The sequence below is a fragment of the Balaenoptera borealis genome, assembly GCF_965194805.1.
Source record: "Balaenoptera borealis genome assembly, chromosome: 21".
NCBI lineage: Eukaryota > Metazoa > Chordata > Mammalia > Artiodactyla > Balaenopteridae > Balaenoptera > Balaenoptera borealis.
Genome location: NC_138880.1, coordinates 38,121,732 through 38,193,820, shown reverse-complemented (window position 1 = coordinate 38,193,820; position 72,089 = coordinate 38,121,732).

Sequence of the window (72,089 nt, the reverse complement as noted above, 5' to 3'; positions counted from 1 at the left end):
GCTAAGGGGTATCTAGAGAGTGGGATAGGTTTAATAACTACCCTAACCCTAACGCGTACCCTAACCCTAACGCCTACCCTAACCCTAACACGTACCCTAATCCTAACCCGTACCCTAAACCGAGCCCTAACCCTAACACTAACCCTAACCCTAACCCTAACCCATACCCTACGCCGTACCCGCACCCCTCCCCGAACCCGTACCCTAAGCCGTACCCTAAGCCTAACCCTAAGCCTAACCCTAACCCTAGGCTACCCTTGACTGCTTCTGCCTCCAATAGATTTCCTAAGCACTAGTGTTTTAAGGAACAGCTTAAAAAGAGAATCCTAATGTGATTTCTTTATAATGGGTGTGTTCCTTATCTTATCCTAGTGTCTAAACTCTTCTCCATGGCTGCACCCCCAAATAATATTCCCTTACGTGCTAAGGGGTATCTAGAGAGTGGGATAGGTTTAATAACTACCCTAACCCTAACGCGTACCCTAACCCTAACCCCTACCCTAACCCTAACACGTACCCTAATCCTAACCCGTACCCTAAACCGAGCCCTAACCCTAACACTAACCCTAACCCTAACCCTAACCCATACCCTACGCCGTACCCGCACCCCTCCCCGAACCCGTACCCTAAGCCATACCCTAAACCTAACCCTAAGCCTAACCCTAACCCTAGGCTACCCTTGATTGCTTCTGCCTCCAATTGATTTCCTAAGCAGTAGTGTTTTAAGGAACAGCTTAAAAAGAGAATCCTAATGTGATTTCTTTATAATGGGTGTGTTCCTTATCTTATCCTAGTGTCTAAACTCTTCTCCATGGCTGGACCCCCAAATAATATTCCTTTACGTGCTAAGGGGGAGCTAGAGAGTGGGATAGGTTTACTAACTACCCTAGCCCTAACGCGTAACCTAACCCTAACCCCTACCCTAACCCTAACACGTACCCTAATCCTAAACCGTACCCTAAACCGAGCCCTAACCCTAACACTAACCCTAACCCTAACCCTAACCCATACCCTACGCCGTACCCGAACCCCTCCCCGAACCCATACCCCAAGCCGTACCCTAACCCTAACCCTAAGCCTAACCCTAACCCTAGGCTACCCTTGACTGCTTCTGCCTCCAATAGATTTCCTAAGCACTAGTGTTTTAAGGAACAGCTTAAAAAGAGAATCCTAAAGTGATTTCTTTATAATGGGTGTGTTCCTTATCTTATCCTAGTGTCTAAACTCTTCTCCATGGCTGGACCCCCAAATAATATTCCTTTACGTGCTAAGGGGTATCTAGAGAGTGGGATAGGTTTAATAACTACCCTAACCCTAACGCGTACCCTAACCCTAACTCCTACCCTAACCCTAACACGTACCCTAATCCTAACCCGTACCCTAAACCGAGCCCTAACCCTAACACTAACCCTAACCCTAACCCTAACCCATACCCTACGCCGTACCCACACCCCTCCCCGAACCCGTACCCTAAGCCGTACCCTAAGCCTAACCCTAAGCCTAACCCTAACCCTAGGCTACCCTTGACTGCTTCTGCCTCCAATAGATTTCCTAAGCACTAGTGTTTTAAGGAACAGCTTAAAAAGAGAATCCTAATGTGATTTCTTTATAATGGGTGTGTTCCTTATCTTATCCTAGTGTCTAAACTCTTCTCCATGGCTGCACCCCCAAATAATATTGCCTTACGTGCTAAGGGGTATCTAGAGAGTGGGATAGGTTTAATAACTATCCTAACCCTAATGCGTACTCTAACCCTAACCCCTACCCTAACACTAACAGGTACCCTAATCCTAACCCGTACCCTAAACCGAGCCCTACCCCTAACACTAACACTAACCCTAACCCTAACCCATACCCTACGCCGTACCCGAACCCCTCCCCAAACCCGTACCCTAAACCGTACCCTAAGCCTAACCCTAAGCCTAACCCTAACCCTAGGCTACCCTTGACTGCTTCTGCCTCCAATAGATTTCCTAAGCACTAGTGTTTTAAGCAACAGCTTAAAAAGAGAATCCTAATGTGATTTCTTTATAATGGGTGTGTTCCTTATCTTATCCTAGTGTCTAAACTCTTCTCCATGGCTGGACCCCCAAATAATATTCCTTTACGTGCTAAGGGGGAGCTAGAGAGTGGGATAGGTTTACTAACTACCCTAGCCCTAACGCGTAACCTAACCCTAACCCCTACCCTAACCCTAACACGTACCCTAATCCTAAACCGTACCCTAAACCGAGCCCTAACCCTAACACTAACCCTAACCCTAACCCTAACCCATACCCTACGCCGTACCCGAACCCCTCCCCGAACCCATACCCCAAGCCGTACCCTAACCCTAACCCTAAGCCTAACCCTAACCCTAGGCTACCCTTGACTGCTTCTGCCTCCAATAGATTTCCTAAGCACTAGTGTTTTAAGGAACAGCTTAAAAAGAGAATCCTAAAGTGATTTCTTTATAATGGGTGTGTTCCTTATCTTATCCTAGTGTCTAAACTCTTCTCCATGGCTGGACCCCCAAATAATATTCCTTTACGTGCTAAGGGGTATCTAGAGAGTGGGATAGGTTTAATAACTACCCTAACCCTAACGCGTACCCTAACCCTAACTCCTACCCTAACCCTAACACGTACCCTAATCCTAACCCGTACCCTAAACCGAGCCCTAACCCTAACACTAACCCTAACCCTAACCCTAACCCATACCCTACGCCGTACCCACACCCCTCCCCGTACCCGTACCCTAAGCCGTACCCTAAGCCTAACCCTAAGCCTAACCCTAACCCTAGGCTACCCTTGACTGCTTCTGCCTCCAATAGATTTCCTAAGCACTAGTGTTTTAAGGAACAGCTTAAAAAGAGAATCCTAATGTGATTTCTTTATAATGGGTGTGTTCCTTATCTTATCCTAGTGTCTAAACTCTTCTCCATGGCTGCACCCCCAAATAATATTGCCTTACGTGCTAAGGGGTATCTAGAGAGTGGGATAGGTTTAATAACTACCCTAACCCTAATGCGTACTCTAACCCTAACCCCTACCCTAACACTAACAGGTACCCTAATCCTAACCCGTACCCTAAACCGAGCCCTACCCCTAACACTAACACTAATCCTAACCCTAACCCATACCCTACGCCGTACCCGAACCCCTCCCCAAACCCGTACCCTAAACCGTACCCTAAGCCTAACCCTAAGCCTAACCCTAACCCTAGGCTACCCTTGACTGCTTCTGCCTCCAATAGATTTCCTAAGCACTAGTGTTTTAAGCAACAGCTTAAAAAGAGAATCCTAATGTGATTTCTTTATAATGGGTGTGTTCCTTATCTTATCCTAGTGTCTAAACTCTTCTCCATGGCTGGACCCTCAAATAATATTCCTTTACGTGCTAAGGGGGAGCTAGAGAGTGGGATAGGTTTATTAACTACCCTAGCCCTAACGCGTAACCTAACCCTAACCCCTACCCTAACCCTAACACGTACCCTAATCCTAACCCGTACCCTAAACCGAGCCCTAACCCTAACACTAACCCTAACCCTAACCCTAACCCATACCCTACGCCGTATCCGAACCCCTCCCCGAACCCATACCCCAAGCCGTACCCTAACCCTAACCCTAAGCCTAACCCTAACCCTAGGCTACCCTTGACTGCTTCTGCCTCCAATAGATTTCCTAAGCACTAGTGTTTTAAGGAACAGCTTAAAAAGAGAATCCTAAAGTGATTTCTTTATAATGGGTGTGTTCCTTATCTTATCCTAGTGTCTAAACTCTTCTCCATGGCTGGACCCCCAAATAATATTCCTTTACGTGCTAAGGGGGAGCTAGAGAGTGGGATAGGTTTAATAACTACCCTAACCCTAACGCGTACCCTAACCCTAATCCCTACCCTAACCCTAACACGTACCCTAATTCTAACCCGTACCCTAAACCGAGCCCTAACCCTAACACTAACCCTAACCCTAACCCTAACCCATACCCTACGCCGTTCCCGAACCCCTCCCCGAACCCATTCTCCAAGCCGTACCCTAAACGTAACCCTAAACCTAACCCTAACCCTAGGCTACCCTTGACTGCTTCTGCCTGCAATAGATTTCCTAAGCACTAGTGTTTTAAGGAACAGCTTAAAAAGAGAATCCTAAAGTGATTTCTTTATAATGGGTGTGTTCCTTATCTTATCCTAGTGTCTAAACTCTTCTCCATGGCTGGACGCCCAAATAATATTCCTTTACGTGCTAAGGGGTATCTAGAGAGTGGGATAGGTTTAATAACTACCCTAACCCTAACGCGTACCCTAACCCTAACCCCTACCCTAACCCTAACACGTACCCTAATCCTAACCCGTACCCTAAACCGAGCCCTAACCCTAACACTAACCCTAACCCTAACCCATACCCTACGCAGTACCCACACCCCTCCCCGAACCCGTACCCTAAGCCGTACCCTAAGCCTAACCCTAAGCCTAACACTAACCCTAGGCTACCCTTGACTGCTTCTGCCTCCAATAGATTTCCTAAGCACTAGTGTTTTAAGGAACAGCTTAAAAAGAGAATCCTAATGTGATTTCTTTATAATGGGTGTGTTCCTTATCTTATCCTAGTGTCTAAACTCTTCTCCATGGCTGCACCCCCAAATAATATTGCCTTACGTGCTAAGGGGTATCTAGAGAGTGGGATAGGTTTAATAACTACCCTAAACCTAATGCGTACTCTAACCCTAACCCCTACCCAAACACTAACACGTACCCTAATCCTAACCCGTACCCTAAACCGAGCCCTAACCCTAACACTAACACTAACCCTAACCCTAACCCATACCCTACGCCGTACCCGAACCCCTCCCCAAACCCGTACCCTAAGCCGTACCCTAAGCCTAACCCTAAGCCTAACACTAACCCTAGGCTACCCTTGACTGCTTCTGCCTCCAATAGATTTCCTAAGCACTAGTGTTTTAAGCAACAGCTTAAAAAGAGAATCCTAATGTGATTTCTTTATAATGGGTGTGTTCCTTATCTTATCCTAGTGTCTAAATTCTTCTCCATGGCTGGACCCCCAAATAATATTCCTTTACGTGCTAAGGGGTATCTAGAGAGTGGGATAGGTTTACTAACTACCCTAACCCTAACGCGAACCCTAACCCTAACCCCTACCCTAAACCTAACACGTACCCTAATCCTAACCGTACCCTAAACCGAGCCCTAACCCTAACACTAACCCTAACCCTAACCCTAACCCATACCCTACGCCGTACCCGAAACCCTCCCCGAACCCGTACCCTAAGCCGTACCCTAAGCCTAACCCTAAGCCTAACCCTAACCCTAGGCTACCCTTGACTGCTTCTGCCTCCAATAGATTTCCTAAGCACTAGTGTTTTAAGGAACAGCTTAAAAAGAGAATCCTAATGTGATTTCTTTATAATGGGTGTGTTCCTTATCTTATCTAGTGTCTAAACTCTTCTCCATGGCTGGACCCTCAAATAATATTCCTTTACGTGCTAAGGGGTATCTAGAGAGTGGGATAGGTTTAATAACTACCCTAACCCTAACGCGTACCCTAACCCTAACGCCTACCCTAACCCTAACACGTACCCTAATCCTAACCCGTACCCTAAACCGAGCCCTAACCCTAACACTAACCCTAACCCTAACCCTAACCCATACCCTACGCCGTACCCGCACCCCTCCCCGAACCCGTACCCTAAGCCGTACCCTAAGCCTAACCCTAAGCCTAACCCTAACCCTAGGCTACCCTTGACTGCTTCTGCCTCCAATAGATTTCCTAAGCACTAGTGTTTTAAGGAACAGCTTAAAAAGAGAATCCTAATGTGATTTCTTTAAAATGGGTGTGTTCCTTATCTTATCCTAGTGTCTAAACTCTTCTCCATGGCTGCACCCCCAAATAATATTCCCTTACGTGCTAAGGGGTATCTAGAGAGTGGGATAGGTTTAATAACTACCCTAACCCTAACGCGTACCCTAACCCTAACCCCTACCCTAACCCTAACACGTACCCTAATCCTAACCCGTACCCTAAACCGAGCCCTAAACCTAACACTAACCCTAACCCTAACCCTAAGCCATACCCTACGCCGTACCCGCACCCCTCCCCGAACCCGTACCCTAAGCCATACCCTAAACCTAACCCTAAGCCTAACCCTAACCCTAGGCTACCCTTGATTGCTTCTGCCTCCAATTGATTTCCTAAGCAGTAGTGTTTTAAGGAACAGCTTAAAAAGAGAATCCTAATGTGATTTCTTTATAATGGGTGTGTTCCTTATCTTATCCTAGTGTCTAAACTCTTCTCCATGGCTGGACGCCCGAATAATATTCCTTTACGTGCTAAGGGGTATCTAGAGAGTGGGATAGGTTTAATAACTACCCTAACCCTAACGCGTACCCTAACCCTAACCCCTACCCTAACCCTAACACGTACCCTAATCCTAACCCGTACCCTAAACCGAGCCCTAACCCTAACACTAACCCTAACCCTAACCCATACCCTACGCAGTACCCACACCCCTCCCCGAACCCGTACCCTAAGCCGTACCCTAAGCCTAACCCTAAGCCTAACCCTAACCCTAGGCTACCCTTGACTGCTTCTGCCTCCAATAGATTTCCTAAGCACTAGTGTTTTAAGGAACAGCTTAAAAAGAGAATCCTAATGTGATTTCTTTATAATGGGTGTGTTCCTTATCTTATCCTAGTGTCTAAACTCTTCTCCATGGCTGCACCCCCAAATAATATTGCCTTACGTGCTAAGGGGTATCTAGAGAGTGGGATAGGTTTAATAACTACCCTAAACCTAATGCGTACTCTAACCCTAACCCCTACCCAAACACTAACACGTACCCTAATCCTAACCCGTACCCTAAACCGAGCCCTAACCCTAACACTAACACTAACCCTAACCCTAACCCATACCCTACGCCGTACCCGAACCCCTCCCCAAACCCGTACCCTAAGCCGTACCCTAAGCCTAACCCTAAGCCTAACACTAACCCTAGGCTACCCTTGACTGCTTCTGCCTCCAATAGATTTCCTAAGCACTAGTGTTTTAAGCAACAGCTTAAAAAGAGAATCCTAATGTGATTTCTTTATAATGGGTGTGTTCCTTATCTTATCCTAGTGTCTAAATTCTTCTCCATGGCTGGACCCCCAAATAATATTCCTTTACGTGCTAAGGGGTATCTAGAGAGTGGGATAGGTTTACTAACTACCCTAACCCTAACGCGAACCCTAACCCTAACCCCTACCCTAAACCTAACACGTACCCTAATCCTAACCGTACCCTAAACCGAGCCCTAACCCTAACACTAACCCTAACCCTAACCCTAACCCATACCCTACGCCGTACCCGAAACCCTCCCCGAACCCGTACCCTAAGCCGTACCCTAAGCCTAACCCTAAGCCTAACCCTAACCCTAGGCTACCCTTGACTGCTTCTGCCTCCAATAGATTTCCTAAGCACTAGTGTTTTAAGGAACAGCTTAAAAAGAGAATCCTAAAGTGATTTCTTTATAATGGGTGTGTTCCTTATCTTATCCTAGTGTCTAAACTCTTCTCCATGGCTGGACCCCCAAATAATATTCCTTTACGTACTAAGGGGTATCTAGAGAGTGGGATAGGTTTAATAACTACCCTAACCCTAACGCGTACCCTAACCCTAATCCCTACCCTAACCCTAACACGTACCCTAATCCTAACCCGTACCCTAAACCGAGCCCTAACCCTAACACTAACCCTAACCCTAACCCATACCCTACGCAGTACCCACACCCCTCCCCGAACCCGTACCCTAAGCCGTACCCTAAGCCTAACCCTAAGCCTAACCCTAACCCTAGGCTACCCTTGACTGCTTCTGCCTCCAATAGATTTCCTAAGCACTAGTGTTTTAAGGAACAGCTTAAAAAGAGAATCCTAATGTGATTTCTTTATAATGGGTGTGTTCCTTATCTTATCCTAGTGTCTAAACTCTTCTCCATGGCTGCACCCCCAAATAATATTGCCTTACGTGCTAAGGGGTATCTAGAGAGTGGGATAGGTTTAATAACTACCCTAAACCTAATGCGTACTCTAACCCTAACCCCTACCCAAACACTACCACGTACCCTAATCCTAACCCGTACCCTAAACCGAGCCCTAACCCTAACACTAACCCTAACCCTAACCCTAACCCATACCCTACGCCGTACCCACACCCCTCCCCGAACCCGTACCCTAAGCCGTACCCTAAGCCTAACCCTAAGCCTAACCCTAACCCTAGGCTACCCTTGACTGCTTCTGCCTCCAATAGATTTCCTAAGCACTAGTGTTTTAAGGAACAGCTTAAAAAGAGAATCCTAATGTGATTTCTTTATAATGGGTGTGTTCCTTATCTTATCCTAGTGTCTAAACTCTTCTCCATGGCTGGACCCCCAAATAATATTCCTTTACGTGCTAAGGGGGAGCTAGAGAGTGGGATAGGTTTCCTAACTACCCTAGCCCTAACGCGTAACCTAACCCTAACCCCTACCCTAACCCTAACACGTACCCTAATCCTAAACCGTACCCTAAACCGAGCCCTAACCCTAACCCTAACCCTAACCCATACCCTACGCCGTACCCGAACCCCTCCCCGAACCCATACCCCAAGCCGTACCCTAACCCTAACCCTAAGCCTAACCCTAACCCTAGGCTACCCTTGACTGCTTCTGCCTCCAATAGATTTCCTAAGCACTAGTGTTTTAAGGAACAGCTTAAAAAGAGAATCCTAAAGTGATTTCTTTATAATGGGTGTGTTCCTTATCTTATCCTAGTGTCTAAACTCTTCTCCATGGCTGGACCCCCAAATAATATTCCTTTACGTGCTAAGGGGTATCTAGAGAGTGGGATAGGTTTAATAACTACCCTAACCCTAACGCGTACCCTAACCCTAATCCCTACCCTAACCCTAACACGTACCCTAATTCTAACCCGTACCCTAAACCGAGCCCTAACCCTAACACTAACCCTAACCCTAACCCATACCCTACGCCGTTCCCGAACCCCTCCCCGAACCCATTCCCCAAGCCGTACCCTAAACCTAACCCTAAACCTAACCCTAAACCTAGGCTACCCTTGACTGCTTCTGCCTGCAATAGATTTCCTAAGCACTAGTGTTTTAAGGAACAGCTTAAAAAGAGAATCCTAAAGTGATTTCTTTATAATGGGTGTGTTCCTTATCTTATCCTAGTGTCTAAACTCTTCTCCATGGCTGGACGCCCAAATAATATTCCTTTACGTGCTAAGGGGTATCTAGAGAGTGGGATAGGTTTAATAACTACCCTAACCCTAACGCGTACCCTAACCCTAACCCCTACCCTAACCCTAACACGTACCCTAATCCTAACCCGTACCCTAAACCGAGCCCTAACCCTAACACTAACCCTAACCCTAACCCATACCCTACGCAGTACCCACACCCCTCCCCGAACCCGTACCCTAAGCCGTACCCTAAGCCTAACCCTAAGCCTAACCCTAACCCTAGGCTACCCTTGACTGCTTCTGCCTCCAATAGATTTCCTAAGCACTAGTGTTTTAAGGAACAGCTTAAAAAGAGAATCCTAATGTGATTTCTTTATAATGGGTGTGTTCCTTATCTTATCCTAGTGTCTAAACTCTTCTCCATGGCTGCACCCCCAAATAATATTGCCTTACGTGCTAAGGGGTATCTAGAGAGTGGGATAGGTTTAATAACTACCCTAAACCTAATGCGTACTCTAACCCTAACCCCTACCCAAACACTAACACGTACCCTAATCCTAACCCGTACCCTAAACCGAGCCCTAACCCTAACACTAACACTAACCCTAACCCTAACCCATACCCTACGCCGTACCCGAACCCCTCCCCAAACCCGTACCCTAAGCCGTACCCTAAGCCTAACCCTAAGCCTAACACTAACCCTAGGCTACCCTTGACTGCTTCTGCCTCCAATAGATTTCCTAAGCACTAGTGTTTTAAGGAACAGCTTAAAAAGAGAATCCTAATGTGATTTCTTTATAATGGGTGTGTTCCTTATCTTATCCTAGTGTCTAAATTCTTCTCCATGGCTGGACCCCCAAATAATATTCCTTTACGTGCTAAGGGGTATCTAGAGAGTGGGATAGGTTTACTAACTACCCTAACCCTAACGCGAACCCTAACCCTAACCCCTACCCTAAACCTAACACGTACCCTAATCCTAACCGTACCCTAAACCGAGCCCTAACCCTAACACTAACCCTAACCCTAACCCTAACCCATACCCTACGCCGTACCCGAAACCCTCCCCGAACCCGTACCCTAAGCCGTACCCTAAGCCTAACCCTAAGCCTAACCCTAACCCTAGGCTACCCTTGACTGCTTCTGCCTCCAATAGATTTCCTAAGCACTAGTGTTTTAAGGAACAGCTTAAAAAGAGAATCCTAATGTGATTTCTTTATAATGGGTGTGTTCCTTATCTTATCCTAGTGTCTAAACTCTTCTCCATGGCTGGACCCTCGAATAATATTCCTTTACGTGCTAAGGGGAATCTAGAGAGTGGGATAGGTTTAATAACTACCCTAACCCTAACGCGTACCCTAACCCTAACGCCTACCCTAACCCTAACACGTACCCTAATCCTAACCCGTACCCTAAACCGAGCCCTAACCCTAACACTAACCCTAACCCTAACCCTAACCCATACCCTACGCCGTACCCGCACCCCTCCCCGAACCCGTACCCTAAGCCGTACCCTAAGCCTAACCCTAAGCCTAACCCTAACCCTAGGCTACCCTTGACTGCTTCTGCCTCCAATAGATTTCCTAAGCACTAGTGTTTTAAGGAACAGCTTAAAAAGAGAATCCTAATGTGATTTCTTTATAATGGGTGTGTTCCTTATCTTATCCTAGTGTCTAAACTCTTCTCCATGGCTGCACCCCCAAATAATATTCCCTTACGTGCTAAGGGGTATCTAGAGAGTGGGATAGGTTTAATAACTACCCTAACCCTAACGCGTACCCTAACCCTAACCCCTACCCTAACCCTAACACGTACCCTAATCCTAACCCGTACCCTAAACCGAGCCCTAACCCTAACACTAACCCTAACCCTAACCCTAACCCATACCCTACGCCGTACCCGCACCCCTCCCCGAACCCGTACCCTAAGCCATACCCTAAACCTAACCCTAAGCCTAACCCTAACCCTAGGCTACCCTTGATTGCTTCTGCCTCCAATTGATTTCCTAAGCAGTAGTGTTTTAAGGAACAGCTTAAAAAGAGAATCCTAATGTGATTTCTTTATAATGGGTGTGTTCCTTATCTTATCCTAGTGTCTAAACTCTTCTCCATGGCTGGACCCCCAAATAATATTCCTTTACGTGCTAAGGGGGAGCTAGAGAGTGGGATAGGTTTACTAACTACCTTAGCCCTAACGCGTAACCTAACCCTAACCCCTACCCTAACCCTAACACGTACCCTAATCCTAAACCGTACCCTAAACCGAGCCCTAACCCTAACACTAACCCTAACCCTAACCCTAACCCATACCCTACGCCGTACCCGAACCCCTCCCCGAACCCATACCCCAAGCCGTACCCTAACCCTAACCCTAAGCCTAACCCTAACCCTAGGCTACCCTTGACTGCTTCTGCCTCCAATAGATTTCCTAAGCACTAGTGTTTTAAGGAACAGCTTAAAAAGAGAATCCTAAAGTGATTTCTTTATAATGGGTGTGTTCCTTATCTTATCCTAGTGTCTAAACTCTTCTCCATGGCTGGACCCCCAAATAATATTCCTTTACGTGCTAAGGGGTATCTAGAGAGTGGGATAGGTTTAATAACTACCCTAACCCTAACGCGTACCCTAACCCTAACTCCTACCCTAACCCTAACACGTACCCTAATCCTAACCCGTACCCTAAACCGAGCCCTAACCCTAACACTAACCCTAACCCTAACCCTAACCCATACCCTACGCCGTACCCACACCCCTCCCCGAACCCGTACCCTAAGCCGTACCCTAAGCCTAACCCTAAGCCTAACCCTAACCCTAGGCTACCCTTGACTGCTTCTGCCTCCAATAGATTTCCTAAGCACTAGTGTTTTAAGGAACAGCTTAAAAAGAGAATCCTAATGTGATTTCTTTATAATGGGTGTGTTCCTTATCTTATCCTAGTGTCTAAACTCTTCTCCATGGCTGCACCCCCAAATAATATTACCTTACGTGCTAAGGGGTATCTAGAGAGTGGGATAGGTTTAATAACTACCCTAACCCTAATGCGTACTCTAACCCTAACCCCTACCCTAACACTAACAGGTACCCTAATCCTAACCCGTACCCTAAACCGAGCCCTACCCCTAACACTAACACTAACCCTAACCCTAACCCATACCCTACGCCGTACACGAACCCCTCCCCAAACCCGTACCCTAAACCGTACCCTAAGCCTAACCCTAAGCCTAACCCTAACCCTAGGCTACCCTTGACTGCTTCTGCCTCCAATAGATTTCCTAAGCACTAGTGTTTTAAGCAACAGCTTAAAAAGAGAATCCTAATGTGATTTCTTTATAATGGGTGTGTTCCTTATCTTATCCTAGTGTCTAAACTCTTCTCCATGGCTGGACCCTCAAATAATATTCCTTTACGTGCTAAGGGGGAGCTAGAGAGTGGGATAGGTTTACTAACTACCCTAGCCCTAACGCGTAACCTAACCCTAACCCCTACCCTAACCCTAACACGTACCCTAATCCTAACCCGTACCCTAAACCGAGCCCTAACCCTAACACTAACCCTAACCCTAACCCTAACCCATACCCTACGCCGTATCCGAACCCCTCCCCGAACCCATACCCCAAGCCGTACCCTAACCCTAACCCTAAGCCTAACCCTAACCCTAGGCTACCCTTGACTGCTTCTGCCTCCAATAGATTTCCTAAGCACTAGTGTTTTAAGGAACAGCTTAAAAAGAGAATCCTAAAGTGATTTCTTTATAATGGGTGTGTTCCTTATCTTATCCTAGTGTCTAAACTCTTCTCCATGGCTGGACCCCCAAATAATATTCCTTTACGTGCTAAGGGGTATCTAGAGAGTGGGATAGGTTTAATAACTACCCTAACCCTAACGCGTACCCTAACCCTAATCCCTACCCTAACCCTAACACGTACCCTAATTCTAACCCGTACCCTAAACCGAGCCCTAACCCTAACACTAACCCTAACCCTAACCCTAACCCATACCCTACGCCGTTCCCGAACCCCTCCCCGAACCCATTCCCCAAGCCGTACCCTAAACCTAACCCTAAACCTAACCCTAACCCTAGGCTACCCTTGACTGCTTCTGCCTGCAATAGATTTCCTAAGCACTAGTGTTTTAAGGAACAGCTTAAAAAGAGAATCCTAAAGTGATTTCTTTATAATGGGTGTGTTCCTTATCTTATCCTAGTGTCTAAACTCTTCTCCATGGCTGGACGCCCAAATAATATTCCTTTACGTGCTAAGGGGTATCTAGAGAGTGGGATAGGTTTAATAACTACCCTAACCCTAACGCGTACCCTAACCCTAACCCCTACCCTAACCCTAACACGTACCCTAATCCTAACCCGTACCCTAAACCGAGCCCTAACCCTAACACTAACCCTAACCCTAACCCATACCCTACGCAGTACCCACACCCCTCCCCGAACCCGTACCCTAAGCCGTACCCTAAGCCTAACCCTAAGCCTAACACTAACCCTAGGCTACCCTTGACTGCTTCTGCCTCCAATAGATTTCCTAAGCACTAGTGTTTTAAGGAACAGCTTAAAAAGAGAATCCTAATGTGATTTCTTTATAATGGGTGTGTTCCTTATCTTATCCTAGTGTCTAAACTCTTCTCCATGGCTGCACCCCCAAATAATATTGCCTTACGTGCTAAGGGGTATCTAGAGAGTGGGGTAGGTTTAATAACTACCCTAACCCTAATGCGTACTCTAACCCTAACCCCTACCCTAACACTAACAGGTACCCTAATCCTAACCCGTACCCTAAACCGAGCCCTACCCCTAACACTAACACTAACCCTAACCCTAACCCATACCCTACGCCGTACCCGAACCCCTCCCCAAACCCGTACCCTAAACCGTACCCTAAGCCTAACCCTAAGCCTAACCCTAACCCTAGGCTACCCTTGACTGCTTCTGCCTCCAATAGATTTCCTAAGCACTAGTGTTTTAAGCAACAGCTTAAAAAGAGAATCCTAATGTGATTTCTTTATAATGGGTGTGTTCCTTATCTTATCCTAGTGTCTAAACTCTTCTCCATGGCTGGACCCCCAAATAATATTCCTTTACGTGCTTAGGGGGAGCTAGAGAGTGGGATAGGTTTACTAACTACCCTAGCCCTAACGCGTAACCTAACCCTAACCCCTACCCTAACCCTAACACGTACCCTAATCCTAACCCGTACCCTAAACCGAGCCCTAACCCTAACACTAACCCTAACCCTAACCCTAACCCATACCCTACGCCGTACCCGAACCCCTCCCCGAACCCATACCCCAAGCCGTACCCTAACCCTAACCCTAAGACTAACCCTAACCCTAGGCTACCCTTGACTGCTTCTGTCTCCAATAGATTTCCTAAGCACTAGTGTTTTAAGGAACAGCTTAAAAAGAGAATCCTAAAGTGATTTCTTTATAATGGGTGTGTTCCTTATCTTATCCTAGTGTCTAAACTCTTCTCCATGGCTGGACCCCCAAATAATATTCCTTTACGTACTAAGGGGTATCTAGAGAGTGGGATAGGTTTAATAACTACCCTAACCCTAACGCGTACCCTAACCCTAATCCCTACCCTAACCCTAACACGTACCCTAATTCTAACCCGTACCCTAAACCGAGCCCTAACCCTAACACTAACCCTAACCCTAACCCTAACCCATACCCTATGCCATTCCCGAACCCCTCCCCGAACCCATTCCCCAAGCCGTACCCTAAACCTAACCCTAAACCTAACCCTAACCCTAGGCTACCCTTGACTGCTTCTGCCTGCAATAGATTTCCTAAGCACTAGTGTTTTAAGGAACAGCTTAAAAAGAGAATCCTAAAGTGATTTCTTTATAATGGGTGTGTTCCTTATCTTATCCTAGTGTCTAAACTCTTCTCCATGGCTGGACGCCCAAATAATATTCCTTTACGTGCTAAGGGGTATCTAGAGAGTGGGATAGGTTTAATAACTACCCTAACCCTAACGCGTACCCTAACCCTAACCCCTACCCTAACCCTAACACGTACCCTAATCCTAACCCGTACCCTAAACCGAGCCCTAACCCTAACACTAACCCTAACCCTAACCCATACCCTACGCAGTACCCACACCCCTCCCCGAACCCGTACCCTAAGCCGTACCCTAAGCCTAACCCTAAGCCTAACCCTAACCCTAGGCTACCCTTGACTGCTTCTGCCTCCAATAGATTTCCTAAGCACTAGTGTTTTAAGGAACAGCTTAAAAAGAGAATCCTAATGTGATTTCTTTATAATGGGTGTGTTCCTTATCTTATCCTAGTGTCTAAACTCTTCTCCATGGCTGCACCCCCAAATAATATTGCCTTACGTGCTAAGGGGTATCTAGAGAGTGGGATAGGTTTAATAACTACCCTAAACCTAATGCGTACTCTAACCCTAACCCCTACCCAAACACTACCACGTACCCTAATCCTAACCCGTACCCTAAACCGAGCCCTAACCCTAACACTAACCCTAACCCTAACCCTAACCCATACCCTACGCCGTACCCACACCCCTCCCCGAACCCGTACCCTAAGCCGTACCCTAAGCCTAACCCTAAGCCTAACCCTAACCCTAGGCTACCCTTGACTGCTTCTGCCTCCAATAGATTTCCTAAGCACTAGTGTTTTAAGGAACAGCTTAAAAAGAGAATCCTAATGTGATTTCTTTATAATGGGTGTGTTCCTTATCTTATCCTAGTGTCTAAACTCTTCTCCATGGCTGGACCCCCAAATAATATTCCTTTACGTGCTAAGGGGGAGCTAGAGAGTGGGATAGGTTTCCTAACTACCCTAGCCCTAACGCGTAACCTAACCCTAACCCCTACCCTAACCCTAACACGTACCCTAATCCTAAACCGTACCCTAAACCGAGCCCTAACCCTAACACTAACCCTAACCCATACCCTACGCCGTACCCGAACCCCTCCCCGAACCCATACCCCAAGCCGTACCCTAACCCTAACCCTAAGCCTAACCCTAACCCTAGGCTACCCTTGACTGCTTCTGCCTCCAATAGATTTCCTAAGCACTAGTGTTTTAAGGAACAGCTTAAAAAGAGAATCCTAAAGTGATTTCTTTATAATGGGTGTGTTCCTTATCTTATCCTAGTGTCTAAACTCTTCTCCATGGCTGGACCCCCAAATAATATTCCTTTACGTGCTAAGGGGTATCTAGAGAGTGGGATAGGTTTAATAACTACCCTAACCCTAACGCGTACCCTAACCCTAACTCCTACCCTAACCCTAACACGTACCCTAATCCTAACCCGTACCCTAAACCGAGCCCTAACCCTAACACTAACCCTAACCCTAACCCTAACCCATACCCTACGCCGTACCCACACCCCTCCCCGAACCCGTACCCTAAGCCGTACCCTAAGCCTAACCCTAAGCCTAACCCTAACCCTAGGCTACCCTTGACTGCTTCTGCCTCCAATAGATTTCCTAAGCACTAGTGTTTTAAGGAACAGCTTAAAAAGAGAATCCTAATGTGATTTCTTTATAATGGGTGTGTTCCTTATCTTATCCTAGTGTCTAAACTCTTCTCCATGGCTGCACCCCCAAATAATATTGCCTTACGTGCTAAGGGGTATCTAGAGAGTGGGATAGGTTTAATAACTACCCTAACCCTAATGCGTACTCTAACCCTAACCCCTACCCTAACACTAACAGGTACCCTAATCCTAACCCGTACCCTAAACCGAGCCCTACCCCTAACACTAACACTAACCCTAACCCTAACCCATACCCTACGCCGTACCCGAACCCCTCCCCAAACCCGTACCCTAAACCGTACCCTAAGCCTAACCCTAAGCCTAACCCTAACCCTAGGCTACCCTTGACTGCTTCTGCCTCCAATAGATTTCCTAAGCACTAGTGTTTTAAGCAACAGCTTAAAAAGAGAATCCTAATGTGATTTCTTTATAATGGGTGTGTTCCTTATCTTATCCTAGTGTCTAAACTCTTCTCCATGGCTGGACCCCCAAATAATATTCCTTTACGTGCTAAGGGGGAGCTAGAGAGTGGGATAGGTTTACTAACTACCCTAGCCCTAACGCGTAACCTAAACCTAACCCCTACCCTAACCCTAACACGTACCCTAATCCTAACCCGTACCCTAAACCGAGCCCTAACCCTAACACTAACCCTAACCCTAACCCTAACCCATACCCTACACCGTACCCGAACCCCACCCCGAACCCATACCCCAAGCCGTACCCTAACCCTAACCCTAAGCCTAACCCTAACCCTAGGCTACCCTTGACTGCTTCTGCCTCCAATAGATTTCCTAAGCACTAGTGTTTTAAGGAACAGCTTAAAAAGAGAATCCTAAAGTGATTTCTTTATAATGGGTGTGTTCCTTATCTTATCCTAGTGTCTAAACTCTTCTCCATGGCTGGACCCCCAAATAATATTCCTTTACGTGCTAAGGGGTATCTAGAGAGTGGGATAGGTTTAATAACTACCCTAACCCTAACGCGTACCCTAACCCTAATCCCTACCCTAACCCTAACACGTACCCTAATTCTAACCCGTACCCTAAACCGAGCCCTAACCCTAACACTAACCCTAACCCTAACCCATACCCTACGCCGTTCCCGATCCCCTCCCCGAACCCATTCCCCAAGCCGTACCCTAAACCTAACCCTAAACCTAACCCTAACCCTAGGCTACCCTTGACTGCTTCTGCCTGCAATAGATTTCCTAAGCACTAGTGTTTTAAGGAACAGCTTAAAAAGAGAATCCTAAAGTGATTTCTTTATAATGGGTGTGTTCCTTATCTTATCCTAGTGTCTAAACTCTTCTCCATGGCTGGACGCCCAAATAATATTCCTTTACGTGCTAAGGGGTATCTAGAGAGTGGGATAGGTTTAATAACTACCCTAACCCTAACGCGTACCCTAACCCTAACCCCTACCCTAACCCTAACACGTACCCTAATCCTAACCCGTACCCTAAACCGAGCCCTAACCCTAACACTAACCCTAACCCTAACCCATACCCTACGCAGTACCCACACCCCTCCCCGAACCCGTACCCTAAGCCGTACCCTAAGCCTAACCCTAAGCCTAACCCTAACCCTAGGCTACCCTTGACTGCTTCTGCCTCCAATAGATTTCCTAAGCACTAGTGTTTTAAGGAACAGCTTAAAAAGAGAATCCTAATGTGATTTCTTTATAATGGGTGTGTTCCTTATCTTATCCTAGTGTCTAAACTCTTCTCCATGGCTGCACCCCCAAATAATATTGCCTTACGTGCTAAGGGGTATCTAGAGAGTGGGATAGGTTTAATAACTACCCTAAACCTAATGCGTACTCTAACCCTAACCCCTACCCAAACACTAACACGTACCCTAATCCTAACCCGTACCCTAAACCGAGCCCTAACCCTAACACTAACACTAACCCTAACCCTAACCCATACCCTACGCCGTACCCGAACCCCTCCCCAAACCCGTACCCTAAGCCGTACCCTAAGCCTAACCCTAAGCCTAACACTAACCCTAGGCTACCCTTGACTGCTTCTGCCTCCAATAGATTTCCTAAGCACTAGTGTTTTAAGCAACAGCTTAAAAAGAGAATCCTAATGTGATTTCTTTATAATGGGTGTGTTCCTTATCTTATCCTAGTGTCTAAATTCTTCTCCATGGCTGGACCCCCAAATAATATTCCTTTACGTGCTAAGGGGTATCTAGAGAGTGGGATAGGTTTACTAACTACCCTAACCCTAACGCGAACCCTAACCCTAACCCCTACCCTAAACCTAACACGTACCCTAATCCTAACCGTACCCTAAACCGAGCCCTAACCCTAACACTAACCCTAACCCTAACCCTAACCCATACCCTACGCCGTACCCGAAACCCTCCCCGAACCCGTACCCTAAGCCGTACCCTAAGCCTAACCCTAAGCCTAACCCTAACCCTAGGCTACCCTTGACTGCTTCTGCCTCCAATAGATTTCCTAAGCACTAGTGTTTTAAGGAACAGCTTAAAAAGAGAATCCTAAAGTGATTTCTTTATAATGGGTGTGTTCCTTATCTTATCCTAGTGTCTAAACTCTTCTCCATGGCTGGACCCCCAAATAATATTCCTTTACGTGCTAAGGGGTATCTAGAGAGTGGGATAGGTTTAATAACTACCCTAACCCTAACGCGTACCCTAACCCTAACTCCTACCCTAACCCTAACACGTACCCTAATCCTAACCCGTACCCTAAACCGAGCCCTAACCCTAACACTAACCCTAACCCTAACCCTAACCCATACCCTACGCCGTACCCACACCCCTCCCCGAACCCGTACCCTAAGCCGTACCCTAAGCCTAACCCTAAGCCTAACCCTAACCCTAGGCTACCCTTGACTGCTTCTGCCTCCAATAGATTTCCTAAGCACTAGTGTTTTAAGGAACAGCTTAAAAAGAGAATCCTAATGTGATTTCTTTATAATGGGTGTGTTCCTTATCTTATCCTAGTGTCTAAACTCTTCTCCATGGCTGCACCCCCAAATAATATTGCCTTACGTGCTAAGGGGTATCTAGAGAGTGGGATAGGTTTAATAACTACCCTAACCCTAATGCGTACTCTAACCCTAACCCCTACCCTAACACTAACAGGTACCCTAATCCTAACCCGTACCCTAAACCGAGCCCTACCCCTAACACTAACACTAACCCTAACCCTAACCCATACCCTACGCCGTACCCGAACCCCTCCCCAAACCCGTACCCTAAACCGTACCCTAAGCCTAACCCTAAGCCTAACCCTAACCCTAGGCTACCCTTGACTGCTTCTGCCTCCAATAGATTTCCTAAGCACTAGTGTTTTAAGCAACAGCTTAAAAAGAGAATCCTAATGTGATTTCTTTATAATGGGTGTGTTCCTTATCTTATCCTAGTGTCTAAACTCTTCTCCATGGCTGGACCCTCAAATAATATTCCTTTACGTGCTAAGGGGGAGCTAGAGAGTGGGATAGGTTTACTAACTACCCTAGCCCTAACGCGTAACCTAAACCTAACCCCTACCCTAACCCTAACACGTACCCTAATCCTAACCCGTACCCTAAACCGAGCCCTAACCCTAACACTAACCCTAACCCTAACCCTAACCCATACCCTACACCGTACCCGAACCCCACCCCGAACCCATACCCCAAGCCGTACCCTAACCCTAACCCTAAGCCTAACCCTAACCCTAGGCTACCCTTGACTGCTTCTGCCTCCAATAGATTTCCTAAGCACTAGTGTTTTAAGGAACAGCTTAAAAAGAGAATCCTAAAGTGATTTCTTTATAATGGGTGTGTTCCTTATCTTATCCTAGTGTCTAAACTCTTCTCCATGGCTGGACCCCCAAATAATATTCCTTTACGTGCTAAGGGGTATCTAGAGAGTGGGATAGGTTTAATAACTACCCTAACCCTAACGCGTACCCTAACCCTAATCCCTACCCTAACCCTAACACGTACCCTAATTCTAACCCGTACCCTAAACCGAGCCCTAACCCTAACACTAACCCTAACCCTAACCCATACCCTACGCCGTTCCCGAACCCCTCCCCGAACCCATTCCCCAAGCCGTACCCTAAACCTAACCCTAAACCTAACCCTAACCCTAGGCTACCCTTGACTGCTTCTGCCTGCAATAGATTTCCTAAGCACTAGTGTTTTAAGGAACAGCTTAAAAAGAGAATCCTAAAGTGATTTCTTTATAATGGGTGTGTTCCTTATCTTATCCTAGTGTCTAAACTCTTCTCCATGGCTGGACGCCCAAATAATATTCCTTTACGTGCTAAGGGGTATCTAGAGAGTGGGATAGGTTTAATAACTACCCTAACCCTAACGCGTACCCTAACCCTAACCCCTACCCTAACCCTAACACGTACCCTAATCCTAACCCGTACCCTAAACCGAGCCCTAACCCTAACACTAACCCTAACCCTAACCCATACCCTACGCAGTACCCACACCCCTCCCCGAACCCGTACCCTAAGCCGTACCCTAAGCCTAACCCTAAGCCTAACCCTAACCCTAGGCTACCCTTGACTGCTTCTGCCTCCAATAGATTTCCTAAGCACTAGTGTTTTAAGGAACAGCTTAAAAAGAGAATCCTAATGTGATTTCTTTATAATGGGTGTGTTCCTTATCTTATCCTAGTGTCTAAACTCTTCTCCATGGCTGCACCCCCAAATAATATTGCCTTACGTGCTAAGGGGTATCTAGAGAGTGGGATAGGTTTAATAACTACCCTAAACCTAATGCGTACTCTAACCCTAACCCCTACCCAAACACTAACACGTACCCTAATCCTAACCCGTACCCTAAACCGAGCCCTAACCCTAACACTAACACTAACCCTAACCCTAACCCATACCCTACGCCGTACCCGAACCCCTCCCCAAACCCGTACCCTAAGCCGTACCCTAAGCCTAACCCTAAGCCTAACACTAACCCTAGGCTACCCTTGACTGCTTCTGCCTCCAATAGATTTCCTAAGCACTAGTGTTTTAAGCAACAGCTTAAAAAGAGAATCCTAATGTGATTTCTTTATAATGGGTGTGTTCCTTATCTTATCCTAGTGTCTAAATTCTTCTCCATGGCTGGACCCCCAAATAATATTCCTTTACGTGCTAAGGGGTATCTAGAGAGTGGGATAGGTTTACTAACTACCCTAACCCTAACGCGAACCCTAACCCTAACCCCTACCCTAAACCTAACACGTACCCTAATCCTAACCGTACCCTAAACCGAGCCCTAACCCTAACACTAACCCTAACCCTAACCCTAACCCATACCCTACGCCGTACCCGAAACCCTCCCCGAACCCGTACCCTAAGCCGTACCCTAAGCCTAACCCTAAGCCTAACCCTAACCCTAGGCTACCCTTGACTGCTTCTGCCTCCAATAGATTTCCTAAGCACTAGTGTTTTAAGGAACAGCTTAAAAAGAGAATCCTAAAGTGATTTCTTTATAATGGGTGTGTTCCTTATCTTATCCTAGTGTCTAAACTCTTCTCCATGGCTGGACCCCCAAATAATATTCCTTTACGTGCTAAGGGGTATCTAGAGAGTGGGATAGGTTTAATAACTACCCTAACCCTAACGCGTACCCTAACCCTAACTCCTACCCTAACCCTAACACGTACCCTAATCCTAACCCGTACCCTAAACCGAGCCCTAACCCTAACACTAACCCTAACCCTAACCCTAACCCATACCCTACGCCGTACCCACACCCCTCCCCGAACCCGTACCCTAAGCCGTACCCTAAGCCTAACCCTAAGCCTAACCCTAACCCTAGGCTACCCTTGACTGCTTCTGCCTCCAATAGATTTCCTAAGCACTAGTGTTTTAAGGAACAGCTTAAAAAGAGAATCCTAATGTGATTTCTTTATAATGGGTGTGTTCCTTATCTTATCCTAGTGTCTAAACTCTTCTCCATGGCTGCACCCCCAAATAATATTGCCTTACGTGCTAAGGGGTATCTAGAGAGTGGGATAGGTTTAATAACTACCCTAACCCTAATGCGTACTCTAACCCTAACCCCTACCCTAACACTAACAGGTACCCTAATCCTAACCCGTACCCTAAACCGAGCCCTACCCCTAACACTAACACTAACCCTAACCCTAACCCATACCCTACGCCGTACCCGAACCCCTCCCCAAACCCGTACCCTAAACCGTACCCTAAGCCTAACCCTAAGCCTAACCCTAACCCTAGGCTACCCTTGACTGCTTCTGCCTCCAATAGATTTCCTAAGCACTAGTGTTTTAAGCAACAGCTTAAAAAGAGAATCCTAATGTGATTTCTTTATAATGGGTGTGTTCCTTATCTTATCCTAGTGTCTAAACTCTTCTCCATGGCTGGACCCTCAAATAATATTCCTTTACGTGCTAAGGGGGAGCTAGAGAGTGGGATAGGTTTACTAACTACCCTAGCCCTAACGCGTAACCTAACCCTAACCCCTACCCTAACCCTAACACGTACCCTAATCCTAACCCGTACCCTAAACCGAGCCCTAACCCTAACACTAACCCTAACCCTAACCCTAACCCATACCCTACGCCGTATCCGAACCCCTCCCCGAACCCATACCCCAAGCCGTACCCTAACCCTAACCCTAAGCCTAACCCTAACCCTAGGCTACCCTTGACTGCTTCTGCCTCCAATAGATTTCCTAAGCACTAGTGTTTTAAGGAACAGCTTAAAAAGAGAATCCTAAAGTGATTTCTTTATAATGGGTGTGTTCCTTATCTTATCCTAGTGTCTAAACTCTTCTCCATGGCTGGACCCCCAAATAATATTCCTTTACGTGCTAAGGGGTATCTAGAGAGTGGGATAGGTTTAATAACTACCCTAACCCTAACGCGTACCCTAACCCTAATCCCTACCCTAACCCTAACACGTACCCTAATTCTAACCCGTACCCTAAACCGAGCCCTAACCCTAACACTAACCCTAACCCTAACCCTAACCCATACCCTACGCCGTTCCCGAACCCCTCCCCGAACCCATTCCCCAAGCCGTACCCTAAACCTAACCCTAAACCTAACCCTAACCCTAGGCTACCCTTGACTGCTTCTGCCTGCAATAGATTTCCTAAGCACTAGTGTTTTAAGGAACAGCTTAAAAAGAGAATCCTAAAGTGATTTCTTTATAATGGGTGTGTTCCTTATCTTATCCTAGTGTCTAAACTCTTCTCCATGGCTGGACGCCCAAATAATATTCCTTTACGTGCTAAGGGGTATCTAGAGAGTGGGATAGGTTTAATAACTACCCTAACCCTAACGCGTACCCTAACCCTAACCCCTACCCTAACCCTAACACGTACCCTAATCCTAACCCGTACCCTAAACCGAGCCCTAACCCTAACACTAACCCTAACCCTAACCCATACCCTACGCAGTACCCACACCCCTCCCCGAACCCGTACCCTAAGCCGTACCCTAAGCCTAACCCTAAGCCTAACCCTAACCCTAGGCTACCCTTGACTGCTTCTGCCTCCAATAGATTTCCTAAGCACTAGTGTTTTAAGGAACAGCTTAAAAAGAGAATCCTAATGTGATTTCTTTATAATGGGTGTGTTCCTTATCTTATCCTAGTGTCTAAACTCTTCTCCATGGCTGCACCCCCAAATAATATTGCCTTACGTGTTAAGGGGTATCTAGAGAGTGGGATAGGTTTAATAACTACCCTAACCCTAACGCGTACCCTAACCCTAACCCCTACCCTAACCCTAACACGTACCCTAATCCTAACCCGTACCCTAAACCGAGCCTTAACCCTAACACTAACCCTAACCCTAACCCTAACCCATACCCTACGCCGTCCCCGCAACCCTCCCTGAACCCGTACCCTAAGCCGTACCCTAAGCCTAACCCTAAGCCTAACCCTAACCCTAGGCTACCCTTGACTGCTTCTGCCTCCAATAGATTTCCTAAGCACTAGTGTTTTAAGCAACAGCTTAAAAAGAGAATCCTAATGTGATTTCTTTATAATGGGTGTGTTCCTTATCTTATCCTAGTGTCTAAACTCTTCTCCATGGCTGGACCCCCAAATAATATTCCTTTACGTGCTAAGGGGTATCTAGAGAGTGGGATAGGTTTACTAACTACCCTAACCCTAACGCGTACCCTAACCCTAACCCCTACCCTAACCCTAACACGTACCCTAATCCTAACCCGTACCCTAAACCGATCCCTAACCCTAACACTAACCCTAACCCAAACCCTAACCCATACCCTACGCCATACCCGAAACCCTCCCCGAACCCGTACCCTAAGCCGTACCCTAAGCCTAACCTTAAGCCTAACCCTAACCCTAGGCTACCCTTGACTGCTTCTGCCTCCAATAGATTTCCTAAGCACTAGTGTTTTATGGAACAGCTGAAAAAGAGAATCCTAATGTGATTTCTTTATAATGGGTGTGTTCCTTATCTTATCCTAGTGTCTAAACTCTTCTCCATGGTTGGACCCCCAAATAATATTCCTTTACGTGCTAAGGGGTATCTAGAGAGTGGGATAGGTTTAATAACTACCCTAACCCTAACGCGTACCCTAACCCTAACCCCTACCCTAACCCTAACACGTACCCTAAACCGAGCCCTAACCCTAACACTAACCCTAACCCTAACCCTAACCCATACCCTACGCCGTACCCGAACCCCTCCCCGAACCCGTACCCTAAGTCGTACCCTAACCCTAACCCTAAGCCTAACCCTAACCCTAGGCTACCCTTGACTGCTTCTGCCTCCAATAGATTTCCTAAGCACTACTGTTTTAAGGAACAGCTTAAAAAGAGAATCCTAATGTGATTTCTTTATAATGGGTGTGTTCCTTATCTTATCCTAGTGTCTAAACTCTTCTCCATGGCTGCACCCCCAAATAATATTCCTTTACGTGCTAAGGGGTATCTAGAGAGTGGGATAGGTTTAATAACTACCCTAACCCTAACGCGTACCCTAACCCTAACCCCTACCCTAACCCTAACACGTACCCTAATCCTAACCTGTACCCTAAACCGAGCCCTAACCCTAACACTAACCCTAACCCTAACCCTAACCCATACCCTACGCCGTACCCGCACCCCTCCCCGAACCCGTACCCTAAGCCATACCCTAAACCTAACCCTAAGCCTAACCCTAACCCTAATCTACCCTTGACTGCTTCTGCCTCCAATAGATTTCCTAAGCACTAGTGTTTTAAGCAACAGCTTAAAAAGAGAATCCTAATGTGATTTCTTTATAATGGGTGTGTTCCTTATCTTATCCTAGTGTCTAAACTCTTCTCCATGGCTGGACCCCCAAATAATATTCCTTTACGTGCTAAGGGGGAGCTAGAGAGTGGGATAGGTTTACTAACTACCCTAGCCCTAACGCGTAACCTAACCCTAACCCCTACCCTAACCCTAACACGTACCCTAATCCTAACCCGTACCCTAAACCGAGCCCTAACCCTAACACTAACCCAAACCCTAACCCTAACCCATACCCTACGCCGTACACGAACACCTCCCCGAACCCATACCCCAAGCCGTACCCTAACCCTAACCCTAAGCCTAACCCTAACCCTAGGCTACCCTTGACTGCTTCTGCCTCCAATAGATTTCCTAAGCACTAGTGTTTTAAGGAACAGCTTAAAAAGAGAATCCTAAAGTGATTTCTTTATAATGGGTGTGTTCCTTATCTTATCCTAGTGTCTAAATTCTTCTGCATGGCTGGAACCCCAAATAATATTCCTTTACGTGCTAAGGGGTATCTAGAGAGTGGGATAGGTTTACTAACTACCCTAACCCTAACGCGTACCCTAACCCTAACCCCTACCCTAAACCTAACACGTACCCTAATCCTAACCGTACCCTAAACCGAGCCCTAACCCTAACACTAACCCTAACCCTAACCCTAACCCATACCCTACGCCGTACCCGAAACCCTCCCCGAACCCGTACCCTAAGCCGTACCCTAAGCCTAACCCTAAGCCTAACCCTAACCCTAGGCTACCCTTGACTGCTTCTGCCTCCAATAGATTTCCTAAGCACTAGTGTTTTAAGGAACAGCTTAAAAAGAGAATCCTAATGTGATTTCTTTATAATGGGTGTGTTCCTTATCTTATCCTAGTGTCTAAACTCTTCTCCATGGCTGGACCCTCAAATAATATTCCTTTCCTTGCTAAGGGGTATCTAGAGAGTGGGATAGGTTTAATAACTACCCTAACCCTAACGCGTACCCTAACCCTAACCCCTACCCTAACACGTACCCTAATCCTAACCCGTACCCTAAACCGAGCCCTAATCCTAACACTAACCCTAACCCTAACCCTAACCCATACCCTACGCCGTACCCGCACCCCTCCCCGAACCCGTAACCTAAGCCGTACCCTAAGCCTAACCCTAAGCCTAACCCTAACCCTAGGCTACCCTTGACTGCTTCTGCCTCCAATAGATTTCCTAAGCACTACTGTTTTAAGGAACAGCTTAAAAAGAGAATCCTAATGTGATTTCTTTATAATGGGTGTGTTCCTTATCTTATCCTAGTGTCTAAACTCTTCTCCATGGCTGCACCCCCAAATAATATTCCCTTACGTGCTAAGGGGTATCTAGAGAGTGGGATAGGTTTAATAACTACCCTAACCCTAACGCGTACCCTAACCCTAACCCCTACCCTAACCCTAACACGTACCCTAAACCGAGCCCTAACCCTAACACTAACCCTAACCCTAACCCTAACCCATACCCTACGCCGTACCTGAACCCCTCCCCAAACCCATACCCTAAGCCGTACCCTAAGCCTAACCCTAAGCCTAACACTAACCATAGGCTACCCTTGACTGCTTCTGCCTCCAATAGATTTCCTAAGCACTAGTGTTTTAAGCAACAGCTTAAAAAGAGAATCCTAATGTGATTTCTTTATAATGGGTGTGTTCCTTATCTTATCCTAGTGTCTAAACTCTTCTCCATGGCTGGACCCTCAAATAATATTCCTTTCCTTGCTAAGGGGTATCTAGAGAGTGGGATAGGTTTAATAACTACCCTAACCCTAACGCGTACCCTAACCCTAACCCCTACCCTAACCCTAACACGTACCCTAATCCTAACCCGTACCCTAAACCGAGCCCTAATCCTAACACTAACCCTAACCCTAACCCTAACCCATACACTACGCTGTACCCGCACCCCTCCCCGAACCCGTAACCTAAGCCGTACCCTAAGCCTAACCCTAAGCCTAACCCTAACCCTACGCTACCCTTGACTGCTTCTGCCTCCAATAGATTTCCTAAGCACTACTGTTTTAAGGAACAGCTTAAAAAGAGAATCCTAATGTGATTTCTTTATAATGGGTGTGTTCCTTATCTTATCCTAGTGTCTAAACTCTTCTCCATGGCTGCACCCCCAAATAATATTCCCTTACGTGCTAAGGGGTATCTAGAGAGTGGGATAGGTTTAATAACTACCCTAACCCTAACGCGTACCCTAACCCTAACCCCTACCCTAACCCTAACACGTACCCTAATCCTAACCTGTACCCTAAACCGAGCCCTAACCCTAACACTAACCCTAACCCTAACCCTAACACATACCCTACGCCGTACCCGCACCCCTCCCCGAACCCGTACCCTAAGCCATACCCTAAACCTAACCCTAAGCCTAACCCTAACCCTAGGCTACCCTTGACTGCTTCTGCCTCCAATTGATTTCCTAAGCAGTAGTGTTTTAAGGAACAGCTTAAAAAGAGAATCCTAAAGTGATTTCTTTATAATGGGTGTGTTCCTTATCTTATCCTAGTGTCTAAACTCTTCTCCATGGCTGGACCCCCAAATAATATTCCTTTACGTGCTAAGGGGGAGGTAGAGAGTGGGATAGGTTTACTAACTACCCTAGCCCTAACGCGTAACCTAACCCTAACCCCTACCCTAACCCTAACACGTACCCTAATCCTAACCCGTACCCTAAACCGAGCCCTAACCCTAACACTAACCCAAACCCTAACCCTAACCCATACCCTACGCCGTACACGAACACCTCCCCGAACCCATACCCCAAGCCGTACCCTAACCCTAACCCTAAGCCTAACCCTAACCCTAGGCTACCCTTGACTGCTTCTGCCTCCAATAGATTTCCTAAGCACTAGTGTTTTAAGGAACAGCTTAAAAAGAGAATCCTAAAGTGATTTCTTTATAATGGGTGTGTTCCTTATCTTATCCTAGTGTCTAAATTCTTCTGCATGGCTGGAACCCCAAATAATATTCCTTTACGTGCTAAGGGGTATCTAGAGAGTGGGATAGGTTTACTAACTACCCTAACCCTAACGCGTACCCTAACCCTAACCCCTACCCTAAACCTAACACGTACCCTAATCCTAACCGTACCCTAAACCGAGCCCTAACCCTAACACTAACCCTAACCCTAACCCTAACCCATACCCTACGCCGTACCCGCACCCCTCCCCAAACCCGTACCCTAAGCCGTACCCTAAGCCTAACCCTAAGCCTAACCCTAACCCTAGGCTACCCTTGACTGCTTCTGCCTCCAATAGATTTCCTAAGCACTAGTGTTTTAAGGAACAGCTTAAAAAGAGAATCCTAATGTGATTTCTTTATAATGGGTGTGTTCCTTATCTTATCCTAGTGTCTAAACTCTTCTCCATGGCTGGACCCTCAAATAATATTCCTTTCCTTGCTAAGGGGTATCTAGAGAGTGGGATAGGTTTAATAACTACCCTAACCCTAACGCGTACCCTAACCCTAACCCCTACCCTAACACGTACCCTAATCCTAACCCGTACCCTAAACCGAGCCCTAATCCTAACACTAACCCTAACCCTAACCCTAACCCATACCCTACGCCGTACCCGCACCCCTCCCCGAACCCGTAACCTAAGCCGTACCCTAAGCCTAACCCTAAGCCTAACCCTAACCCTAGGCTACCCTTGACTGCTTCTGCCTCCAATAGATTTCCTAAGCACTACTGTTTTAAGGAACAGCTTAAAAAGAGAATCCTAATGTGATTTCTTTATAATGGGTGTGTTCCTTATCTTATCCTAGTGTCTAAACTCTTCTCCATGGCTGCACCCCCAAATAATATTCCCTTACGTGCTAAGGGGTATCTAGAGAGTGGGATAGGTTTAATAACTACCCTAACCCTAACGCGTACCCTAACCCTAACCCCTACCCTAACCCTAACACGTACCCTAAACCGAGCCCTAACCCTAACACTAACCCTAACCCTAACCCTAACCCATACCCTACGCCGTACCCGAAACCCTCCCCGAACCCGTACCGTAAGCCGTACCCTAACCCTAACCCTAAGCCTAACCCTAAACCTAGGCTACCCTTGACTGCTTCTGCCTCCAATAGATTTCCTAAGCACTACTGTTTTAAGGAACAGCTTAAAAAGAGAATCCTAATGTGATTTCTTTATAATGGGTGTGTTCCTTATCTTATCCTAGTGTCTAAACTCTTCTCCATGGCTGCACCCCCAAATAATATTCCCTTACGTGCTAAGGGGTATCTAGAGAGTGGGATAGGTTTAATAACTACCCTAACCCTAACGCGTACCCTAACCCTAACCCCTACCCTAACCCTAACACGTACCCTAATCCTAACCTGTACCCTAAACCGAGCCCTAACCCTAACACTAACCCTAACCCTAACCCTACCCCATACCCTACGCCGTACCCGCACCCCTCCCCGAACCCGTACCCTAAGCCATACCCTAAACCTAAGCCTAAGCCTAACCCTAACCCTAGGCTACCCTTGACTGCTTCTGCCTCCAATTGATTTCCTAAGCAGTAGTGTTTTAAGGAACAGCTTAAAAAGAGAATCCTAATGTGATTTCTTTATAATGGGTGTGTTCCTTATCTTATCCTAGTGTCTAAACTCTTCTCCATGGCTGGACCCCCAAATAATATTCCTTTACGTGCTAAGGGGGAGCTAGAGAGTGGGATAGGTTTACTAACTACCCTAGCCCTAACGCGTAACCTAACCCTAACCCCTACCCTAACCCTAACACGTACCCTAATCCTAACCCGTACCCTAAACCGAGCCCTAACCCTAACACTAACCCAAACCCTAACCCTAACCCATACCCTACGCCGTACACGAACACCTCCCCGAACCCATACCCCAAGCCGTACCCTAACCCTAACCCTAAGCCTAACCCTAACCCTAGGCTACCCTTGACTGCTTCTGCCTCCAATAGATTTCCTAAGCACTAGTGTTTTAAGGAACAGCTTAAAAAGAGAATCCTAAAGTGATTTCTTTATAATGGGTGTGTTCCTTATCTTATCCTAGTGTCTAAACTCTTCTCCATGGCTGGACCCCCAAATAATATTCCTTTACGTGCTAAGGGGTATCTAGAGAGTGGGATAGGTTTAATAACTACCCTAACCCTAACGCGTACCCTAACCCTAACCCCTACCCTACCCCTAACACGTACCCTAATCCTAACCCGTACCCTAAACCGAGCCCTAAACCTAACACTAACCCTAACCCTAACCCTAACCCATACCGTACGCCGTACCCGCACCCCTCCCTGAACCCGTACCCTAAGCCGTACCCTAAGCCTAACCCTAAGCCTAACCCTAACCCTAGGCTACCCTTGACTGCTTCTGCCTCCAATAGATTTCCTAAGCACTAGTGTTTTAAGGAACAGCTTAAAAAGAGAATCCTAAAGTGATTTCTTTGTAATGGGTGTGTTCCTTATCTTATCCTAGTGTCTAAACTCTTCTCCATGGCTGGACCCCCAAATAATATTCCTTTATGTGCTAAGGGGTATCTAGAGAGTGGGATAGGTTTAATAACTACCCTAACCCTAACGCGTACCCTAACCCTAACCCCTACCCTAACCCTAACACGTACCCTAATCCTAACCCGTACCCTAAACCGAGCCCTAACCGTAACACTAACCCTAACCCTAACCCATACCCTACGCCATACCCGAAACCCTCCCCGAACCCGTACCCTAAGCCGTACCCTAAGCCTAACCCTAAGCCTAACCTTACCCTAGGCTACCCTTGACTGCTTCTGCCTCCAATAGATTTCCTAAGCACTAGTGTTTTAAGGAACAGCTTAAAAAGAGAATCCTAATGTGATTTCTTTATAATGGGTGTGTTCCTTATCTTATCCTAGTGTCTAAACTCTTCTCCATGGCTGCACCCCCAAATAATATTGCCTTACGTGCTAAGGGGTATCTAGAGAGTGGGATAGGTTTAATAACTACCCTAACCCTAATGCGTACTCTAACCCTAACCCCTACCCTAACACTAACACGTACCCTAATCCTAACCCGTAACCTAAACCGAGCCCTAACCCTAACACTAACACTAACCCTAACCCTAACCCATACCCTACGCCGTACCTGAACCCCTCCCCAAACCCATACCCTAAGCCGTACCCTAAGCCTAACCCTAAGCCTAACACTAACCATAGGCTACCCTTGACTGCTTCTGCCTCCAATAGATTTCCTAAGCACTACTGTTTTAAGGAACAGCTTAAAAAGAGAATCCTAATGTGATTTCTTTATAATGGGTGTGTTCCTTATCTTATCCTAGTGTCTAAACTCTTCTCCATGGCTGCACCCCCAAATAATATTCCCTTACGTGCTAAGGGGTATCTAGAGAGTGGGATAGGTTTAATAACTACCCTAACCCTAACGCGTACCCTAACCCTAACCCCTACCCTAACCCTAACACGTACCCTAATCCTAACCTGTACCCTAAACCGAGCCCTAACCCTAACACTAACCCTAACCCTAACCCTAACACATACCCTACGCCGTACCCGCACCCCTCCCCGAACCCGTACCCTAAGCCATACCCTAAACCTAACCCTAAGCCTAACCCTAACCCTAGGCTACCCTTGACTGCTTCTGCCTCCAATTGATTTCCTAAGCAGTAGTGTTTTAAGGAACAGCTTAAAAAGAGAATCCTAAAGTGATTTCTTTATAATGGGTGTGTTCCTTATCTTATCCTAGTGTCTAAACTCTTCTCCATGGCTGGACCCCCAAATAATATTCCTTTACGTGCTAAGGGGGAGGTAGAGAGTGGGATAGGTTTACTAACTACCCTAGCCCTAACGCGTAACCTAACCCTAACCCCTACCCTAACCCTAACACGTACCCTAATCCTAACCCGTACCCTAAACCGAGCCCTAACCCTAACACTAACCCAAACCCTAACCCTAACCCATACCCTACGCCGTACATGAACACCTCCCCGAACCCATACCCCAAGCCGTACCCTAACCCTAACCCTAAGCCTAACCCTAACCCTAGGCTACCCTTGACTGCTTCTGCCTCCAATAGATTTCCTAAGCACTAGTGTTTTAAGGAACAGCTTAAAAAGAGAATCCTAAAGTGATTTCTTTATAATGGGTGTGTTCCTTATCTTATCCTAGTGTCTAAATTCTTCTGCATGGCTGGAACCCCAAATAATATTCCTTTACGTGCTAAGGGGTATCTAGAGAGTGGGATAGGTTTACTAACTACCCTAACCCTAACGCGTACCCTAACCCTAACCCCTACCCTAAACCTAACATGTACCCTAATCCTAACCGTACCCTAAACCGAGCCCTAACCCTAACACTAACCCTAACCCTAACCCTAACCCATACCCTACGCCGTACCCGAAACCCTCCCCGAACCCGTACCCTAAGCCGTACCCTAAGCCTAACCCTAAGCCTAACTCTAACCCTAGGCTACCCTTGACTGCTTCTGCCTCCAATAGATTTCCTAAGCACTAGTGTTTTAAGGAACAGCTTAAAAAGAGAATCCTAATGTGATTTCTTTATAATGGGTGTGTTCCTTATCTTATCCTAGTGTCTAAACTCTTCTCCATGGCTGGACCCTCAAATAATATTCCTTTCCTTGCTAAGGGGTATCTAGAGAGTGGGATAGGTTTAATAACTACCCTAACCCTAACGCGTACCCTAACCCTAACCCCTACCCTAACCCTAACACGTACCCTAAACCGAGCCCTAACCCTAACACTAACCCTAACCCTAACCCTAACCCATACCCTACGCCGTACCCGAACCCCTCCCCGAACCCGTACCGTAAGCCGTACCCTAACCCTAACCCTAAGCCTAACCCTAACCCTAGGCTACCCTTGACTGCTTCTGCCTCCAATAGATTTCCTAAGCACTACTGTTTTAAGGAACAGCTTAAAAAGAGAATCCTAATGTGATTTCTTTATAATGGGTGTGTTCCTTATCTTATCCTAGTGTCTAAACTCTTCTCCATGGCTGCACCCCCAAATAATATTCCCTTACGTGCTAAGGGGTATCTAGAGAGTGGGATAGGTTTAATAACTACCCTAACCCTAACGCGTACCCTAACCCTAACCCCTACCCTAACCCTAACACGTACCCTAATCCTAACCTGTACCCTAAACCGAGCCCTAACCCTAACACTAAACCTAACCCTAACCCTAACCCATACCCTACGCCGTACCCGCACCCCTCCCCGAACCCGTACCCTAAGCCATACCCTAAACCTAACCCTAAGCCTAACCCTAACCCTAGGCTACCCTTGACTGCTTCTGCCTCCAATTGATTTCCTAAGCAGTAGTGTTTTAAGGAACAGCTTAAAAAGAGAATCCTAAAGTGATTTCTTTATAATGGGTGTGTTCCTTATCTTATCCTAGTGTCTAAACTCTTCTCCATGGCTGGACCCCCAAATAATATTCCTTTACGTGCTAAGGGGGAGCTAGAGAGTGGGATAGGTTTACTAACTACCCTAGCCCTAACGCGTAACCTAACCCTAACCCCTACCCTAACCCTAACACGTACCCTAATCCTAACCCGTACCCTAAACCGAGCCCTAACCCTAACACTAACCCAAACCCTAACCCTAACCCATACCCTACGCCGTACACGAACACCTCCCCGAACCCATACCCCAAGCCGTACCCTAACCCTAACCCTAAGCCTAACCCTAACCCTAGGCTACCCTTGACTGCTTCTGCCTCCAATAGATTTCCTAAGCACTAGTGTTTTAAGGAACAGCTTAAAAAGATTATCCTAAAGTGATTTCTTTATAATGGGTGTGTTCCTTATCTTATCCTAGTGTCTAAATTCTTCTCCATGGCTGGAACCCCAAATAATATTCCTTTACGTGCTAAGGGGTATCTAGAGAGTGGGATAGGTTTACTAACTACCCTAACCCTAACGCGTACCCTAACCCTAACCCCTACCCTAAACCTAACACGTACCCTAATCCTAACCCGTACCCTAAACCGAGCCCTAACCCTAACACTAACCCTAACCCTAACCCTAACCCATACCCTACGCCGTACCCGAAACCCTCCCCGAACTCGTACCCTAAGCCGTACCCTAAGCCTAACCCTAAGCCTAACCCTAACCCTAGGCTACCCTTGACTGCTTCTGCCTCCAATAGATTTCCTAAGCACTAGTGTTTTAAGGAACAGCTTAAAAAGAGAATCCTAATGTGATTTCTTTATAATGGGTGTGTTCCTTATCTTATCCTAGTGTCTAAACTCTTCTCCATGGCTGGACCCCCAAATAATATTCCTTTACGTGCTAAGGGGTATCTAGAGAGTGGGATAGGTTTAATAACTACCCTAACCCTAACGCGTACCCTAACCCTAACCCCTACCCTAACACGTACCCTAATCCTAACCCGTACCCTAAACCGAGCCCTAATCCTAACACTAACCCTAACCCTAACCCTAACCCATACCCTACGCCGTACCCGCACCCCTCCCCGAACCCGTAACCTAAGCCGTACCCTAAGCCTAACCCTAAGCCTAACCCTAACCCTAGGCTACCCTTGACTGCTTCTGCCTCCAATAGATTTCCTAAGCACTACTGTTTTAAGGAACAGCTTAAAAAGAGAATCCTAATGTGATTTCTTTATAATGGGTGTGTTCCTTATCTTATCCTAGTGTCTAAACTCTTCTCCATGGCTGCACCCCCAAATAATATTCCCTTACGTGCTAAGGGGTATCTAGAGAGTGGGATAGGTTTAATAACTACCCTAACCCTAACGCGTACCCTAACCCTAACCCCTACCCTAACCCTATCACGTACCCTAATCCTAACCTGTACCCTAAACCGAGCCCTAACCCTAACACTAACCCTAACCCTAACCCTAACCCATACCCTACGCCGTACCCGCACCCCTCCCCGAACCCGTACCCTAAGCCATACCCTAAACCTAACCCTAAGCCTAACCCTAACCCTAGGCTACCCTTGACTGCTTCTGCCTCCAATTGATTTCCTAAGCAGTAGTGTTTTAAGGAACAGCTTAAAAAGAGAATCCTAATGTGATTTCTTTATAATGGGTGTGTTCCTTATCTTATCCTAGTGTCTAAACTCTTCTCCATGGCTGGACCACCAAATAATATTCCTTTACGTGCTAAGGGGGAGTTAGAGAGTGGGATAGGTTTACTAACTACCCTAGCCCTAACGCGTAACCTAACCCTAACCCCTACCCTAACCCTAACACGTACCATAATCCTAACCCGTACCCTAAACCGAGCACTAACCCTAACACTAACCCTAACCCTAACCCTAACCCATACCCTACGCCGTACACGAACCCCTCCCCGAACCCATACCCCAAGCCGTACCCTAACCCTAACCCTAAGCCTAACCCTAACCCTAGGCTACCCTTGACTGCTTCTGCCTCCAATAGATTTCCTAAGCACTAGTGTTTTAAGGAACAGCTTAAAAAGAGAATCCTAAAGTGATTTCTTTATAATGGGTGTGTTCCTTACCTTATCCTAGTGTCTAAACTCTTCTCCATGGCTGGACCCCCAAATAATATTCCTTTACGTGCTAAGGGGTATCTAGAGAGTGGGATAGGTTGAATAACTACCCTAACCCTAACGCGTACCCTAACCCTAACCCCTACCCTAACCCTAACACGTACCCTAATCCTAACCCGTACCCTAAACCGAGCCCTAACCCTAACACTAACCCTAACCCTAACCCATACCCTACGCCGTACCCGAAACCCTCCCCGAACCCGTACCCTAAGCCGTACCCTAAGCCTAACCCTAAGCCTAACCCTAACCCTAGGCTACCCTTGACTGCTTCTGCCTCCAATAGATTTCCTAAGCACTACTGTTTTAAGGAACAGCTGAAAAAGAGAATCCTAATGTGATTTCTTTATAATGGGTGTGTTCCTTATCTTATCCTAGTGTCTAAACTCTTCTCCATGGCTGGACCCCCAAATAATATTCCTTTACGTGCTAAGGGGTATCTAGAGAGTGGGATAGGTTTAATAACTACCCTAACCCTAACGCGTATCCTAACCCTAACCCCTACCCTAACCCTAACACGTACCCTAATCCTAACCCGTACCCTAAACCGAGCCCTAACCCTAACACTAACCCTAACCCTAACCCTAACCCATACCCTACGCCGTACCCGCACCCCTCCCCGAACCCGTACCCTAAGCCGTACCCTAAGCATAACCCTAAGCCTAACCCTAACCCTAGGCTACCCTTGACTGCTTCTGCCTCCAATAGATTTCCTAAGCACTAGTGTTTTAAGGAACAGCTTAAAAAGAGAATCCTAATGTGATTTCTTTATAATGGGTGTGTTCCTTATCTTATCCTAGTGTCTAAACTCTTCTCCATGGCTGCACCCCCAAATAATATTCCCTTACGTGCTAAGGGGTATCTAGAGAGTGGGATAGGTTTACTAACTACCCTAACCCTAACGCGTACCCTAACCCTAACCCCTACCCTAACCCTAACATGTACCCTAATCCTAACCTGTACCCTAAACCGAGCCCTAACCCTAACACTAACCCTAACCCTAACCCTAACACATACCCTACGCCGTACCCGCACCCCTCCCCGAACCCGTACCCTAAGCCATACCCTAAACCTAACCCTAAGCCTAACCCTAACCCTAGGCTACCCTTGACTGCTTCTGCCTCCAATTGATTTCCTAAGCAGTAGTGTTTTAAGGAACAGCTTAAAAAGAGAATCCTAAAGTGATTTCTTTATAATGGGTGTGTTCCTTATCTTATCCTAGTGTCTAAACTCTTCTCCATGGCTGGACCCCCAAATAATATTCCTTTACGTGCTAAGGGGGAGGTAGAGAGTGGGATAGGTTTACTAACTACCCTAGCCCTAACGCGTAACCTAACCCTAACCCCTACCCTAACCCTAACACGTACCCTAATCCTAACCCGTACCCTAAACCGAGCCCTAACCCTAACACTAACCCAAACCCTAACCCTAACCCATACCCTACGCCGTACACGAACACCTCCCCGAACCCATACCCCAAGCCGTACCCTAACCCTAACCCTAAGCCTAATCCTAACCCTAGGCTACCCTTGACTGCTTCTGCCTCCAATAGATTTCCTAAGCACTAGTGTTTTAAGGAACAGCTTAAAAAGAGAATCCTAAAGTGATTTCTTTATAATGGGTGTGTTCCTTATCTTATCCTAGTGTCTAAATTCTTCTGCATGGCTGGAACCCCAAATAATATTCCTTTACGTGCTAAGGGGTATCTAGAGAGTGGGATAGGTTTACTAACTACCCTAACCCTAACGCGTACCCTAACCCTAACCCCTACCCTAAACCTAACATGTACCCTAATCCTAACCGTACCCTAAACCGAGCCCTAACCCTAACACTAACCCTAACCCTAACCCTAACCCATACCCTACGCCGTACCCGAAACCCTCCCCGAACCCGTACCCTAAGCCGTACCCTAAGCCTAACCCTAAGCCTAACTCTAACCCTAGGCTACCCTTGACTGCTTCTGCCTCCAATAGATTTCCTAAGCACTAGTGTTTTAAGGAACAGCTTAAAAAGAGAATCCTAATGTGATTTCTTTATAATGGGTGTGTTCCTTATCTTATCCTAGTGTCTAAACTCTTCTCCATGGCTGGACCCTCAAATAATATTCCTTTCCTTGCTAAGGGGTATCTAGAGAGTGGGATAGGTTTAATAACTACCCTAACCCTAACGCGTACCCTAACCCTAACCCCTACCCTAACCCTAACACGTACCCTAAACCGAGCCCTAACCCTAACACTAACCCTAACCCTAACCCTAACCCATACCCTACGCCGTACCCGAACCCCTCCCCGAACCCGTACCGTAAGCCGTACCCTAACCCTAACCCTAAGCCTAACCCTAACCCTAGGCTACCCTTGACTGCTTCTGCCTCCAATAGATTTCCTAAGCACTACTGTTTTAAGGAACAGCTTAAAAAGAGAATCCTAATGTGATTTCTTTATAATGGGTGTGTTCCTTATCTTATCCTAGTGTCTAAACTCTTCTCCATGGCTGCACCCCCAAATAATATTCCCTTACGTGCTAAGGGGTATCTAGAGAGTGGGATAGGTTTAATAACTACCCTAACCCTAACGCGTACCCTAACCCTAACCCCTACCCTAACCCTAACACGTACCCTAATCCTAACCTGTACCCTAAACCGAGCCCTAACCCTAACACTAAACCTAACCCTAACCCTAACCCATACCCTACGCCGTACCCGCACCCCTCCCCGAACCCGTACCCTAAGCCATACCCTAAACCTAACCCTAAGCCTAACCCTAACCCTAGGCTACCCTTGACTGCTTCTGCCTCCAATTGATTTCCTAAGCAGTAGTGTTTTAAGGAACAGCTTAAAAAGAGAATCCTAAAGTGATTTCTTTATAATGGGTGTGTTCCTTATCTTATCCTAGTGTCTAAACTCTTCTCCATGGCTGGACCCCCAAATAATATTCCTTTACGTGCTAAGGGGGAGCTAGAGAGTGGGATAGGTTTACTAACTACCCTAGCCCTAACGCGTAACCTAACCCTAACCCCTACCCTAACCCTAACACGTACCCTAATCCTAACCCGTACCCTAAACCGAGCCCTAACCCTAACACTAACCCAAACCCTAACCCTAACCCATACCCTACGCCGTACACGAACACCTCCCCGAACCCATACCCCAAGCCGTACCCTAACCCTAACCCTAAGCCTAACCCTAACCCTAGGCTACCCTTGACTGCTTCTGCCTCCAATAGATTTCCTAAGCACTAGTGTTTTAAGGAACAGCTTAAAAAGATTATCCTAAAGTGATTTCTTTATAATGGGTGTGTTCCTTATCTTATCCTAGTGTCTAAATTCTTCTCCATGGCTGGAACCCCAAATAATATTCCTTTACGTGCTAAGGTGTATCTAGAGAGTGGGATAGGTTTACTAACTACCCTAACCCTAACGCGTACCCTAACCCTAACCCCTACCCTAAACCTAACACGTACCCTAATCCTAACCCGTACCCTAAACCGAGCCCTAACCCTAACACTAACCCTAACCCTAACCCTAACCCATACCCTACGCCGTACCCGAAACCCTCCCCGAACTCGTACCCTAAGCCGTACCCTAAGCCTAACCCTAAGCCTAACCCTAACCCTAGGCTACCCTTGACTGCTTCTGCCTCCAATAGATTTCCTAAGCACTAGTGTTTTAAGGAACAGCTTAAAAAGAGAATCCTAATGTGATTTCTTTATAATGGGTGTGTTCCTTATCTTATCCTAGTGTCTAAACTCTTCTCCATGGCTGCACCCCCAAATAATATTCCTTTACGTGCTAAGGGGTATCTAGAGAGTGGGATAGGTTTAATAACTACCCTAACCCTAACGCGTACCCTAACCCTAACCCCTACCCTAACACGTACCCTAATCCTAACCCGTACCCTAAACCGAGCCCTAATCCTAACACTAACCCTAACCCTAACCCTAACCCATACCCTACGCCGTACCCGCACCCCTCCCCGAACCCGTAACCTAAGCCGTACCCTAAGCCTAACCCTAAGCCTAACCCTAACCCTAGGCTACCCTTGACTGCTTCTGCCTCCAATAGATTTCCTAAGCACTACTGTTTTAAGGAACAGCTTAAAAAGAGAATCCTAATGTGATTTCTTTATAATGGGTGTGTTCCTTATCTTATCCTAGTGTCTAAACTCTTCTCCATGGCTGCACCCCCAAATAATATTCCCTTACGTGCTAAGGGGTATCTAGAGAGTGGGATAGGTTTAATAACTACCCTAACCCTAACGCGTACCCTAACCCTAACCCCTACCCTAACCCTATCACGTACCCTAATCCTAACCTGTACCCTAAACCGAGCCCTAACCCTAACACTAACCCTAACCCTAACCCTAACCCATACCCTACGCCGTACCCGCACCCCTCCCCGAACCCGTACCCTAAGCCATACCCTAAACCTAACCCTAAGCCTAACCCTAACCCTAGGCTACCCTTGACTGCTTCTGCCTCCAATAGATTTCCTAAGCACTAGTGTTTTAAGGAACAGCTTAAAAAGAGAATCCTAAAGTGATTTCTTTATAATGGGTGTGTTCCTTATCTTATCCTAGTGTCTAAATTCTTCTGCATGGCTGGAACCCCAAATAATATTCCTTTACGTGCTAAGGGGTATCTAGAGAGTGGGATAGGTTTACTAACTACCCTAACCCTAACGCGTACCCTAACCCTAACCCCTACCCTAAACCTAACATGTACCCTAATCCTAACCGTACCCTAAACCGAGCCCTAACCCTAACACTAACCCTAACCCTAACCCTAACCCATACCCTACGCCGTACCCGAAACCCTCCCCGAACCCGTACCCTAAGCCGTACCCTAAGCCTAACCCTAAGCCTAACTCTAACCCTAGGCTACCCTTGACTGCTTCTGCCTCCAATAGATTTCCTAAGCACTAGTGTTTTAAGGAACAGCTTAAAAAGAGAATCCTAATGTGATTTCTTTATAATGGGTGTGTTCCTTATCTTATCCTAGTGTCTAAACTCTTCTCCATGGCTGGACCCTCAAATAATATTCCTTTCCTTGCTAAGGGGTATCTAGAGAGTGGGATAGGTTTAATAACTACCCTAACCCTAACGCGTACCCTAACCCTAACCCCTACCCTAACCCTAACACGTACCCTAAACCGAGCCCTAACCCTAACACTAACCCTAACCCTAACCCTAACCCATACCCTACGCCGTACCCGAACCCCTCCCCGAACCCGTACCGTAAGCCGTACCCTAACCCTAACCCTAAGCCTAACCCTAACCCTAGGCTACCCTTGACTGCTTCTGCCTCCAATAGATTTCCTAAGCACTACTGTTTTAAGGAACAGCTTAAAAAGAGAATCCTAATGTGATTTCTTTATAATGGGTGTGTTCCTTATCTTATCCTAGTGTCTAAACTCTTCTCCATGGCTGCACCCCCAAATAATATTCCCTTACGTGCTAAGGGGTATCTAGAGAGTGGGATAGGTTTAATAACTACCCTAACCCTAACGCGTACCCTAACCCTAACCCCTACCCTAACCCTAACACGTACCCTAATCCTAACCTGTACCCTAAACCGAGCCCTAACCCTAACACTAAACCTAACCCTAACCCTAACCCATACCCTACGCCGTACCCGCACCCCTCCCCGAACCCGTACCCTAAGCCATACCCTAAACCTAACCCTAAGCCTAACCCTAACCCTAGGCTACCCTTGACTGCTTCTGCCTCCAATTGATTTCCTAAGCAGTAGTGTTTTAAGGAACAGCTTAAAAAGAGAATCCTAAAGTGATTTCTTTATAATGGGTGTGTTCCTTATCTTATCCTAGTGTCTAAACTCTTCTCCATGGCTGGACCCCCAAATAATATTCCTTTACGTGCTAAGGGGGAGCTAGAGAGTGGGATAGGTTTACTAACTACCCTAGCCCTAACGCGTAACCTAACCCTAACCCCTACCCTAACCCTAACACGTACCCTAATCCTAACCCGTACCCTAAACCGAGCCCTAACCCTAACACTAACCCAAACCCTAACCCTAACCCATACCCTACGCCGTACACGAACACCTCCCCGAACCCATACCCCAAGCCGTACCCTAACCCTAACCCTAAGCCTAACCCTAACCCTAGGCTACCCTTGACTGCTTCTGCCTCCAATAGATTTCCTAAGCACTAGTGTTTTAAGGAACAGCTTAAAAAGATTATCCTAAAGTGATTTCTTTATAATGGGTGTGTTCCTTATCTTATCCTAGTGTCTAAATTCTTCTCCATGGCTGGAACCCCAAATAATATTCCTTTACGTGCTAAGGGGTATCTAGAGAGTGGGATAGGTTTACTAACTACCCTAACCCTAACGCGTACCCTAACCCTAACCCCTACCCTAAACCTAACACGTACCCTAATCCTAACCCGTACCCTAAACCGAGCCCTAACCCTAACACTAACCCTAACCCTAACCCTAACCCATACCCTACGCCGTACCCGAAACCCTCCCCGAACTCGTACCCTAAGCCGTACCCTAAGCCTAACCCTAAGCCTAACCCTAACCCTAGGCTACCCTTGACTGCTTCTGCCTCCAATAGATTTCCTAAGCACTAGTGTTTTAAGGAACAGCTTAAAAAGAGAATCCTAATGTGATTTCTTTATAATGGGTGTGTTCCTTATCTTATCCTAGTGTCTAAACTCTTCTCCATGGCTGGACCCCCAAATAATATTCCTTTACGTGCTAAGGGGTATCTAGAGAGTGGGATAGGTTTAATAACTACCCTAACCCTAACGCGTACCCTAACCCTAACCCCTACCCTAACACGTACCCTAATCCTAACCCGTACCCTAAACCGAGCCCTAATCCTAACACTAACCCTAACCCTAACCCTAACCCATACCCTACGCCGTACCCGCACCCCTCCCCGAACCCGTAACCTAAGCCGTACCCTAAGCCTAACCCTAAGCCTAACCCTAACCCTAGGCTACCCTTGACTGCTTCTGCCTCCAATAGATTTCCTAAGCACTACTGTTTTAAGGAACAGCTTAAAAAGAGAATCCTAATGTGATTTCTTTATAATGGGTGTGTTCCTTATCTTATCCTAGTGTCTAAACTCTTCTCCATGGCTGCACCCCCAAATAATATTCCCTTACGTGCTAAGGGGTATCTAGAGAGTGGGATAGGTTTAATAACTACCCTAACCCTAACGCGTACCCTAACCCTAACCCCTACCCTAACCCTATCACGTACCCTAATCCTAACCTGTACCCTAAACCGAGCCCTAACCCTAACACTAACCCTAACCCTAACCCTAACCCATACCCTACGCCGTACCCGCACCCCTCCCCGAACCCGTACCCTAAGCCATACCCTAAACCTAACCCTAAGCCTAACCCTAACCCTAGGCTACCCTTGACTGCTTCTGCCTCCAATTGATTTCCTAAGCAGTAGTGTTTTAAGGAACAGCTTAAAAAGAGAATCCTAATGTGATTTCTTTATAATGGGTGTGTTCCTTATCTTATCCTAGTGTCTAAACTCTTCTCCATGGCTGGACCACCAAATAATATTCCTTTACGTGCTAAGGGGGAGTTAGAGAGTGGGATAGGTTTACTAACTACCCTAGCCCTAACGCGTAACCTAACCCTAACCCCTACCCTAACCCTAACACGTACCATAATCCTAACCCGTACCCTAAACCGAGCACTAACCCTAACACTAACCCTAACCCTAACCCTAACCCATACCCTACGCCGTACACGAACCCCTCCCCGAACCCATACCCCAAGCCGTACCCTAACCCTAACCCTAAGCCTAACCCTAACCCTAGGCTACCCTTGACTGCTTCTGCCTCCAATAGATTTCCTAAGCACTAGTGTTTTAAGGAACAGCTTAAAAAGAGAATCCTAAAGTGATTTCTTTATAATGGGTGTGTTCCTTACCTTATCCTAGTGTCTAAACTCTTCTCCATGGCTGGACCCCCAAATAATATTCCTTTACGTGCTAAGGGGTATCTAGAGAGTGGGATAGGTTGAATAACTACCCTAACCCTAACGCGTACCCTAACCCTAACCCCTACCCTAACCCTAACACGTACCCTAATCCTAACCCGTACCCTAAACCGAGCCCTAACCCTAACACTAACCCTAACCCTAACCCATACCCTACGCCGTACCCGAAACCCTCCCCGAACCCGTACCCTAAGCCGTACCCTAAGCCTAACCCTAAGCCTAACCCTAACCCTAGGCTACCCTTGACTGCTTCTGCCTCCAATAGATTTCCTAAGCACTACTGTTTTAAGGAACAGCTGAAAAAGAGAATCCTAATGTGATTTCTTTATAATGGGTGTGTTCCTTATCTTATCCTAGTGTCTAAACTCTTCTCCATGGCTGGACCCCCAAATAATATTCCTTTACGTGCTAAGGGGTATCTAGAGAGTGGGATAGGTTTAATAACTACCCTAACCCTAACGCGTATCCTAACCCTAACCCCTACCCTAACCCTAACACGTACCCTAATCCTAACCCGTACCCTAAACCGAGCCCTAACCCTAACACTAACCCTAACCCTAACCCTAACCCATACCCTACGCCGTACCCGCACCCCTCCCCGAACCCGTACCCTAAGCCGTACCCTAAGCATAACCCTAAGCCTAACCCTAACCCTAGGCTACCCTTGACTGCTTCTGCCTCCAATAGATTTCCTAAGCACTAGTGTTTTAAGGAACAGCTTAAAAAGAGAATCCTAATGTGATTTCTTTATAATGGGTGTGTTCCTTATCTTATCCTAGTGTCTAAACTCTTCTCCATGGCTGCACCCCCAAATAATATTCCCTTACGTGCTAAGGGGTATCTAGAGAGTGGGATAGGTTTACTAACTACCCTAACCCTAACGCGTACCCTAACCCTAACCCCTACCCTAACCCTAACATGTACCCTAATCCTAACCTGTACCCTAAACCGAGCCCTAACCCTAACACTAACCCTAACCCTAACCCTAACACATACCCTACGCCGTACCCGCACCCCTCCCCGAACCCGTACCCTAAGCCATACCCTAAACCTAACCCTAAGCCTAACCCTAACCCTAGGCTACCCTTGACTGCTTCTGCCTCCAATTGATTTCCTAAGCAGTAGTGTTTTAAGGAACAGCTTAAAAAGAGAATCCTAAAGTGATTTCTTTATAATGGGTGTGTTCCTTATCTTATCCTAGTGTCTAAACTCTTCTCCATGGCTGGACCCCCAAATAATATTCCTTTACGTGCTAAGGGGGAGGTAGAGAGTGGGATAGGTTTACTAACTACCCTAGCCCTAACGCGTAACCTAACCCTAACCCCTACCCTAACCCTAACACGTACCCTAATCCTAACCCGTACCCTAAACCGAGCCCTAACCCTAACACTAACCCAAACCCTAACCCTAACCCATACCCTACGCCGTACACGAACACCTCCCCGAACCCATACCCCAAGCCGTACCCTAACCCTAACCCTAAGCCTAATCCTAACCCTAGGCTACCCTTGACTGCTTCTGCCTCCAATAGATTTCCTAAGCACTAGTGTTTTAAGGAACAGCTTAAAAAGAGAATCCTAAAGTGATTTCTTTATAATGGGTGTGTTCCTTATCTTATCCTAGTGTCTAAATTCTTCTGCATGGCTGGAACCCCAAATAATATTCCTTTACGTGCTAAGGGGTATCTAGAGAGTGGGATAGGTTTACTAACTACCCTAACCCTAACGCGTACCCTAACCCTAACCCCTACCCTAAACCTAACATGTACCCTAATCCTAACCGTACCCTAAACCGAGCCCTAACCCTAACACTAACCCTAACCCTAACCCTAACCCATACCCTACGCCGTACCCGAAACCCTCCCCGAACCCGTACCCTAAGCCGTACCCTAAGCCTAACCCTAAGCCTAACTCTAACCCTAGGCTACCCTTGACTGCTTCTGCCTCCAATAGATTTCCTAAGCACTAGTGTTTTAAGGAACAGCTTAAAAAGAGAATCCTAATGTGATTTCTTTATAATGGGTGTGTTCCTTATCTTATCCTAGTGTCTAAACTCTTCTCCATGGCTGGACCCTCAAATAATATTCCTTTCCTTGCTAAGGGGTATCTAGAGAGTGGGATAGGTTTAATAACTACCCTAACCCTAACGCGTACCCTAACCCTAACCCCTACCCTAACCCTAACACGTACCCTAAACCGAGCCCTAACCCTAACACTAACCCTAACCCTAACCCTAACCCATACCCTACGCCGTACCCGAACCCCTCCCCGAACCCGTACCGTAAGCCGTACCCTAACCCTAACCCTAAGCCTAACCCTAACCCTAGGCTACCCTTGACTGCTTCTGCCTCCAATAGATTTCCTAAGCACTACTGTTTTAAGGAACAGCTTAAAAAGAGAATCCTAATGTGATTTCTTTATAATGGGTGTGTTCCTTATCTTATCCTAGTGTCTAAACTCTTCTCCATGGCTGCACCCCCAAATAATATTCCCTTACGTGCTAAGGGGTATCTAGAGAGTGGGATAGGTTTAATAACTACCCTAACCCTAACGCGTACCCTAACCCTAACCCCTACCCTAACCCTAACACGTACCCTAATCCTAACCTGTACCCTAAACCGAGCCCTAACCCTAACACTAAACCTAACCCTAACCCTAACCCATACCCTACGCCGTACCCGCACCCCTCCCCGAACCCGTACCCTAAGCCATACCCTAAACCTAACCCTAAGCCTAACCCTAACCCTAGGCTACCCTTGACTGCTTCTGCCTCCAATTGATTTCCTAAGCAGTAGTGTTTTAAGGAACAGCTTAAAAAGAGAATCCTAAAGTGATTTCTTTATAATGGGTGTGTTCCTTATCTTATCCTAGTGTCTAAACTCTTCTCCATGGCTGGACCCCCAAATAATATTCCTTTACGTGCTAAGGGGGAGCTAGAGAGTGGGATAGGTTTACTAACTACCCTAGCCCTAACGCGTAACCTAACCCTAACCCCTACCCTAACCCTAACACGTACCCTAATCCTAACCCGTACCCTAAACCGAGCCCTAACCCTAACACTAACCCAAACCCTAACCCTAACCCATACCCTACGCCGTACACGAACACCTCCCCGAACCCATACCCCAAGCCGTACCCTAACCCTAACCCTAAGCCTAACCCTAACCCTAGGCTACCCTTGACTGCTTCTGCCTCCAATAGATTTCCTAAGCACTAGTGTTTTAAGGAACAGCTTAAAAAGATTATCCTAAAGTGATTTCTTTATAATGGGTGTGTTCCTTATCTTATCCTAGTGTCTAAATTCTTCTCCATGGCTGGAACCCCAAATAATATTCCTTTACGTGCTAAGGTGTATCTAGAGAGTGGGATAGGTTTACTAACTACCCTAACCCTAACGCGTACCCTAACCCTAACCCCTACCCTAAACCTAACACGTACCCTAATCCTAACCCGTACCCTAAACCGAGCCCTAACCCTAACACTAACCCTAACCCTAACCCTAACCCATACCCTACGCCGTACCCGAAACCCTCCCCGAACTCGTACCCTAAGCCGTACCCTAAGCCTAACCCTAAGCCTAACCCTAACCCTAGGCTACCCTTGACTGCTTCTGCCTCCAATAGATTTCCTAAGCACTAGTGTTTTAAGGAACAGCTTAAAAAGAGAATCCTAATGTGATTTCTTTATAATGGGTGTGTTCCTTATCTTATCCTAGTGTCTAAACTCTTCTCCATGGCTGCACCCCCAAATAATATTCCTTTACGTGCTAAGGGGTATCTAGAGAGTGGGATAGGTTTAATAACTACCCTAACCCTAACGCGTACCCTAACCCTAACCCCTACCCTAACACGTACCCTAATCCTAACCCGTACCCTAAACCGAGCCCTAATCCTAACACTAACCCTAACCCTAACCCTAACCCATACCCTACGCCGTACCCGCACCCCTCCCCGAACCCGTAACCTAAGCCGTACCCTAAGCCTAACCCTAAGCCTAACCCTAACCCTAGGCTACCCTTGACTGCTTCTGCCTCCAATAGATTTCCTAAGCACTACTGTTTTAAGGAACAGCTTAAAAAGAGAATCCTAATGTGATTTCTTTATAATGGGTGTGTTCCTTATCTTATCCTAGTGTCTAAACTCTTCTCCATGGCTGCACCCCCAAATAATATTCCCTTACGTGCTAAGGGGTATCTAGAGAGTGGGATAGGTTTAATAACTACCCTAACCCTAACGCGTACCCTAACCCTAACCCCTACCCTAACCCTATCACGTACCCTAATCCTAACCTGTACCCTAAACCGAGCCCTAACCCTAACACTAACCCTAACCCTAACCCTAACCCATACCCTACGCCGTACCCGCACCCCTCCCCGAACCCGTACCCTAAGCCATACCCTAAACCTAACCCTAAGCCTAACCCTAACCCTAGGCTACCCTTGACTGCTTCTGCCTCCAATAGATTTCCTAAGCACTAGTGTTTTAAGGAACAGCTTAAAAAGAGAATCCTAAAGTGATTTCTTTATAATGGGTGTGTTCCTTATCTTATCCTAGTGTCTAAATTCTTCTGCATGGCTGGAACCCCAAATAATATTCCTTTACGTGCTAAGGGGTATCTAGAGAGTGGGATAGGTTTACTAACTACCCTAACCCTAACGCGTACCCTAACCCTAACCCCTACCCTAAACCTAACATGTACCCTAATCCTAACCGTACCCTAAACCGAGCCCTAACCCTAACACTAACCCTAACCCTAACCCTAACCCATACCCTACGCCGTACCCGAAACCCTCCCCGAACCCGTACCCTAAGCCGTACCCTAAGCCTAACCCTAAGCCTAACTCTAACCCTAGGCTACCCTTGACTGCTTCTGCCTCCAATAGATTTCCTAAGCACTAGTGTTTTAAGGAACAGCTTAAAAAGAGAATCCTAATGTGATTTCTTTATAATGGGTGTGTTCCTTATCTTATCCTAGTGTCTAAACTCTTCTCCATGGCTGGACCCTCAAATAATATTCCTTTCCTTGCTAAGGGGTATCTAGAGAGTGGGATAGGTTTAATAACTACCCTAACCCTAACGCGTACCCTAACCCTAACCCCTACCCTAACCCTAACACGTACCCTAAACCGAGCCCTAACCCTAACACTAACCCTAACCCTAACCCTAACCCATACCCTACGCCGTACCCGAACCCCTCCCCGAACCCGTACCGTAAGCCGTACCCTAACCCTAACCCTAAGCCTAACCCTAACCCTAGGCTACCCTTGACTGCTTCTGCCTCCAATAGATTTCCTAAGCACTACTGTTTTAAGGAACAGCTTAAAAAGAGAATCCTAATGTGATTTCTTTATAATGGGTGTGTTCCTTATCTTATCCTAGTGTCTAAACTCTTCTCCATGGCTGCACCCCCAAATAATATTCCCTTACGTGCTAAGGGGTATCTAGAGAGTGGGATAGGTTTAATAACTACCCTAACCCTAACGCGTACCCTAACCCTAACCCCTACCCTAACCCTAACACGTACCCTAATCCTAACCTGTACCCTAAACCGAGCCCTAACCCTAACACTAAACCTAACCCTAACCCTAACCCATACCCTACGCCGTACCCGCACCCCTCCCCGAACCCGTACCCTAAGCCATACCCTAAACCTAACCCTAAGCCTAACCCTAACCCTAGGCTACCCTTGACTGCTTCTGCCTCCAATTGATTTCCTAAGCAGTAGTGTTTTAAGGAACAGCTTAAAAAGAGAATCCTAAAGTGATTTCTTTATAATGGGTGTGTTCCTTATCTTATCCTAGTGTCTAAACTCTTCTCCATGGCTGGACCCCCAAATAATATTCCTTTACGTGCTAAGGGGGAGCTAGAGAGTGGGATAGGTTTACTAACTACCCTAGCCCTAACGCGTAACCTAACCCTAACCCCTACCCTAACCCTAACACGTACCCTAATCCTAACCCGTACCCTAAACCGAGCCCTAACCCTAACACTAACCCAAACCCTAACCCTAACCCATACCCTACGCCGTACACGAACACCTCCCCGAACCCATACCCCAAGCCGTACCCTAACCCTAACCCTAAGCCTAACCCTAACCCTAGGCTACCCTTGACTGCTTCTGCCTCCAATAGATTTCCTAAGCACTAGTGTTTTAAGGAACAGCTTAAAAAGATTATCCTAAAGTGATTTCTTTATAATGGGTGTGTTCCTTATCTTATCCTAGTGTCTAAATTCTTCTCCATGGCTGGAACCCCAAATAATATTCCTTTACGTGCTAAGGGGTATCTAGAGAGTGGGATAGGTTTACTAACTACCCTAACCCTAACGCGTACCCTAACCCTAACCCCTACCCTAAACCTAACACGTACCCTAATCCTAACCCGTACCCTAAACCGAGCCCTAACCCTAACACTAACCCTAACCCTAACCCTAACCCATACCCTACGCCGTACCCGAAACCCTCCCCGAACTCGTACCCTAAGCCGTACCCTAAGCCTAACCCTAAGCCTAACCCTAACCCTAGGCTACCCTTGACTGCTTCTGCCTCCAATAGATTTCCTAAGCACTAGTGTTTTAAGGAACAGCTTAAAAAGAGAATCCTAATGTGATTTCTTTATAATGGGTGTGTTCCTTATCTTATCCTAGTGTCTAAACTCTTCTCCATGGCTGGACCCCCAAATAATATTCCTTTACGTGCTAAGGGGTATCTAGAGAGTGGGATAGGTTTAATAACTACCCTAACCCTAACGCGTACCCTAACCCTAACCCCTACCCTAACACGTACCCTAATCCTAACCCGTACCCTAAACCGAGCCCTAATCCTAACACTAACCCTAACCCTAACCCTAACCCATACCCTACGCCGTACCCGCACCCCTCCCCGAACCCGTAACCTAAGCCGTACCCTAAGCCTAACCCTAAGCCTAACCCTAACCCTAGGCTACCCTTGACTGCTTCTGCCTCCAATAGATTTCCTAAGCACTACTGTTTTAAGGAACAGCTTAAAAAGAGAATCCTAATGTGATTTCTTTATAATGGGTGTGTTCCTTATCTTATCCTAGTGTCTAAACTCTTCTCCATGGCTGCACCCCCAAATAATATTCCCTTACGTGCTAAGGGGTATCTAGAGAGTGGGATAGGTTTAATAACTACCCTAACCCTAACGCGTACCCTAACCCTAACCCCTACCCTAACCCTATCACGTACCCTAATCCTAACCTGTACCCTAAACCGAGCCCTAACCCTAACACTAACCCTAACCCTAACCCTAACCCATACCCTACGCCGTACCCGCACCCCTCCCCGAACCCGTACCCTAAGCCATACCCTAAACCTAACCCTAAGCCTAACCCTAACCCTAGGCTACCCTTGACTGCTTCTGCCTCCAATTGATTTCCTAAGCAGTAGTGTTTTAAGGAACAGCTTAAAAAGAGAATCCTAATGTGATTTCTTTATAATGGGTGTGTTCCTTATCTTATCCTAGTGTCTAAACTCTTCTCCATGGCTGGACCACCAAATAATATTCCTTTACGTGCTAAGGGGGAGTTAGAGAGTGGGATAGGTTTACTAACTACCCTAGCCCTAACGCGTAACCTAACCCTAACCCCTACCCTAACCCTAACACGTACCATAATCCTAACCCGTACCCTAAACCGAGCACTAACCCTAACACTAACCCTAACCCTAACCCTAACCCATACCCTACGCCGTACACGAACCCCTCCCCGAACCCATACCCCAAGCCGTACCCTAACCCTAACCCTAAGCCTAACCCTAACCCTAGGCTACCCTTGACTGCTTCTGCCTCCAATAGATTTCCTAAGCACTAGTGTTTTAAGGAACAGCTTAAAAAGAGAATCCTAAAGTGATTTCTTTATAATGGGTGTGTTCCTTACCTTATCCTAGTGTCTAAACTCTTCTCCATGGCTGGACCCCCAAATAATATTCCTTTACGTGCTAAGGGGTATCTAGAGAGTGGGATAGGTTGAATAACTACCCTAACCCTAACGCGTACCCTAACCCTAACCCCTACCCTAACCCTAACACGTACCCTAATCCTAACCCGTACCCTAAACCGAGCCCTAACCCTAACACTAACCCTAACCCTAACCCATACCCTACGCCGTACCCGAAACCCTCCCCGAACCCGTACCCTAAGCCGTACCCTAAGCCTAACCCTAAGCCTAACCCTAACCCTAGGCTACCCTTGACTGCTTCTGCCTCCAATAGATTTCCTAAGCACTAGTGTTTTAAGGAACAGCTGAAAAAGAGAATCCTAATGTGATTTCTTTATAATGGGTGTGTTCCTTATCTTATCCTAGTGTCTAAACTCTTCTCCATGGCTGGACCCCCAAATAATATTCCTTTACGTGCTAAGGGGTATCTAGAGAGTGGGATAGGTTTAATAACTACCCTAACCCTAACGCGTACCCTAACCCTAACCCCTACCCTAACCCTAACACGTACCCTAATCCTAACCCGTACCCTAAACCGAGCCCTAACCCTAACACTAACCCTAACCCTAACCCTAACCCATACCCTACGCCGTACCCGCACCCCTCCCCGAACCCGTACCCTAAGCCGTACCCTAAGCATAACCCTAAGCCTAACCCTAACCCTAGGCTACCCTTGACTGCTTCTGCCTCCAATAGATTTCCTAAGCACTAGTGTTTTAAGGAACAGCTTAAAAAGAGAATCCTAATGTGATTTCTTTATAATGGGTGTGTTCCTTATCTTATCCTAGTGTCTAAACTCTTCTCCATGGCTGCACCCCCAAATAATATTCCCTTACGTGCTAAGGGGTATCTAGAGAGTGGGATAGGTTTACTAACTACCCTAACCCTAACGCGTACCCTAACCCTAACCCCTACCCTAACCCTAACACGTACCCTAATCCTAACCTGTACCCTAAACCGAGCCCTAACCCTAACACTAACCCTAACCCTAACCCTAACCCATACCCTACGCCATACCCGCACCCCTCCCCGAACCCGTACCCTAAGCCATACCCTAAACCTAACCCTAAGCCTAACCCTAACCCTAGGCTACCCTTGACTGCTTCTGCCTCCAATTGATTTCCTAAGCAGTAGTGTTTTAAGGAACAGCTTAAAAAGAGAATCCTAATGTGATTTCTTTATAATGGGTGTGTTCCTTATCTTATCCTAGTGTCTAAACTCTTCTCCATGGCTGGACACCCAAATAATATTCCTTTACGTGCTAAGGGGGAGCTAGAGAGTGGGATAGGTTTACTAACTACCCTAGCCCTAACGCGTAAACTAACCCTAACCCCTACCCTAACCCTAACACGTACCCTAATCCTAACCCGTACCCTAAACCGAGCACTAACCCTAACACTAACCCTAACCGTAACCCTAACCCATACCCTACGCCGTACCCGAACCCCTCCCCGAACCCATACCCCAAGCCGTACCCTAACCCTAACCCTAAGCCTAACCCTAACCCTAGGCTACCGTTGACTGCTTCTGCCTCCAATAGATTTCCTAAGCACTAGTGTTTTAAGGAACAGCTTAAAGAGAATCCTAATGTGATTTCTTTATAATGGGTGTGTTCCTTATCTTATCCTAGTGTCTAAACTCTTCTCCATGGCTGGACCCCCAAATAATATTCCTTTACGTGCTAAGGGGGAGCTAGAGAGTGGGATAGGTTTAATAACTACCCTAACCCTAACGCGTACCCTAACCCTAACCCCTACCCTAACCCTAACACGTACCCTAATCCTAACCCGTACCCTAAACCGAGCCCTAACCCTAACACTAACCCTAACCCTAACCCTAACCCATACCCTACGCCGTACCCGCACCCCTCCCTGAACCCGTACCCTAAGCCGTACCCTAAGCCTAACCCTAACCCTAGGCTACCCTTGACTGCTTCTGCCTCCAATAGATTTCCTAAGCACTAGTGTTTTAAGGAACAGCTTAAAAAGAGAATCCTAATGTGATTTCTTTATAATGGGTGTGTTCCTTATCTTATCCTAGTGTCTAAACTTTTCTCCATGGCTGGACCCTCAAATAATATTCTTTACGTGCTAAGGGGTATCTAGAGATTGGGATAGGTTTAATAACTACCCTAACCCTAACGCGTACCCTAACCCTAACCCCTACCCTAACCCTAACACGTACCCTAATCCTAACCCGTACCCTAAACCGAGCCTTAACCCTAACACTAACCCTAACCCTAACCCTAACCCATACCCTACGCAGTCCCCGCAACCCTCCCTGAACCCGTACCCTAAGCCGTACCCTAAGCCTAACCCTAAGCCTAACCCTAACCCTAGGCTACCCTTGACTGCTTCTGCCTCCAATAGATTTCCTAAGCACTAGTGTTTTAAGCAACAGCTTAAAAAGAGAATCCTAATGTGATTTCTTTATAATGGGTGTGTTCCTTATCTTATCCTAGTGTCTAAACTCTTCTCCATGGCTGGACCCCCAAATAATATTCCTTTACGTGCTAAGGGGTATCTAGAGAGTGGGATAGGTTTACTAACTACCCTAACCCTAACGCGTACCCTAACCCTAACCCCTACCCTAACCCTAACACGTACCCTAATCCTAACCCGTACCCTAAACCGATCCCTAACCCTAACACTAACCCTAACCCAAACCCTAACCCATACCCTACGCCATACCCGAAACCCTCCCCGAACCCGTACCCTAAGCCGTACCCTAAGCCTAACCTTAAGCCTAACCCTAACCCTAGGCTACCCTTGACTGCTTCTGCCTCCAATAGATTTCCTAAGCACTAGTGTTTTATGGAACAGCTTAAAAAGAGAATCCTAATGTGATTTCTTTATAATGGGTGTGTTCCTTATCTTATCCTAGTGTCTAAACTCTTCTCCATGGTTGGACCCCCAAATAATATTCCTTTACGTGCTAAGGGGTATCTAGAGAGTGGGATAGGTTTAATAACTACCCTAACCCTAACGCGTACCCTAACCCTAACCCCTACCCTAACCCTAACACGTACCCTAAACCGAGCCCTAACCCTAACACTAACCCTAACCCTAACCCTAACCCATACCCTACGCCGTACCCGAACCCCTCCCCGAACCCGTACCGTAAGCCGTACCCTAACCCTAACCCTAAGCCTAACCCTAACCCTAGGCTACCCTTGACTGCTTCTGCCTCCAATAGATTTCCTAAGCACTACTGTTTTAAGGAACAGCTTAAAAAGAGAATCCTAATGTGATTTCTTTATAATGGGTGTGTTCCTTATCTTATCCTAGTGTCTAAACTCTTCTCCATGGCTGCACCCCCAAATAATATTCCTTTACGTGCTAAGGGGTATCTAGAGAGTGGGATAGGTTTAATAACTACCCTAACCCTAACGCGTACCCTAACCCTAACCCCTACCCTAACACGTACCCTAATCCTAACCTGTACCCTAAACCGAGCCCTAACCCTAACACTAACCCTAACCCTAACCCTACCCCATACCCTACGCCGTACCCGCACCCCTCCCCGAACCCGTACCCTAAGCCATACCCTAAACCTAACCCTAAGCCTAACCCTAACCCTAGGCTACCCTTGACTGCTTCTGCCTCCAATTGATTTCCTAAGCAGTAGTGTTTTAAGGAACAGCTTAAAAAGAGAATCCTAATGTGATTTCTTTATAATGGGTGTGTTCCTTATCTTATCCTAGTGTCTAAACTCTTCTCCATGGCTGGACCCCCAAATAATATTCCTTTACGTGCTAAGGGGGAGCTAGAGAGTGGGATAGGTTTACTAACTACCCTAGCCCTAACGCGTAACCTAACCCTAACCCCTACCCTAACCCTAACACGTACCCTAATTCTAACCCGTACCCTAAACCGAGCCCTAACCCTAACACTAACCCTAACCCTAACCCTAACCCATACCCTACGCCGTTCCCGAACCCCTCCCTGAACCCATTCCCCAAGCCGTACCCTAACCCTAACCCTAAGCCTAACCCTAACCCTAGGCTACCCTTGACTGCTTCTGCCTGCAATAGATTTCCTAAGCACTAGTGTTTTAAGGAACAGCTTAAAAAGAGAATCCTAAAGTGATTTCTTTATAATGGGTGTGTTCCTTATCTTATCCTAGTGTCTAAACTCTTCTCCATGGCTGGACGCCCAAATATTATTCCTTTACGTGCTAAGGGGTATCTAGAGAGTGGGATAGGTTTAATAACTACCCTAACCCTAACGCATACCCTAACCCTAACCCCTACCCTAACCCTAACACGTACCCTAATCCTAACCCGTACCCTAAACCGAGCCCTAACCCTAACACTAACCCTAACCCTAACCCATACCCTACGCAGTACCCACACCCCTCCCCGAACCCGTACCCTAAGCCGTACCCTAAGCCTAACCCTAAGCCTAACCCTAACCCTAGGCTACCCTTGACTGCTTCTGCCTCCAATAGATTTCCTAAGCACTAGTGTTTTAAGGAACAGCTTAAAAAGAGAATCCTAAAGTGATTTCTTTATAATGGGTGTGTTCCTTATCTTATCCTAGTGTCTAAACTCTTCTCCATGGCTGGACCCCCAAATAATATTCCTTTACGTGCTAAGGGGTATCTAGAGAGTGGGATAGGTTTAATAACTACCCTAACCCTAACGCGTACCCTAACCCTAATCCCTACCCTAACCCTAACACGTACCCTAATTCTAACCCGTACCCTAAACCGAGCCCTAACCCTAACACTAACCCTAACCCTAACCCTAACCCATACCCTACGCCGTTCCCGAACCCCTCCCCGAACCCATTCCCCAAGCCGTACCCTAAACCTAACCCTAAACCTAACCCTAACCCTAGGCTACCCTTGACTGCTTCTGCCTGCAATAGATTTCCTAAGCACTAGTGTTTTAAGGAACAGCTTAAAAAGAGAATCCTAAAGTGATTTCTTTATAATGGGTGTGTTCCTTATCTTATCCTAGTGTCTAAACTCTTCTCCATGGCTGGACGCCCAAATAATATTCCTTTACGTGCTAAGGGGTATCTAGAGAGTGGGATAGGTTTAATAACTACCCTAACCCTAACGCGTACCCTAACCCTAACCCCTACCCTAACCCTAACACGTACCCTAATCCTAACCCGTACCCTAAACCGAGCCCTAACCCTAACACTAACCCTAACCCTAACCCATACCCTACGCAGTACCCACACCCCTCCCCGAACCCGTACCCTAAGCCGTACCCTAAGCCTAACCCTAAGCCTAACCCTAACCCTAGGCTACCCTTGACTGCTTCTGCCTCCAATAGATTTCCTAAGCACTAGTGTTTTAAGGAACAGCTTAAAAAGAGAATCCTAATGTGATTTCTTTATAATGGGTGTGTTCCTTATCTTATCCTAGTGTCTAAACTCTTCTCCATGGCTGCACCCCCAAATAATATTGCCTTACGTGCTAAGGGGTATCTAGAGAGTGGGATAGGTTTAATAACTACCCTAAACCTAATGCGTACTCTAACCCTAACCCCTACCCAAAGACTAACACGTACCCTAATCCTAACCCGTACCCTAAACCGAGCCCTAACCCTAACACTAACACTAACCCTAACCCTAACCCATACCCTACGCCGTACCCGAACCCCTCCCCAAACCCGTACCCTAAGCCGTACCCTAAGCCTAACCCTAAGCCTAACACTAACCCTAGGCTACCCTTGACTGCTTCTGCCTCCAATAGATTTCCTAAGCACTAGTGTTTTAAGCAACAGCTTAAAAAGAGAATCCTAATGTGATTTCTTTATAATGGGTGTGTTCCTTATCTTATCCTAGTGTCTAAATTCTTCTCCATGGCTGGACCCCCAAATAATATTCCTTTACGTGCTAAGGGGTATCTAGAGAGTGGGATAGGTTTACTAACTACCCTAACCCTAACGCGAACCCTAACCCTAACCCCTACCCTAAACCTAACACGTACCCTAATCCTAACCGTACCCTAAACCGAGCCCTAACCCTAACCCTAACCCTAACCCGTACCCTAAACCGAGCCCTAATCCTAACACTAACCCTAACCCTAACCCTAACCCATACACTACGCTGTACCCGCACCCCTCCCCGAACCCGTAACCTAAGCCGTACCCTAAGCCTAACCCTAAGCCTAACCCTAACCCTAGGCTACCCTTGACTGCTTCTGCCTCCAATAGATTTCCTAAGCACTACTGTTTTAAGGAACAGCTTAAAAAGAGAATCCTAATGTGATTTCTTTATAATGGGTGTGTTCCTTATCTTATCCTAGTGTCTAAACTCTTCTCCATGGCTGCACCCCCAAATAATATTCCCTTACGTGCTAAGGGGTATCTAGAGAGTGGGATAGGTTTAATAACTACCCTAACCCTAACGCGTACCCTAACCCTAACCCCTACCCTAACCCTAACACGTACCCTAATCCTAACCTGTACCCTAAACCGAGCCCTAACCCTAACACTAACCCTAACCCTAACCCTAACACATACCCTACGCCGTACCCGCACCCCTCCCCGAACCCGTACCCTAAGCCATACCCTAAACCTAACCCTAAGCCTAACCCTAACCCTAGGCTACCCTTGACTGCTTCTGCCTCCAATTGATTTCCTAAGCAGTAGTGTTTTAAGGAACAGCTTAAAAAGAGAATCCTAAAGTGATTTCTTTATAATGGGTGTGTTCCTTATCTTATCCTAGTGTCTAAACTCTTCTCCATGGCTGGACCCCCAAATAATATTCCTTTACGTGCTAAGGGGGAGGTAGAGAGTGGGATAGGTTTACTAACTACCCTAGCCCTAACGCGTAACCTAACCCTAACCCCTACCCTAACCCTAACACGTACCCTAATCCTAACCCGTACCCTAAACCGAGCCCTAACCCTAACACTAACCCAAACCCTAACCCTAACCCATACCCTACGCCGTACACGAACACCTCCCCGAACCCATACCCCAAGCCGTACCCTAACCCTAACCCTAAGCCTAACCCTAACCCTAGGCTACCCTTGACTGCTTCTGCCTCCAATAGATTTCCTAAGCACTAGTGTTTTAAGGAACAGCTTAAAAAGAGAATCCTAAAGTGATTTCTTTATAATGGGTGTGTTCCTTATCTTATCCTAGTGTCTAAATTCTTCTGCATGGCTGGAACCCCAAATAATATTCCTTTACGTGCTAAGGGGTATCTAGAGAGTGGGATAGGTTTACTAACTACCCTAACCCTAACGCGTACCCTAACCCTAACCCCTACCCTAAACCTAACACGTACCCTAATCCTAACCGTACCCTAAACCGAGCCCTAACCCTAACACTAACCCTAACCCTAACCCTAACCCATACCCTACGCCGTACCCGAAACCCTCCCCGAACCCGTACCCTAAGCCGTACCCTAAGCCTAACCCTAAGCCTAACCCTAACCCTAGGCTACCCTTGACTGCTTCTGCCTCCAATAGATTTCCTAAGCACTAGTGTTTTAAGGAACAGCTTAAAAAGAGAATCCTAATGTGATTTCTTTATAATGGGTGTGTTCCTTATCTTATCCTAGTGTCTAAACTCTTCTCCATGGCTGGACCCTCAAATAATATTCCTTTCCTTGCTAAGGGGTATCTAGAGAGTGGGATAGGTTTAATAACTACCCTAACCCTAACGCGTACCCTAACCCTAACCCCTACCCTAACACGTACCCTAATCCTAACCCGTACCCTAAACCGAGCCCTAATCCTAACACTAACCCTAACCCTAACCCTAACCCATACCCTACGCCGTACCCGCACCCCTCCCCGAACCCGTAACCTAAGCCGTACCCTAAGCCTAACCCTAAGCCTAACCCTAACCCTAGGCTACCCTTGACTGCTTCTGCCTCCAATAGATTTCCTAAGCACTACTGTTTTAAGGAACAGCTTAAAAAGAGAATCCTAATGTGATTTCTTTATAATGGGTGTGTTCCTTATCTTATCCTAGTGTCTAAACTCTTCTCCATGGCTGCACCCCCAAATAATATTCCCTTACGTGCTAAGGGGTATCTAGAGAGTGGGATAGGTTTAATAACTACCCTAACCCTAACGCGTACCCTAACCCTAACCCCTACCCTAACCCTAACACGTACCCTAAACCGAGCCCTAACCCTAACACTAACCCTAACCCTAACCCTAACCCATACCCTACGCCGTACCCGAAACCCTCCCCGAACCCGTACCGTAAGCCGTACCCTAACCCTAACCCTAAGCCTAACCCTAAACCTAGGCTACCCTTGACTGCTTCTGCCTCCAATAGATTTCCTAAGCACTACTGTTTTAAGGAACAGCTTAAAAAGAGAATCCTAAAGTGATTTCTTTATAATGGGTGTGTTCCTTATCTTATCCTAGTGTCTAAACTCTTCTCCATGGCTGCACCCCCAAATAATATTCCCTTACGTGCTAAGGGGTATCTAGAGAGTGGGATAGGTTTAATAACTACCCTAACCCTAACGCGTACCCTAACCCTAACCCCTACCCTAACCCTAACACGTACCCTAATCCTAACCTGTACCCTAAACCGAGCCCTAACCCTAACACTAACCCTAACCCTAACCCTACCCCATACCCTACGCCGTACCCGCACCCCTCCCCGAACCCGTACCCTAAGCCATACCCTAAACCTAAGCCTAAGCCTAACCCTAACCCTAGGCTACCCTTGACTGCTTCTGCCTCCAATTGATTTCCTAAGCAGTAGTGTTTTAAGGAACAGCTTAAAAAGAGAATCCTAATGTGATTTCTTTATAATGGGTGTGTTCCTTATCTTATCCTAGTGTCTAAACTCTTCTCCATGGCTGGACCCCCAAATAATATTCCTTTACGTGCTAAGGGGGAGCTAGAGAGTGGGATAGGTTTACTAACTACCCTAGCCCTAACGCGTAACCTAACCCTAACCCCTACCCTAACCCTAACACGTACCCTAATCCTAACCCGTACCCTAAACCGAGCCCTAACCCTAACACTAACCCAAACCCTAACCCTAACCCATACCCTACGCCGTACACGAACACCTCCCCGAACCCATACCCCAAGCCGTACCCTAACCCTAACCCTAAGCCTAACCCTAACCCTAGGCTACCCTTGACTGCTTCTGCCTCCAATAGATTTCCTAAGCACTAGTGTTTTAAGGAACAGCTTAAAAAGAGAATCCTAAAGTGATTTCTTTGTAATGGGTGTGTTCCTTATCTTATCCTAGTGTCTAAACTCTTCTCCATGGCTGGACCCCCAAATAATATTCCTTTATGTGCTAAGGGGTATCTAGAGAGTGGGATAGGTTTAATAACTACCCTAACCCTAACGCGTACCCTAACCCTAACCCCTACCCTAACCCTAACACGTACCCTAATCCTAACCCGTACCCTAAACCGAGCCCTAACCGTAACACTAACCCTAACCCTAACCCATACCCTACGCCATACCCGAAACCCTCCCCGAACCCGTACCCTAAGCCGTACCCTAAGCCTAACCCTAAGCCTAACCTTACCCTAGGCTACCCTTGACTGCTTCTGCCTCCAATAGATTTCCTAAGCACTAGTGTTTTAAGGAACAGCTTAAAAAGAGAATCCTAATGTGATTTCTTTATAATGGGTGTGTTCCTTATCTTATCCTAGTGTCTAAACTCTTCTCCATGGCTGCACCCCCAAATAATATTGCCTTACGTGCTAAGGGGTATCTAGAGAGTGGGATAGGTTTAATAACTACCCTAACCCTAATGCGTACTCTAACCCTAACCCCTACCCTAACACTAACACGTACCCTAATCCTAACCCGTAACCTAAACCGAGCCCTAACCCTAACACTAACACTAACCCTAACCCTAACCCATACCCTACGCCGTACCTGAACCCCTCCCCAAACCCATACCCTAAGCCGTACCCTAAGCCTAACCCTAAGCCTAACACTAACCATAGGCTACCCTTGACTGCTTCTGCCTCCAATAGATTTCCTAAGCACTACTGTTTTAAGGAACAGCTTAAAAAGAGAATCCTAATGTGATTTCTTTATAATGGGTGTGTTCCTTATCTTATCCTAGTGTCTAAACTCTTCTCCATGGCTGCACCCCCAAATAATATTCCCTTACGTGCTAAGGGGTATCTAGAGAGTGGGATAGGTTTAATAACTACCCTAACCCTAACGCGTACCCTAACCCTAACCCCTACCCTAACCCTAACACGTACCCTAATCCTAACCTGTACCCTAAACCGAGCCCTAACCCTAACACTAAACCTAACCCTAACCCTAACCCATACCCTACGCCGTACCCGCACCCCTCCCCGAACCCGTACCCTAAGCCATACCCTAAACCTAACCCTAAGCCTAACCCTAACCCTAGGCTACCCTTGACTGCTTCTGCCTCCAATTGATTTCCTAAGCAGTAGTGTTTTAAGGAACAGCTTAAAAAGAGAATCCTAAAGTGATTTCTTTATAATGGGTGTGTTCCTTATCTTATCCTAGTGTCTAAACTCTTCTCCATGGCTGGACCCCCAAATAATATTCCTTTACGTGCTAAGGGGGAGCTAGAGAGTGGGATAGGTTTACTAACTACCCTAGCCCTAACGCGTAACCTAACCCTAACCCCTACCCTAACCCTAACACGTACCCTAATCCTAACCCGTACCCTAAACCGAGCCCTAACCCTAACACTAACCCAAACCCTAACCCTAACCCATACCCTACGCCGTACACGAACACCTCCCCGAACCCATACCCCAAGCCGTACCCTAACCCTAACCCTAAGCCTAACCCTAACCCTAGGCTACCCTTGACTGCTTCTGCCTCCAATAGATTTCCTAAGCACTAGTGTTTTAAGGAACAGCTTAAAAAGATTATCCTAAAGTGATTTCTTTATAATGGGTGTGTTCCTTATCTTATCCTAGTGTCTAAATTCTTCTCCATGGCTGGAACCCCAAATAATATTCCTTTACGTGCTAAGGGGTATCTAGAGAGTGGGATAGGTTTACTAACTACCCTAACCCTAACGCGTACCCTAACCCTAACCCCTACCCTAAACCTAACACGTACCCTAATCCTAACCCGTACCCTAAACCGAGCCCTAACCCTAACACTAACCCTAACCCTAACCCTAACCCATACCCTACGCCGTACCCGAAACCCTCCCCGAACTCGTACCCTAAGCCGTACCCTAAGCCTAACCCTAAGCCTAACCCTAACCCTAGGCTACCCTTGACTGCTTCTGCCTCCAATAGATTTCCTAAGCACTAGTGTTTTAAGGAACAGCTTAAAAAGAGAATCCTAATGTGATTTCTTTATAATGGGTGTGTTCCTTATCTTATCCTAGTGTCTAAACTCTTCTCCATGGCTGGACCCCCAAATAATATTCCTTTACGTGCTAAGGGGTATCTAGAGAGTGGGATAGGTTTAATAACTACCCTAACCCTAACGCGTACCCTAACCCTAACCCCTACCCTAACACGTACCCTAATCCTAACCCGTACCCTAAACCGAGCCCTAATCCTAACACTAACCCTAACCCTAACCCTAACCCATACCCTACGCCGTACCCGCACCCCTCCCCGAACCCGTAACCTAAGCCGTACCCTAAGCCTAACCCTAAGCCTAACCCTAACCCTAGGCTACCCTTGACTGCTTCTGCCTCCAATAGATTTCCTAAGCACTACTGTTTTAAGGAACAGCTTAAAAAGAGAATCCTAATGTGATTTCTTTATAATGGGTGTGTTCCTTATCTTATCCTAGTGTCTAAACTCTTCTCCATGGCTGCACCCCCAAATAATATTCCCTTACGTGCTAAGGGGTATCTAGAGAGTGGGATAGGTTTAATAACTACCCTAACCCTAACGCGTACCCTAACCCTAACCCCTACCCTAACCCTATCACGTACCCTAATCCTAACCTGTACCCTAAACCGAGCCCTAACCCTAACACTAACCCTAACCCTAACCCTAACCCATACCCTACGCCGTACCCGCACGCCTCCCCGAACCCGTACCCTAAGCCATACCCTAAACCTAACCCTAAGCCTAACCCTAACCCTAGGCTACCCTTGACTGCTTCTGCCTCCAATTGATTTCCTAAGCAGTAGTGTTTTAAGGAACAGCTTAAAAAGAGAATCCTAATGTGATTTCTTTATAATGGGTGTGTTCCTTATCTTATCCTAGTGTCTAAACTCTTCTCCATGGCTGGACCACCAAATAATATTCCTTTACGTGCTAAGGGGGAGTTAGAGAGTGGGATAGGTTTACTAACTACCCTAGCCCTAACGCGTAACCTAACCCTAACCCCTACCCTAACCCTAACACGTACCATAATCCTAACCCGTACCCTAAACCGAGCACTAACCCTAACACTAACCCTAACCCTAACCCTAACCCATACCCTACGCCGTACACGAACCCCTCCCCGAACCCATACCCCAAGCCGTACCCTAACCCTAACCCTAAGCCTAACCCTAACCCTAGGCTACCCTTGACTGCTTCTGCCTCCAATAGATTTCCTAAGCACTAGTGTTTTAAGGAACAGCTTAAAAAGAGAATCCTAAAGTGATTTCTTTATAATGGGTGTGTTCCTTACCTTATCCTAGTGTCTAAACTCTTCTCCATGGCTGGACCCCCAAATAATATTCCTTTACGTGCTAAGGGGTATCTAGAGAGTGGGATAGGTTGAATAACTACCCTAACCCTAACGCGTACCCTAACCCTAACCCCTACCCTAACCCTAACACGTACCCTAATCCTAACCCGTACCCTAAACCGAGCCCTAACCCTAACACTAACCCTAACCCTAACCCATACCCTACGCCGTACCCGAAACCCTCCCCGAACCCGTACCCTAAGCCGTACCCTAAGCCTAACCCTAAGCCTAACCCTAACCCTAGGCTACCCTTGACTGCTTCTGCCTCCAATAGATTTCCTAAGCACTAGTGTTTTAAGGAACAGCTGAAAAAGAGAATCCTAATGTGATTTCTTTATAATGGGTGTGTTCCTTATCTTATCCTAGTGTCTAAACTCTTCTCCATGGCTGGACCCCCAAATAATATTCCTTTACGTGCTAAGGGGTATCTAGAGAGTGGGATAGGTTTAATAACTACCCTAACCCTAACGCGTACCCTAACCCTAACCCCTACCCTAACCCTAACACGTACCCTAATCCTAACCCGTACCCTAAACCGAGCCCTAACCCTAACACTAACCCTAACCCTAACCCTAACCCATACCCTACGCCGTACCCGCACCCCTCCCCGAACCCGTACCCTAAGCCGTACCCTAAGCATAACCCTAAGCCTAACCCTAACCCTAGGCTACCCTTGACTGCTTCTGCCTCCAATAGATTTCCTAAGCACTAGTGTTTTAAGGAACAGCTTAAAAAGAGAATCCTAATGTGATTTCTTTATAATGGGTGTGTTCCTTATCTTATCCTAGTGTCTAAACTCTTCTCCATGGCTGCACCCCCAAATAATATTCCCTTACGTGCTAAGGGGTATCTAGAGAGTGGGATAGGTTTACTAACTACCCTAACCCTAACGCGTACCCTAACCCTAACCCCTACCCTAACCCTAACACGTACCCTAATCCTAACCTGTACCCTAAACCGAGCCCTAACCCTAACACTAACCCTAACCCTAACCCTAACCCATACCCTACGCCATACCCGCACCCCTCCCCGAACCCGTACCCTAAGCCATACCCTAAACCTAACCCTAAGCCTAACCCTAACCCTAGGCTACCCTTGACTGCTTCTGCCTCCAATTGATTTCCTAAGCAGTAGTGTTTTAAGGAACAGCTTAAAAAGAGAATCCTAATGTGATTTCTTTATAATGGGTGTGTTCCTTATCTTATCCTAGTGTCTAAACTCTTCTCCATGGCTGGACCCCCAAATAATATTCCTTTACGTGCTAAGGGGGAGCTAGAGAGTGGGATAGGTTTACTAACTACCCTAGCCCTAACGCGTAAACTAACCCTAACCCCTACCCTAACCCTAACACGTACCCTAATCCTAACCCGTACCCTAAACCGAGCACTAACCCTAACACTAACCCTAACCGTAACCCTAACCCATACCCTACGCCGTACCCGAACCCCTCCCCGAACCCATACCCCAAGCCGTACCCTAACCCTAACCCTAAGCCTAACCCTAACCCTAGGCTACCGTTGACTGCTTCTGCCTCCAATAGATTTCCTAAGCACTAGTGTTTTAAGGAACAGCTTAAAGAGAATCCTAATGTGATTTCTTTATAATGGGTGTGTTCCTTATCTTATCCTAGTGTCTAAACTCTTCTCCATGGCTGGACCCCCAAATAATATTCCTTTACGTGCTAAGGGGGAGCTAGAGAGTGGGATAGGTTTAATAACTACCCTAACCCTAACGCGTACCCTAACCCTAACCCCTACCCTAACCCTAACACGTACCCTAATCCTAACCCGTACCCTAAACCGAGCCCTAACCCTAACACTAACCCTAACCCTAACCCTAACCCATACCCTACGCCGTACCCGCACCCCTCCCTGAACCCGTACCCTAAGCCGTACCCTAAGCCTAACCCTAACCCTAGGCTACCCTTGACTGCTTCTGCCTCCAATAGATTTCCTAAGCACTAGTGTTTTAAGGAACAGCTTAAAAAGAGAATCCTAATGTGATTTCTTTATAATGGGTGTGTTCCTTATCTTATCCTAGTGTCTAAACTTTTCTCCATGGCTGGACCCTCAAATAATATTCTTTACGTGCTAAGGGGTATCTAGAGATTGGGATAGGTTTAATAACTACCCTAACCCTAACGCGTACCCTAACCCTAACCCCTACCCTAACCCTAACACGTACCCTAATCCTAACCCGTACCCTAAACCGAGCCTTAACCCTAACACTAACCCTAACCCTAACCCTAACCCATACCCTACGCAGTCCCCGCAACCCTCCCTGAACCCGTACCCTAAGCCGTACCCTAAGCCTAACCCTAAGCCTAACCCTAACCCTAGGCTACCCTTGACTGCTTCTGCCTCCAATAGATTTCCTAAGCACTAGTGTTTTAAGCAACAGCTTAAAAAGAGAATCCTAATGTGATTTCTTTATAATGGGTGTGTTCCTTATCTTATCCTAGTGTCTAAACTCTTCTCCATGGCTGGACCCCCAAATAATATTCCTTTACGTGCTAAGGGGTATCTAGAGAGTGGGATAGGTTTACTAACTACCCTAACCCTAACGCGTACCCTAACCCTAACCCCTACCCTAACCCTAACACGTACCCTAATCCTAACCCGTACCCTAAACCGATCCCTAACCCTAACACTAACCCTAACCCAAACCCTAACCCATACCCTACGCCATACCCGAAACCCTCCCCGAACCCGTACCCTAAGCCGTACCCTAAGCCTAACCTTAAGCCTAACCCTAACCCTAGGCTACCCTTGACTGCTTCTGCCTCCAATAGATTTCCTAAGCACTAGTGTTTTATGGAACAGCTTAAAAAGAGAATCCTAATGTGATTTCTTTATAATGGGTGTGTTCCTTATCTTATCCTAGTGTCTAAACTCTTCTCCATGGTTGGACCCCCAAATAATATTCCTTTACGTGCTAAGGGGTATCTAGAGAGTGGGATAGGTTTAATAACTACCCTAACCCTAACGCGTACCCTAACCCTAACCCCTACCCTAACCCTAACACGTACCCTAAACCGAGCCCTAACCCTAACACTAACCCTAACCCTAACCCTAACCCATACCCTACGCCGTACCCGAACCCCTCCCCGAACCCGTACCGTAAGCCGTACCCTAACCCTAACCCTAAGCCTAACCCTAACCCTAGGCTACCCTTGACTGCTTCTGCCTCCAATAGATTTCCTAAGCACTACTGTTTTAAGGAACAGCTTAAAAAGAGAATCCTAATGTGATTTCTTTATAATGGGTGTGTTCCTTATCTTATCCTAGTGTCTAAACTCTTCTCCATGGCTGCACCCCCAAATAATATTCCTTTACGTGCTAAGGGGTATCTAGAGAGTGGGATAGGTTTAATAACTACCCTAACCCTAACGCGTACCCTAACCCTAACCCCTACCCTAACACGTACCCTAATCCTAACCTGTACCCTAAACCGAGCCCTAACCCTAACACTAACCCTAACCCTAACCCTACCCCATACCCTACGCCGTACCCGCACCCCTCCCCGAACCCGTACCCTAAGCCATACCCTAAACCTAACCCTAAGCCTAACCCTAACCCTAGGCTACCCTTGACTGCTTCTGCCTCCAATTGATTTCCTAAGCAGTAGTGTTTTAAGGAACAGCTTAAAAAGAGAATCCTAATGTGATTTCTTTATAATGGGTGTGTTCCTTATCTTATCCTAGTGTCTAAACTCTTCTCCATGGCTGGACCCCCAAATAATATTCCTTTACGTGCTAAGGGGGAGCTAGAGAGTGGGATAGGTTTACTAACTACCCTAGCCCTAACGCGTAACCTAACCCTAACCCCTACCCTAACCCTAACACGTACCCTAATTCTAACCCGTACCCTAAACCGAGCCCTAACCCTAACACTAACCCTAACCCTAACCCTAACCCATACCCTACGCCGTTCCCGAACCCCTCCCCGAACCCATTCCCCAAGCCGTACCCTAACCCTAACCCTAAGCCTAACCCTAACCCTAGGCTACCCTTGACTGCTTCTGCCTGCAATAGATTTCCTAAGCACTAGTGTTTTAAGGAACAGCTTAAAAAGAGAATCCTAAAGTGATTTCTTTATAATGGGTGTGTTCCTTATCTTATCCTAGTGTCTAAACTCTTCTCCATGGCTGGACGCCCAAATAATATTCCTTTACGTGCTAAGGGGTATCTAGAGAGTGGGATAGGTTTAATAACTACCCTAACCCTAACGCGTACCCTAACCCTAACCCCTACCCTAACCCTAACACGTACCCTAATCCTAACCCGTACCCTAAACCGAGCCCTAACCCTAACACTAACCCTAACCCTAACCCATACCCTACGCAGTACCCACACCCCTCCCCGAACCCGTACCCTAAGCCGTACCCTAAGCCTAACCCTAAGCCTAACCCTAACCCTAGGCTACCCTTGACTGCTTCTGCCTCCAATAGATTTCCTAAGCACTAGTGTTTTAAGGAACAGCTTAAAAAGAGAATCCTAAAGTGATTTCTTTATAATGGGTGTGTTCCTTATCTTATCCTAGTGTCTAAACTCTTCTCCATGGCTGGACCCCCAAATAATATTCCTTTACGTGCTAAGGGGTATCTAGAGAGTGGGATAGGTTTAATAACTACCCTAACCCTAACGCGTACCCTAACCCTAATCCCTACCCTAACCCTAACACGTACCCTAATTCTAACCCGTACCCTAAACCGAGCCCTAACCCTAACACTAACCCTAACCCTAACCCTAACCCATACCCTACGCCGTTCCCGAACCCCTCCCCGAACCCATTCCCCAAGCCGTACCCTAAACCTAACCCTAAACCTAACCCTAACCCTAGGCTACCCTTGACTGCTTCTGCCTGCAATAGATTTCCTAAGCACTAGTGTTTTAAGGAACAGCTTAAAAAGAGAATCCTAAAGTGATTTCTTTATAATGGGTGTGTTCCTTATCTTATCCTAGTGTCTAAACTCTTCTCCATGGCTGGACGCCCAAATAATATTCCTTTACGTGCTAAGGGGTATCTAGAGAGTGGGATAGGTTTAATAACTACCCTAACCCTAACGCGTACCCTAACCCTAACCCCTACCCTAACCCTAACACGTACCCTAATCCTAACCCGTACCCTAAACCGAGCCCTAACCCTAACACTAACCCTAACCCTAACCCATACCCTACGCAGTACCCACACCCCTCCCCGAACCCGTACCCTAAGCCGTACCCTAAGCCTAACCCTAAGCCTAACCCTAACCCTAGGCTACCCTTGACTGCTTCTGCCTCCAATAGATTTCCTAAGCACTAGTGTTTTAAGGAACAGCTTAAAAAGAGAATCCTAATGTGATTTCTTTATAATGGGTGTGTTCCTTATCTTATCCTAGTGTCTAAACTCTTCTCCATGGCTGCACCCCCAAATAATATTGCCTTACGTGCTAAGGGGTATCTAGAGAGTGGGATAGGTTTAATAACTACCCTAAACCTAATGCGTACTCTAACCCTAACCCCTACCCAAACACTAACACGTACCCTAATCCTAACCCGTACCCTAAACCGAGCCCTAACCCTAACACTAACACTAACCCTAACCCTAACCCATACCCTACGCCGTACCCGAACCCCTCCCCAAACCCGTACCCTAAGCCGTACCCTAAGCCTAACCCTAAGCCTAACACTAACCCTAGGCTACCCTTGACTGCTTCTGCCTCCAATAGATTTCCTAAGCACTAGTGTTTTAAGCAACAGCTTAAAAAGAGAATCCTAATGTGATTTCTTTATAATGGGTGTGTTCCTTATCTTATCCTAGTGTCTAAATTCTTCTCCATGGCTGGACCCCCAAATAATATTCCTTTACGTGCTAAGGGGTATCTAGAGAGTGGGATAGGTTTACTAACTACCCTAACCCTAACGCGAACCCTAACCCTAACCCCTACCCTAAACCTAACACGTACCCTAATCCTAACCGTACCCTAAACCGAGCCCTAACCCTAACCCTAACCCTAACCCGTACCCTAAACCGAGCCCTAATCCTAACACTAACCCTAACCCTAACCCTAACCCATACACTACGCTGTACCCGCACCCCTCCCCGAACCCGTAACCTAAGCCGTACCCTAAGCCTAACCCTAAGCCTAACCCTAACCCTAGGCTACCCTTGACTGCTTCTGCCTCCAATAGATTTCCTAAGCACTACTGTTTTAAGGAACAGCTTAAAAAGAGAATCCTAATGTGATTTCTTTATAATGGGTGTGTTCCTTATCTTATCCTAGTGTCTAAACTCTTCTCCATGGCTGCACCCCCAAATAATATTCCCTTACGTGCTAAGGGGTATCTAGAGAGTGGGATAGGTTTAATAACTACCCTAACCCTAACGCGTACCCTAACCCTAACCCCTACCCTAACCCTAACACGTACCCTAATCCTAACCTGTACCCTAAACCGAGCCCTAACCCTAACACTAACCCTAACCCTAACCCTAACACATACCCTACGCCGTACCCGCACCCCTCCCCGAACCCGTACCCTAAGCCATACCCTAAACCTAACCCTAAGCCTAACCCTAACCCTAGGCTACCCTTGACTGCTTCTGCCTCCAATTGATTTCCTAAGCAGTAGTGTTTTAAGGAACAGCTTAAAAAGAGAATCCTAAAGTGATTTCTTTATAATGGGTGTGTTCCTTATCTTATCCTAGTGTCTAAACTCTTCTCCATGGCTGGACCCCCAAATAATATTCCTTTACGTGCTAAGGGGGAGGTAGAGAGTGGGATAGGTTTACTAACTACCCTAGCCCTAACGCGTAACCTAACCCTAACCCCTACCCTAACCCTAACACGTACCCTAATCCTAACCCGTACCCTAAACCGAGCCCTAACCCTAACACTAACCCAAACCCTAACCCTAACCCATACCCTACGCCGTACACGAACACCTCCCCGAACCCATACCCCAAGCCGTACCCTAACCCTAACCCTAAGCCTAACCCTAACCCTAGGCTACCCTTGACTGCTTCTGCCTCCAATAGATTTCCTAAGCACTAGTGTTTTAAGGAACAG